This window comes from Colossoma macropomum, unplaced genomic scaffold (genome assembly GCF_904425465.1).
Source record: "Colossoma macropomum unplaced genomic scaffold, Colossoma_macropomum, whole genome shotgun sequence".
NCBI classification, from domain to species: Eukaryota; Metazoa; Chordata; class Actinopteri; order Characiformes; family Serrasalmidae; genus Colossoma; species Colossoma macropomum.
The window spans coordinates 1,438,788-1,510,876 of record NW_023494784.1 but is presented as its reverse complement, the minus strand read 5'-3'; the positions used below and the strand labels follow the sequence as shown (position 1 = coordinate 1,510,876).

General features: G+C 40.8%; 1 protein-coding gene across 1 annotated transcript; it reads left to right on the top strand.

Moving 5' to 3' along the window:
• The first annotated feature begins 34,173 nt into the window (after window positions 1–34,173).
• On the top strand, window positions 34,174–71,681 carry LOC118811314 (rho GTPase-activating protein 6). The gene is made up of 13 exons (XM_036575477.1): window positions 34,174–34,368; window positions 46,345–46,504; window positions 53,684–53,752; window positions 58,287–58,546; window positions 59,949–60,144; window positions 60,320–60,375; window positions 60,455–60,605; window positions 61,482–61,630; window positions 64,413–64,592; window positions 66,421–66,521; window positions 67,167–67,396; window positions 68,910–68,996; window positions 70,521–71,681. The coding sequence occupies exons 1-13, from the start codon at window positions 34,318–34,320 to the stop codon at window positions 71,036–71,038; spliced, it is 2,208 nt and encodes a 735-aa protein (XP_036431370.1). The 5' UTR covers window positions 34,174–34,317; the 3' UTR covers window positions 71,039–71,681.
• The last annotated feature ends 408 nt before the right edge of the window (window positions 71,682–72,089 follow it).

Genomic DNA, 72,089 nt, shown 5'->3' with positions numbered 1-72,089 from the left:
CTAAGTGCTGAGAATGACAACCCACCTAAATAGGATCTGCTCTGTGAGGGTCCATGACCACTGAAGAACAGGGTAACAAAGTATCAGAGAAACAGATGGACTACAGTCTGTAACTGTAGAACTACAAAGTGCACCTATATAGTAAGTGGAGCTGATAAGATGGACAGTGAGCGTAGAAACAAGGAGGTGGTCATAATGTTATGCCTGATTGGTGAATGTATTTGTACATGTTAAACGTAACAATTTTATATATGTACCAAAGGCTGTGGCTCTATATGGGCACTATTAAACCTAACAGGCTATAACAAAGTTTGACATGCAATCACAAATAACTGTCAAAACAACCCTGACCAACATCTGCTAAAACAAATTTATTTGAATATTCATATTTACATTATTAAGCTTATTTATTTATAACCTCATTTCTTCTGCTATGATTAAATTCTGTCAGGAAGAGAAGCATCCAAACAGAAGTTGTTTGCTGAGAGATTGAGGACGAGCTCATGTTGATAGAGGTCAGGACCCAGAGGAGGACGTCCATCAGGGCAGCTGATATTTATAAATCAGGCCTGATTTCCAAAGACCTCATTGGACTGGGGTTATAAAGAGATGATTCCGTTAGGATCATGACCGAGATGTGTTTTAAATAAATCAAAACAGTTAATAGTCTAATATTCTGAATAAGCCCTCATTAATAGAAGTCTCACTAACACTGGAATGTCTATCTGCCAGAAAAAGTACAACCCAATCCCAAAAAAGTTGGGGCAGTAGGAAAAATGTAAATAAGAATAGACAGCAGTGATTTGCAAATCCTTTTTAACATGCATTCAAATAAAAACAGTAGAAGACGAGATATGTGGCGCTTTAACTAATTAACTGAATTGTTTCATGTATTTATACACTTATTCTAAATTTGATGCCTTCAACACATCGCAAAGAAGTTGGGACAGAGGAATGTTTACCACTCTGTTACACCACCTTTCCTTTTCACAATGTTCTGTTATAGTTTGGGAACTCACGATACCAACTACTGTAGTAGTGAAAGTGGAATTTTTTTCCTATTCTTGCTTGATAGAACTGTCCAGCTGCTTAACCGTCCAGGATTCTTGTGCCTGCACTCTCTTACTATGAAGCCACGTTATGGTAAAATGTATAATGTGGTTTGGCATTGTCTTGCTGCAACGAGCAGGGACGGCTCTGAAAAAGACGTTGTCTAGATGGCAGCATATGTTGCTCTAAAATGCGTATGTACCCCTCAGCATCAATGGTGCCTTCACAAATGTGCAAGTCACCCACTAACACACCTGACAAACACTGGCTTTTGAACTTTTGTTAGTAACAATTGAGAAAAACCTTTATTATTTCTAAAAACAATTTGATGTAAACTCGTCAGACCACAGCACACATTTCCACTTTGCGTCCATCCATCTCAGATGAGCTTTAGCCCAGAGAAGTCAGCAGCGTTTCTGGATGTTGCTGATATAGGCTTCTGCTTTGAGTAGTAGAGCTATAAGAGACACTTTATTTTAAATGGTGCTTTTTAGATAAACACTCAACAGACTCTCAGTTACATGGCAACAACATATGAGGGTTAGGATTAGGTTTAGGGTTGAGGTTAGGGTTAGGATTAGGGCCAGGGTGAGGGTTAGGATTAGGTTTTGGGTTGAGGTTAAATTAGGATTAGTATTAGGGTTGTTAGGGTTAGGATTAGGGCCAGGGTGAGGGTTAGGATTAGGTTTTGGGTTGAGGTTAATTTTAGGATTAGGATTAGGGCCAGGGTGAGGGTTAGGATTAGGTTTTGGGTTGAGGTTAGTGTTAGGATTAGGATTAGGGCCAGGGTGAGGGTTAGGGTTAGGTTTTGGGTTGAGGTTAAGATTAGGATTAGGGCCAGGGTGAGGGTTAGGATTAGGTTTTGGGTTGAGGTTAAGGTTAGGATTAGGTCCAGGGTTAGGGTTAGGATTAGGGCCAGGGTGAGGGTTAGGTGTTGGATAAGGTAGGTAAGTTTAGGTTTTGCATAATGAAGTCACATATTAACAACATCTACTTAATGTAAGTAATGTATCAACAGAACATCTACAAGATATTTACTCCAGTGTATTCAGATGCTTCATTGCTGCTACTTTACTGATATGTTGTTGATGTGTTACTGACGATCTGTTAAGAGTTAATTAATCATCTACAAAGGCAACTCCAAATGAAGTGCTACTGAGCCATATATTGCATTTCTAGATGCAGCAATGAACTGTGTTTACTGACAAGGCTTTTCTGAATGTGGTTATATTCATCACAGAAGCGTTTCAGGTTTTAATGCAGTACCATTTGAGGAATCAAAGGTCAGAGGAATGTGCTGCAGGCATCAAATTGGAATCAGCATTCATTTTCAAAAATCAATAAAGTTGATAAAGCAAAATATTAAATTTATCTTCTTTGTGCTGTTTCCAATAAACATAAAGGCGGTTTACAAATCTGTTTTTATTTGCATTTTACTCACTGGCCCAATTTTCTTGGAATTGGGTTTGTAGTTCCAGCTGTTTTGGGGTCAGTCACATCCCATTTCTGACTCTGAGCTATTTTTTGGTTTCTGGCAAAATGCTCAGCACTCTAAAGCAGCCATCCTCCATCCACAGGAACACTGTAAGACATGAGCTGCTCTAAGCTGCTCATTATATGCAATGCTGGATCATTTATTGGTGCCTCTTGACATGTTAGGTCTTTAATCAGCATTTTATTCCCCCTCTAATAAAACTCTCCACAGTCATTACCAAAAACAACATTGAGAACATCAGGCATATGCTATATTGATAATAGATATCTTAAGTGATATCACATTAATCCAAAGGGATGGAAATAGAGGATGGTTATTTTACAAGAGGGATGGTATAAAATTTGAGAGCTTGTAATTAAGAAGCTAACTGAAGTTTCTACTTTAGCATATTCAACAGAACATAGACACAGTTAGTAACTTCTCTAAGGTAATGTTTGACCTGCAGTCCATTTGGTCAGATTCTAAAGAAGAGAGTGACTTTGATCCTAAGTGAGCTTTTCGGTCAGCAGCTGAGACAGAACAACTATACAAACTGGACTTAGCTAGAAACAAACAGAATACAGTTCAGGAAACAAGATGGGCTGTGAAATACTGAACAGACTGAATGGACCAAACCACATATAGTTTCATCTGGTAAATATTTTTTAAAAAGCTGAACTGAACCTGATATTTCCTCTCTATATTGTAATGCAAAAAAGCACTACTTTATGTGGCGGAAGGAACTGCAGGTATTAAAGCACATTCGGCCATTAGCTTGTACCTGCGACCCAATCACAGCTGAGATGGTATTTACCGTAACACATGATCTCCAGTGTTTTAATGCTCAATTAAATTAAAAATGTGATTTCAACTTTCAAAATGTATAAAATGCTAAAAAGTACACTGTGGTAATGATGTTGTGTTTTTGTTTTATGGCTAAATAACTTTGAAATTATTTAAGGAAGATTCATTTTTATACAAGCAACCTGAACATTTCTGCCACAAATGAAAAGTTGCTATTGCTTATGAACGGTTCAGCTAAATGCAGAGCGCAAATGTTTCAATTGCCCCACAGGCAGGGTTCACTGTAACAGACTGAGCGGCAAGTGCTCACATTCACTGAAAAATCTGGTACAAACACAAATGAACTCAATGCAACTCTATAAACTATGCTGTTTAAACCAGATGAGCTTTCCAACCTAAATACTTAAAAATATGAAACCATTAAAATAAATATTGTAGCCACACACTGGTTGGCGCTGGCCTCTTGACACTCGTGAGGTGTGGCCATGTTGATGGCCACGCCAGGAGCTCATGGGAGCGTGTCCCCTTTGGAAAATGTGCTTATCAATGTTGTTGGTATATCGGGGAAAAAAAATTCTGTTATTTCTAAAAACAATTTGAACACACATTTCCACTTTGCGTTTATCCATCTCAGATGAGCTTTGGCCCAGAGAAGTCGGCGGCGTTTCTGGATGTTGTTGATATATGGCTTCTGCTTTGCGTAGTAGAGCCGTAGGAGACACTTTATTTTGAGTGGTGCTTTTTAGATGAAACAAACACTCTACAGACTCTCAGTTACATGTAATGTGAGGGTTAGGGTTAAGTTTTGGGTTGAGGTTAAGGTTAGGGTTAGGATTAGGTTTTGGGTTGAGGTTCATCAGTTCATCAGTTAAAGGTGTGTGGTGTGTGTTTATTGTGTTATTTTGTCACAGAATTTGTTGGTGTGTTTTGTTTTGGGGGGTTGGTCTACTGTGAGGGTGAAGTGTACCGTGGTGACCTCCACTGTGAGGTTAATGCTTTGTATGTTCCTTTCTGCCCTGGTGTTCAATAAGGAGAACTTCTCGTGGTGGAATCACAGCAATACATTCTTTAAAAAGATGCTACTTCAAGGGATCTTTAGTAAAGAAAATGGTTCTATATAGAACCATGAACACTCAAAGAACTATTTGCATGATTAAAGGGTTCTTTGTATCCCGAAAGGGTTCTTCAGATTGTTGGAGAATGTGATCTCGATGGTTCAGTATAGAACTTTTTTGGCATGCAAAAGGTGTCAAGCTAATAACAACAGAACACTTTTGGGTGCTATATAGAACCTTTTTCAAAAATGTTCTATATATACACATCTATAACACATTTATGCACATTCTCCATCAATCTGAAGAACACTTTGATCATGCAAAGGGTTCTTTGAGTGTTCATGGTTCCATATAGAACCATTTTTTTTACTAAAGAACCTTGAAGAACCATCTTTTTAAGAGTGAATGGTTAGTGAAAAGAAGCTGTGTCGCACACTGACAGGTTTACTTTCGAAGAGTGAATGTCAGCACAGTAAAGCTGAAATATATTTTATACATATTTATTTATGGAATCTGTAGTATTAGGAATCTGTGAATAAATTCCCAAAAATGTCACTGTTTTACATATATGTGGGGGTATATGGAGTTTTGTCACTGTTTACTTTGGGGAGTTTTTAGTGAAACTAGCTCCACCATGTGGGGGCTGTACTTTAGCCTGGCCAGCTCTCACTGCACATCTGCTTCAAAACTGTGCTAAGTTACAGCCACCAAGAGGGAAATCAAAATAATACAGGAGTGAATTCTGAGAACTCAGTAATCAAAACACGTATGATATAAACAGTTACTTTTATGGTACAAAACCGGAGTGAATCTGAATAAATATCTCTGAATGTAGCTTTAGCTGAGTGATTCGACAGTTAGGCAGGTTTCGTTTGGTGTCACTTAGCCGCCAGCAGACAGGCCTCTAAAAAACCGTCCGCTACATCAGTGCTCCTGTAGCCGCTGCTCGGGGAGGATTAGGTTCACAGCAATTATCTGAAACGTGGAGAACAAAATCAATACAGCCGCGGGAAGCTGGTAAGGTCACGGAAAAAGAGGAGGAATTATTTAGCATGCAGCTCTGACCGACATGCTGCTACTGAAAGAAGTTCAGCAAAGAAATCTACACAGACTTATTCCAGTAAAAGTACATTACCATAGCTGACAACAGCCTCAGTTTTGTCCATAGTTTAGTCCCCATGCGCCCACAAGGCCCACAATCCTCTCTGGCCCACAGAAGTATTTTAATTTTCCATTAATATTAGCCTGTTTCACAATGTGCTGCACTACAGTCCCCAGCATGCACTGCAATGTAATGTGCTCCGACTCTCCTACCCCAACAACAGTCTATGGGACTGTGGTTACACCTCAATTCTACACAATTCTATGCAATTCCACATGACCAAAATGCATTTCAGCTGCAGTTCAACCGACATAAACACTGAATGTCAGCTCAGCAGCTCAGACACTGAGCCCAAGTCGTAATGAACCTGCAGCAGAGAAAGGATGTCAGGTGTTTTATTCAAGCTAACAGGCAGGTTTAGAAGACTGAGCACCTGGGGACGTTTAGATTTTGAATATGTGTCGTGTTCATCTAATATTTCAAAGTCTACAACAAGTGTCTGTATTTTACTGTTAAAGTTTGCTTATATCAAATAAACAAGAGCCAGTTCAGTTACAGCACAACATTAATTAAAAATGAAATAAAAGCTTTTTTTTCTGGCCCACAGATTTGTTGAGATTTTTTAATATGGCCCTTTTACTGTTTGAGTTTGACACCCCTGGTTTGGTCCATGCCCTGCTGAAAAAAACGATCAGCCATTAGGATTAAAACCTGATGGTTTAACTTTCTAATAGGAATTGGCTTAATGGTTATCATTAGAGACCACTAGTTTCCTGTAGGACACCTTTAGATCCCATCAGGGAACTACCAAATGCATCTCAAGTCTTTTAGACTGTGATATCAGCCCATCAGGATACCTCAAAATACCACACTGTTGGACCAGCAAGAACCAGCAGACACTTTTAATGGTTTCTATGATTTTTTCCAGTAGGGTGTTTATAGTTAACAGTGTAACCACATAATCAAGTCTGTTAAAGATCACTTAACAACTCCACACCGTTTGAGGTGAATGTGTGATGCAGTCAGTTAGCACTATGCTAACTGGTGTGCTAAAAAGCTTCCATTACATGTTAGCTACATTAGCTTCAGTGCTCCAGCGCTAAAACTAAAGAAGCAAATTCAGACACTAAACATGTCTTGGCTGATCTACGTTTGGGTTGAGGGGGGAAAACAAGGTGAACATTTCACCAAAGTTTTGTGTTTTTTTAAATGTTAACAGGGGTTTAAAGTCTGGTTCAAGCAGAATTAATCACACTCTGATATTTAACCCTTGTGTGGTGTGTCAGTGGTCTGGTGGACCCACCGCATTATTGTTTTTTTTAATCAATACAGCCATAACAATTTATGTAAAAGTACCAGATGTTTAAAATATCACAAGTGTCCAGCGTAGGGTTCTCCTTTAGCAGCTGTAGCCAGTCAGCAGCCTGTTCATGTTGTCCACACTCACACACACTCACACACACACACACACACACAGACACACACACACTAACAGCAGGCCAAGTAGGAGGAGAACAGAGTGAAGGACACAGCACCTCCACACTTTTACTCCCCGTGGGTTCACCCAACACCACATGTGTAATATAAATGTGTGGAGGGTGAACAGAGTGAAGACACTCAAAATGGGTTATTTTAGATGTTCTTCACAGAAAATGAGCAAAGACCAAGAATCTGAGGTTGAAATAATAATAAAATCACATCATTTTTAATTTTGGTAAACACCACACAAGCGTTAAAGCCCCTGGACGTTTCAAATCAGAGCACCTCCAAAAGTGGTGGAGCAAAACTTAAACTTATCTAAGCTGGTTATGAAACTGTAACAAGCTCATTTTTACTTTTTTTCAATTTTTACTTCTTTACTTCCAAAGCACAACATGTGCTGATTTTGCTGGTGACCAGCCGTGATGGGGGACATGACATCATAGCAAGTGAAAATATCTTAAATGTAGTTGATTTATCTAATATTTCTCATTATGATCGGTGCAGGAATATTACTTATTAATTATTTAATCTATTTCTATAATGTTTTACCTGCTTTAAGTGACTTTACTGTAATTGTTACAAGAAACAAAGTAAAATGATCTGAAATATGATTAGAAATATGATTAGACACTCTAGATAAAATGACTTAAGAAGTTAAATATATCTAGAAATAAGTTAAATAGTCTAATATTCCCAAAAGCACCTCAAAATAATAAATATTAGATATATTGACTGCATTTTAAGATTGTAAAGATACAGTTTTTTTGCAATGTGCTGTTTGCATTCAGAATGAGGTCAACAACGAATTGGAGGTTGTTCAGTATAACGTGCCAGGTCGTCCCACATTCAGCTACATCTGACACAAATCCAAATCATTAACTGACTGACGGAAATACAGTTTTATGAGTGTTTCCCCAAAACAGACTGCAATTTCTCAAACGTGTCATGCGGATGACATCACTGTCACATGTCCCATGAAGCATTGCCAGTGCTGAGCCATGGGTTTTGTAGTTCACTTGATCTTCACAGATATATAACTCAGTAAAATATTCCGCTATTATGTTGCATTCGTAGCTGATGTGCTTGGACAGCGACCAAGTCGAAACGCTTTAAGCTCATTTTAACCCGTTGTATAAAAAATTTGCAATAGCAAAATGAATGGAGATTCAAAAAGATTTGAATGCAACCAGCGAAAACGTACCTCAAAGCTGGTTTCACACCGTTTAGCCAAAATATGTTCAACTCCGAAACAGCAGAGCCCCAGGGTTTCCATTCAAGCTGTCAAATGTCACCATTACGGTTTTATCTTTGAGATAAAAGTATGTTTTCATTTCTTGATGAGTCCGCTGGCACCTTACTGATGTTTCATAGCTAAGGTAAAAAAAAAATCAAACTTCTGATCAGCCATGTGTTTTATATTCTCATTTACATAATTTAATGCAAATTTCCACCTTAACTTATTGTATGTCTTTTTTAAATCAGCAAAATAATGACCCGCCTCAACTTTTATGTAAATTTCATCTAATTAATTTGATATTTGCCATTTCCAACAACCATGTTTTATTCACATTCAAATGCAAACCCAGCTGGGGCTCTTCTAAAAGAACAATGTTGCCAAAGCAACCAAAATCAGTCCTCACACAGAGAGTGATGTGTTACTGTGTCCAGTCGAGCGGAAACCCAAAACTGAGAGGAGTGTTGTGGCTTTTGGAAGAGATCGTGTCTGGCACCTAAACCAGACTCACCATTAGCGCCATGTCCACCATCCCTGCTGAGGGGTCGTGTGAGGTCAGGAGGTCAACCGTCCTGGATTCTGACCTAACGGCTTCCAACCTGCTGCAGAAACTGGCCTCCCTCACTGTCACTGTGTGGTTTTCGTAGCGTGTAAACTGTAACCAGCTGACCTGGAAAAGGTGTTTGTCATGTTTCAGTCTCTAATTTAAAGTTTGTCACGACTTGTGAACCTTTGACTTCCACATTAATAAGGACATTCTGTTTATTTATTTTTATATTATTATTATTACCATTTAGAGCTTTGAGCTCTTCCTTTTAGAGAGGCTGGTCATTTCTCTCGGTAAGAGCTGAAAAGTGGCAGCACTTCTTTTAAAATGCTTTCGTCTCCACAGTCCAGCTTACATCTCCACCATGCTTTCTGGGCTTGTTTGCATTTGTTGTAAGAGGGAAATCTGTCAGAACACAAGGCAAGTTTATTTACACCTTTCATACATAAACACAAACAAAAAAACATAATAAAAACAACATTAAAGGCATGATTAAAACAATAAAATTAAAAGACAAAATCATTAAATTAAAAATCAAATTAGAAATTAAATTAGGATAGTTAAATAATCAAATAAAAAAAAATAATTCCAGTGTAGGTATTCGCAATATTTCCCAGCTGAAAAAAAAAACAATCTAGACCAGCATGAATTCCATACTGGTCTAAGCTTGTTTATGCTGGTCTACTGCTGGTCTGGTGCTGGTTTAGCTGGTCACCCAGCATGAGCAAGCAGGATGACCAGAATACCAGCATCTAAAGCACAACATACAGTGATTTTCCTGAAATTTTTTACATGAAATTTTAAATCTTAAAACTAGATGACGTATGTAATATTTCTAATTTTGAGATCTGACCTCATAAAAGGCTATTTAACTTATTTTGAGACTTTATAAACTTGTTTTAAGTGATTTAAGTGAAGTTAAATTATCTCACCGTGTTGGCAGATAATTTTGCTGGTTTCAGGCTCATTTCTTACAACAAGCAAAACTGCCATTACAGTGAGATAATTTGACCTAGTAAAATCATGTAAAACGAGTAAAAATGTCTAGAAATGTTAAATAATCTTATATTAAGTAAATAACAATAAATATTAGATATTTTGACTACATTTAAGATAATTTCACTTGCCAAGCATAATTTTTGTAATGCAATTTGTTCATTTATCTTTCTTGTGTCAAAATTTCTGTCTGTGTGGGTTCCCCCGGGTTCTCCAGTTTCCTCCCACAGTCCAAAGACATGCAGTCCGGCCAACTGGACATGCTAAATTGCCCCTAGGTGTGAATGTGTGTGTGATTGTGTGTGTGAATGTGTATGTCTGTCTGCTCTGTGATGGACTGGCGACCTGTTCAGGGTGTTTCCTGCCTTCCGTCTATTGACCACTGGGATAGGCTCCAGCTCCCCCAACAGCCCAGAAAGATAAGCGGTTTAGAAAATGTGTGTGTGTGTGTGTGTGTGTGTGTGTGTGTGTGTGTGTGTGTGTGTGTCAAAATTTCACATAAAATGCTAGTAATGGTCGTTTTCTTCATAACAAGCATAAAAAGTTGCTAATAGCATGCTAATATTTCGGTAGCTAGCTAGCTAACTTTCCCGTTCCACCTTAAATAGTCCAGCAGTTCTGACGCCTGAAGCGCCGAATGTCACTGCTGCTCCATTTAAGGTGGAACGGGAAAATTCGAACAAGAATCTGGTGAATATCTGACTTCAGCTTCATATCACTGAAGAATTAGGGGTGGGTGATAATAAATAATTGCCCCCCTCTTTGAAGGCATATGATGCCCTAAATGTAACTAAAGCCCAGCAGTGAGGAGCTGAACTTTACCCTCCTCTGCTGTCTCTGCAGACTGGCAGGGTCGCCTACAGAGCAGCGCTGGTAGCTGTTAATGAAGTGATGCTCTTTTTATTTGAGGGTCCCATTTCAGAGGGAAGATTTCAACCACTACCCTGTAACTCAGTTCTAAGGGGTAAGAAGACCCTTGAAAACAAGGGGCAGGGGTAAAAATAAGAAATGGGACTGGGCCCATAATGAGTGTTATGAGCTTTCCCATTCATATTTTAACCAGCGACCGTCTCCTCATTTATAATGTCTTTGGTTTCACTCAAACTTCTCTGTTTTCAGCTAATTAAAAATTAAGCTGCATTATGGACCATAACCTTGATTTTCTCCAGAGAAGCCAGAAAGTCCTAAACCCAAAATTAAAACAGAATACCTACCCAACATATGAATATCTGAATAGTCAAATATTTGGGTCCAGCCCTCCTAACCACATGCTACAGGCTACTCTGTCTTTCTTGATCATCTGAAGGAGCACAGAGATCTCTCAGCAGCCCCCAGCAGAACTGCAGGACGCTTCTTCGCTGACATTATCAGCTCCGCTTGCCATATTTACACAAAGCGGCGGCACATTCATAAAGCTAAGGCAGTGCTAGATAGCATTAGTGCTCCATAAGCGCACTAGCACTGTGTGACTCAGCTGTATGACGGAACAGCGTGTTATTTTACTGGAGTCAGAAAATGTCGAGGAGTCTCTGAGGAAGCCCTGGACTAAACGGTGATTCAGAGACCTTTTCCATGGAAAAGATCTTGAAGTTTTTCTCCTGACACGCTCTGTAATTTCACGATGACTTAAGGCGCAGCGACACTCGAGGACTCATATTGTCTCATTTCACTTTCACGTCACTTTTTCTCAGTTAGATGAAGCTGCTCGTCTGTTACTGTATGATTTGTATGTTCAGAGATGGGATAGTTTTCCAGAGGGAAGAATTAGTGGAACACGTTATCAGTATATCTGGATAACAGATCTTTCATAATGTTGACAAATGTTGTATACATATATACACTTAAAATTATAATGTAAACACTTATAAATCATCTGCCAGTGAGATAAACAAACTTTACTTATTACGATTTCTTGAAATAAACAATGTCTAGTTCCACACCTTAAAACTAGTAATAAAATTTGTAAATATAGCACTTTACTCTGCAAAATAACCTTCACACATACTGGATTCATGCTAGCGATGTTTTAAGTTGATTATGAAGTGAAACATTTTGTGTCTTAGATTTAAAGTAATACACTCTTACCAACAGACTTATATTGTGTATTGAGTCTTTAATGCTTACATCATATTTAAAGTACTACATTTATGTATTTTCTTACTAATTTCAAAATATTTAAGGTGGTGTGGAGCAGAGCCGTAGCTAGAACATTTAGAATGGGGTGGCCAGGTAAGACCCAGAGATTTCATTGGGCTGGCACAGCTAAAAAAGTGAAATAAAATAGTGTTACTGTATAAAAATTACATAAAAAGTGAAGCACAGTCATTTCCAGATAAATAAAACATCACATGAATATAATCATTGCTAAAATTAAACTGGAAGACAAAACTGTATTTAGTCATTAATGAGGAAATTATGTATTTGAAATAAATTAAGTTAAATTAAACGCATGAACTTACTGAATGGTAAAAACAGATTGGTTCACATGATGGACACTGATAGCTGACCAAGGGGCCCAGTTAACATTCACTCACCAGTTTGCTCAGCGAATGAGCCCCTCACAGCCAGACGGCAAGACGCGCTAACTATAGACCGCAGCATCATCATACTCTTATAACTGATTGGAAACTACCCTGCAGCAGAGTTTCACCATAAGCGCAACTGATGCTTTATTGATGATGCCTGACCGTCTCACTTTCCATAAATGGGGTGACCAGATTGGCGGCTATGCTTCGTTCCAGGGTGTGCAATCCTTGGCTACACTTCACTGTAAACCTCACTGGCAGATCAAACTCACTTTGGGCAGTGCTGCTTTAAATGGTGGGAAACAGCACCAACTAGTGTATCAACATGGAACTGCACCCTTAAATAATACTCAGATAATCAGTGATCTGATCTGATGTGAAACAGTTTTGGGTTTCCATTCAGACTCCACAGTGAAGTAACTCTATAGCGCCTAGTGCTAAACACCACAACACAGCGCACACTTTATAACAACCCTTCTGAAGAAAGCAGCACAGACCAGCTTGAATTCTTTGCTGATTTAAGCTGGTCTACGCTAGTTTATACTGGTCTAGCGCTGGCTGGTTTTCCATATCAGCATCCAAAACACAACATATGGTGGCCAATCATGCTGGTCTACGCTAGTTTATACTGGTCTAGGGCTGGTTTTCCATATCAGCATCCAAAACACAACATATGGTGGCCAATCATGCTGGTCTATGCTAGTTTATACTGGTCTAGCGCTGGCTGGTTTTCCATTTCAGCATCCAAAACACAACGTATGGTGGCCAATCATGCTGGTCTACGCTAGTTTATACTGGTCTAATGCTGGTTTTCTATATCAGCATCCAAAACACAACATATGGTGGCCAATCATGCTGGTCTATGCTAGTTTATACTGGTCTAGCGCTGGTTTTCCATATCAGCATCCAAAACACAACATATGGTGGCCAATCATGCTGGTCTACGCTAGTTTATACTGGTCTAGCGCTGGCTGGTTTTCCATATCAGCATCCAAAACACAACATATGGTGGCCAATCATGCTGGTCTATGCTAGTTTATACTGGTCTAGCGCTGGTTTTCCATATCAGCATCCAAAACACAACATATGGTGGCCAATCATGCTGGTCTACGCTAGTTTATACTGGTCTAATGCTGGTTTTCCATATCAGCACCCAAAACACAACATATGGTGGCCAATCATGCTGGTCTACGCTAGTTTATACTGGTCTAGTGCTGGTTTTCCATATCAGCATCCAAAACACAACATATGGTGGCCAATCATGCTGGTCTACGCTAGTTTATACTGGTCTAATGCTGGTTTTCCATATCAGCATCCAAAACACAACATATGGTGGCCAATCATGCTGGTCTATGCTAGTTTATACTGGTCTAGCACTGGTTTTCCATATCAGCATCCAAAACACAACATATGGTGGCCAATCATGCTGGTCTACGCTAGTTTATACTGGTCTAGCGCTGGCTGGTTTTCCATATCAGCATCCAAAACACAACATATGGTGGTCAATCCTGCTGGTCTACGCTAGTTTATACTGGTCTATCACTGGCTGGTTTTCCATATCAGCACCCAACACACAACATATGGTGGCCAGTCATGCTGGTCTACGCTAGTTTATACTGGTCTAGTGCTGGTTTTCCATATCAGCATCCAAAACACAACATATGGTGGCCAATCATGCTGGTCTACGCTAGTTTATACTGGTCTAGTGCTGGTTTTCCATATCAGCATCCAAAACACAACATATGGTGGCCAATCATGCTGGTCTATGCTAGTTTATACTGGTCTAATGCTGGTTTTCCATATCAGCATCCAAAACACAACATATGGTGGCCAGCCAGGCTGGTCTACGCTAGTTTATGTAGCAGGGAAAGCTAATCCAGGCTGACTGAATGGAGGTGAATGGACCTGCTGTAGCACAGCTGAGCACAAGAGACCACATCATTACTTTCAGAGACATCGAAGAATCATCCAGCGCCTCAGCGGCCCAGCTGGGAGAGCGGCTGTGATGGTGTGTGTGTGGGGTGGTGATCCCAGCATGGCGGTCTGGAGCCGAGCGTATAAATCATACGCTTCCCACACACTGCAGGGCCTTGTGGGAGTTGGTGAGAGGAAAGCAGAAATCTTCATTTTATTTAGCACTGAGCAGCTGAAACAGCCACAGGTCCCCAGTCTCTGCACATTTACTGGAATATACTGTATTAAAGGCCCAGTGATCAGTAGCTGCCTTTTTAAAGAGGAAGTCCACTATTTTTTCAAAATTTCTGCATAATTAAATGGTAAAGATTAAGAGATATCACTACTAATAACAATCACAGCAACTCTTGTTCTTCCAGAGGTTTTGAGACCCTAACTCTGAAGCGTAAGTAGCAGTAAACACAGTGGTAGCGTGTGAGTTGTAGCTTTATCTAAAAGAATATAAAAGTGATGGTCAGTAAGGTTTTAAAGCGGCTGTATTTCCAGACGTCCACCTCTAAAAGCTCCCTCAGAGAAAGTTATTATCTGAAATGGTTATGAAAACAGTTTTAGAATATTTTGGACTAAAACACATTTCATGGTATTTCATGGTGGAGGGATACATGCAGGGTGTTGTGAGGCAAAGTAGTCCCAAAAGAAAACTTATTATTTCAGATTTTCCACTATTTCCCATCATCAACATTCCATATAAACTCAGAAGACTCATGTAGGTTCACTGGTGGTTCTGGACAGTAAATAAAATGTCTATATTTGTGTTGTAGTCATGGCGACCCCTGGTTCCCATCACCACCACTGTAAAGACATCTCTCTTAAGTGTCTACAGTCAACCATTTCACTCCAAGCCACCCTGAATGACTTGTTTAATTACATGTTTACATCTTCCCTGCTAGAAAAACCAGCAAAGACCAACATAGCTGGTCACCAGCAAACCCAGCATATTTTGTGTTTTGGAAGCTGGTATACTGGTCAACCAGCATGCACCTGCTAAACCAGCACCACCACTACTAGTTAAGGTCAGAATGGTACTCACGCTGGACTATGCTATTTTTTCAGCAGAGTCAGCAACTGAATTACAAAGAAATGTAAAGCAATAACTCAAAAAATCTGAGGTGATCTGTGTGTCCGCCATGTTGGAGAGGTCAAGATCCGCTTGTGAACAGATTCACTTGTACTGAGAGACGAAGAGTCTCAGGATTAAATCAGCCACAACTTCCTTATTACTCAACAGATTTTCACCAAATCTGTTTAGTTATAATCCTCAGACACAGATTAATCCAGGCTGCACGGATCTGCTCTCGGTAGCTTTATTACTTTAATAACTGATCGTGCTAATTAGCCGTCCAGACCAGCAGGAGAGTATTCAGTCTGAACCTGACGATAAAAACAGAGTTTAGCACGAGAAACACAATCAGACACATCAGCAAATCCATCAGTGTGTGAATCACGTCTAATCTTAATACACATAATAATAAAATGAACCCCCAAAACACAGTAAGAAGGACGAAGCTGAATGGCTTCCTATTCGCCAGCTTCTTGTTCGAGCAATTTGAACAAGAAGCTGGCAAATAGGAAGCCAACTTTAGCTTTGTGTGAGAAGGTCTAACGTTAATCTATTATGAATATCTACACGGATTAAGGAATGCTGTAACTTACCGAGCTACAAAGCTTTAACCATCACTGTAAATAAATAACTACTACATAAAGTTTAGATCCTGAATAGACTATTAAATGAAATAAGCTTCATATAAAACCAGAGGAAAAACAATCACATCAACAGGTTCTCTGTGCCTCATTAACCACACGGCCATATCTACACAAACACCACACAACCAATACACATCACACAGACATGAGTGTGGATCACTGCGTTCCCTCCGTTATATAATCCTGTCCCGCTGTCTGAGTGTGATATTCCTGAAATAGTGTAATTTTGGACAGTATCTTTCTTAAACTGCCGCTCTGTAACGGTACTGAATGCAGTCCAGCAGCAATGTTGACCGCCCCAAAATGGTAGCGCCGTTGACGTGCCTGACTGGACCCAATATGGCATCTAGGTATCTAGGTATGAGTAAATCTGATCGTTCCTGTGAAGGAAGAACGCAGCGAATCACCTCACAGCTCTGTTTTGTTCTGTGTGGATTAAAAATCCAGCTAATGACGGTTCCTCAGTGGAGAACGCTGCTGTGTTCTCTGGGTTAATGAGAACAGGCCTGATGTGGAATTGTGTCTGTGTGTCTTCATGATGGTCTCTTCCTGTCTGTTCTGCTTCATTAGATCAGCAGCATAATGACTATTGAGAAACATGTGCAGCGATGCTAACGCTACGCTTGCGAAATACTGCAAGCTGGTATCTGACACTGAAAAGGTGTGTGTGTGTATGTTTTGAGCTCTTTTGGGGACCAACTGTCCCCAGAAAGATTGGACACTTTGACATTTTGACATTGTGGGGACATCTGGTGTAAGAATAGTGTTTAGCAAATTAGCAAGAGCTTAATATTAGCTACAGTAATACAGAGGTCAGTGGAAATGTCCTGCAAGGATAGGAATACAAACCTTTGTATACGTGTGTGTGTGTGTATGTATGTATGACCACCTAACCTGTTTGTGAATCATTTCTAGGCTTGTCTGTAGGAAGAGTGACAATTTACCACACCCTACTTTACCACGTAAGACTTCTTACAAACAGAGATAGTACTGGATTTACTGAAATGTTACCTGAATAATAATATTACACTTACATAACATATTTCACAAACCCAATTATAAAAAATGATACTCATAATTGTATTTTAATTTGTATTATTAATTATTGTCAGGCACTGGACATGTTTAATTAGAGTCTACAAAGAGGTAAAGAGCATTTCCAAACACAAAAGACACATATTTACATGTATTTTGCAAATGTATTTTGGAATATTCCCACATGTTCAGCAGGGTCTGGATTTCCTGAAGATGCTGGGAAGAAGCAAAGCTGTCTAATTCCTAATGTTTTTATGTTTTTTTAATGTTTTTATTTGTTTTATATCATGATAATGACCGATGAAGGCTTTGACCAGAACAAGCCTGTTACCCAAATTTAGGGTAACTATCCTAGAATAGAATGAAAGTAAATTATTCTTTAAAAAAAATACATTTTAAGTAAATTATTGGATTAACTTTAATGATCTCCTGCCCACTAACATGGATGCTTAACCACATTTTGTGTTTTTGCTAATTCCATGTTAAAAAGCTGGTTAAATGCATATTTTCTATATATTCTATATAAAAAAGAATACAGTTTATTTGATCTATTAGGGCTTTTATTTATTAGAGCTATTAGGGCTAAATGGGACCTAAAACGTGGAATCACACAGGAGCCTGCTAGAAAAACCAGCACAAACCAGCAGGGCCAGTCAAAGTTAAACCAGCATACGTTGTGTTTTGGATACTGGGATGCTGGTCAACCAACATGACCATGCTGGGTGACCAGCTAAACCAGCACCAGAGCAGCATAAACCATCTCAGAGCTTAGAACAGCATGAAAATTATGTTGTTTTGGTGTTTTCAGCAGGGGAACCATCAGAACAGGATTAAATTAAACCCAAATAAACAAATTAGGAACTAAATGTGAAGAACTGAAATGAAACTGAAGCTCAACATCCCTTTTCCTCATTAATATACATGAGTAAAAGTAATAAAAGCATTAGCATTTTGTGTTAAGAAGATTAGTGTGCTTGTTTGTAGCCTTTGTGAAGCGCTGTCCCCTCTCTGACCACTAGATGTCACCCTTTTTCACCAAATCCACTCATTACAGAAACCTTGTACATCTCGAGTTGCTTCCAAAGTTTAGAATCACTGCTTTCAATAATATAAAAACAATTTGCTCGAAGATAAAAGTACAAGTTTCAGATGATTAGTAGGAAGCTGTCAATGAAGATGATGTGTCCAGACTGATGAATAGCTGAAGAATATCAGGAATGAAGGTCTGATCAAATTAATATGTAAAATTCTGATTAGCAAAGAATCTAAATAGATCATTACTGTGTGTTATGTATCATTTGGGTCTGCATTGTTCAAGGTGCAGACAATTGGCATTACTGTACCTTCCCTTTAAGGAAAAACAGCTTTGCTTGTAAACGCATCTCTTTTCCCAACATTTATTCATTCATTCATTCATAATGAGTCACTCTGGCTAAAGAGTTCCACAGAAGAAACACCTCATGAGCTGAAAGTTCGACTGCGTATGCTGGATCACACTCTGTGCTGGAGAGAAATGCCATTATAGTGAATTTATTTGCCAATATCTGACAAACCCATGAAATGTTAACTGTTATTAGGCAGTTTTAAATGAACTGGCTGAGGGAGAACGACTCAGCTCTCATAATTGAGTTGGGAAACAGGGCTAGTCTGTAAACCGTGGCAGGATCTAAGCTAAAAATCTGCCACAGGGGGGTTGGATGGACTTAATGAAGGCACTAGGCGGAGTTTTTTTATCGTTTTTCTCCTTCCTGCTCGCTCCCAGAGGAGGCTCTTCCCACTGAGAAGATTAGAGAGAGGGAGGCAGTGGAGTCAACTTCATTTGCCAGTGTGGGCTCAATACAATCTTACGTTTTCTTCTGTTTAACTCAAGAAAATCTTACATTCGAGACCTATTTTTGTACGTCCTGCTCCCCTCAGCTGAGCACCGGGGTCCGACAGAGAGAGAGGATGAGTTTGTACTCCTTTCTTAGGGGTCCAAGCACCTGGAGCTGAAACCTTATTGTTTTTATAAGGATTTTTTTTTTTTATTATTATTATTATTTGTTCCAGCTGTGAAACCCGACAGAGGTTAGCATCTCCTGGCTGGCAGATTTCTACTGTGGACATACATTTTTTATGGAGAACCAAAAAAAAAAGTGACATGTCTGGACAAGGAATATTGAACAGCGTCTTCTCCTGCTCATCAGCAGGTTCCAAAACTTTCCCCAAGAGGAAGCTGCGGCAGACCCGGAGTTTGGACCCGGCTCTGATAAGGAACTATGGAACGGAGGTGGATGAGAGAGGACCGGCAGGACCTCTGCTTTCCCGAACGCCTGCCGACCAAAGCACCAAAAGGAGCACAGCCTGGGACCCGCCGCTGAGCCTCTCAGGTCCGGCCCAGCCCACGGCTGGCGGGAACATTTTCTCGCCCAAAAAGTGGCTCCAGAAGAGCGTGCCGCAGGTGGACGATCTGGACACTTTCTCCTACAGCGTCTGGAAGTCTGGGGTAAGACTGAAAAATATGAGAACAGAGACGGTATCGTGGGCAGATGTATAACTCTGACCAGCTTCTTCTGTAGAATATTCACAGATATACACTGATCAGGCATAACATTCTGACCACCTCCTTGTTTCTACACTCATTGTCCATTTTATCAGCTCCACTTACTATATAGGTGCACTTTGTAGTTCTACAGTTACAGACTGTAGTCCATCTGTTTCTCTGATACTTTGTTAGCCCCCTTTTACCCTGTTCTTCAGTGGTCAGGACCCCCATGGACCCTCACAGAGCAGGTACTATTTGGGTGGTGGGTCATTCTCAGCACTGCAGTAACACTGACGTGGTGGTGGTGTGTTAGTGTGTGTTGTGCTGGTCTGAGTGGATCAGACACAGCAGTGCTGCTGGAGTTTTTAAACACTGTGTCCACTCACTGTCCACTCTATTAGACACTCCTACCTTGTCAGTCCACCTTGTAGATGTAAAGTCAGAGACGATAGCTCATCTGCTGCTGCACAGTTTGTGTTGGTCATCCTCTGGTCCTTCATCAGTGGTCACAGGACGCTGCCCACAGGACACTGTTGGCTGGATATTTTTGGTTGGTGGACTATTCTCAGTCCAGCAGTGACACTGAGGTGTTTAAAAACTCCAGCAGCACTGCTGTGTCTGATCCACTCAGACCAGCGCAACACACACTAACACACCACCACCACGTCAGTGTTACTGCAGTGCTGAGAATGATCCACCACCCAAATAGTACCTGTTCTGTGAGGGTCCATGGGGGTCCTGACCACTGAAGAACAGGGTAAAAGGGGGCTAACAAAGTATCAGAGAAACAGATGGACTACAGTCTGTAACTGTAGAACTACAAAGTGCACCTATATAGTAAGTGGAGCTGATAAAATGGACAATGAGTGTAGAAACAAGGAGGTGGTCATGACGTTATTCCTGATCGGTGTATGTATGTACATATGTATGTATCTCCATCTCCACTGTTGTCATTTTTATTTTTTGACATTCACGTTCAAGTTTATTATTTAAAAAAAGGCAGTTGCCATTTATGTTGTGTCCCAATTTAATGGTGAACAGACCAACATGATCCAAATTATGTGGAAATACATATTTCTCCATTTACTGCCATTGAAAGCTAAGAACGCATTTCCTTGTCCTGTACAGTGACCTTTCTGGAGAAAGTGTGATATATTAACAGTTTCATAGTGCTTTCAATCAATCAGTCAAACTCCCATAGATAATGTGTGGTCATTCTTTATTTGCCTCCCCGTCTTTCCCCTCCTTTGTAGTGGTCAGCGTCTGTCCTCTCCCCTTCGCTCAGTTTGTTGTTAAAGCTCAGAAACGCTCAGTGTGGACGTTTCAGCGGTGATGGGCAGGTTAGCGGCTCGTGTTTACAGGCGGCTGCTCTCTCACAGACGGCCGTTCATTTCCTTCTGTGTACGTTACTCTTACGCTCTGTAAACTCTTCAACCAAACACTTCCAGGAAAGTCACTGTCAGATGGAGCGATAGCCGTGGACGACAGGCACTTGGAAAAAATCAGTATTTCTGCCTCTCGCAGCAACTTCATCGTTATCTGTGGTGGATCTGAAACGGATGCACATTCACTCAGCCTTGTACTCTGACCCTGAGGCTCAATCTACCAAGGGTGGATGTTTACATTCACTCAATATAAGCCTAAAGTATAAATAAAGAAAAGCAAAAAGAGAAATAAAAACAGCTAAAGCTGGAAATGTTTACAGTTGAAACAGCACCTTTAGAGGGCAGCAGTGAGTAATGTTTGTTTATTTGATGTTTGGGTGACACTATTTTTAGGGTCCTTTTTAGATGAAACAAATACTCAGTGGACTCTCAGTAACATGTCAAACACATATGAGGGTTAGGATTAGGTTTAGGGTTGAGGTTAAGGTTAGGATTAGGGCCAGGGTGAGGGTTGGGATTAGGTTTAGGGTTGAGGTTAAGGTTAGGATTAGGGCCGGGGTGAGGGTTGGGATTAGGTTTTGGGTTGAGGTTAAGATTAGGGTCAGGATTAGGGCCATGGTGAGGGTGAGGGTTAGGTTTTGGGGAGAGGTTAGGGTTAGGATTAGGGCCAGGGTTAGGGTTAGGATTAGATTTTGAGTTGAGGTTAAGGTTAGGATTAGGGCTGGGGTGAGGGTTAGGATTAGGTTTTGGGTGGAGGTTAAGTTTAGGGTTAGGATTAGGGCCAGGGTGAGTGTTAGGATTAGGTTTTGGGTTGAGGTTAAGTTTAGGGTTAGGATTAGGTTTTGAGTTGAGGTTAAGGTTAGGATTAGGGCTGGGGTGAGGATTAGGATTAGGTTTTGAGTTGAGGTTAAGGTTAGGATTAGGGCCGGGGTGAGTGTTAGGATTAGGTTTTCGGTTGAGGTTATGTATTAGGATTAGGATTAGGGCCTGCGTGAGGGTTAGGATTAGGTTTTGGGGAGAGGTTAGGGTTAGGATTAGGGCCAGGGTTAGGGTTAGGATTAGGTTTTGAGTTGAGGTTAAGGTTAGGATTAGGCCCGGGGTGAGTGTTAGGATTAGGTTTTGGGTTGAGGTTAAGGTTAGGATTAGGCCCGGGGTGAGTGTTAGGATTAGGTTTTGGGTTGAGGTTAAGGTTAGGATTAGGCCCAGGTATTATATTGCCTATATGCTTATTATACTGTTGCAGTTTTGCCATATTTTAAATAAACAATGGCCAGTTGTGGTCGTGTCAAAATGTTAAGCAGAAATAAAATAAAAGCACATCTGGCCCACGGATTGGTTGGGATTTTTAATGTGGCTGTTTAAGTGGTTGAGTTTGACACCCCTGGTCTAAACGTACAGCGAGGATGCAGTCCAGCCTCCAAGCCTGGATTAAATGGCTCTAATCTTGTTTGGGCTCACGCTCTGTATTGTCTCATTACATGGAATTAAGTGATGTTGATGTACAGAACTGTGGGATAACGTGTTCATTAAACAGCGGATCAGAAACAAACCCCCCTGGAAAGGTTTCTTCAGTTATCAGAGCCGTGAAGAAGCCGGCCTGCTGTGTTTTAGCCTTTGCAATCGATATCTGGAGTTTGCAGGTGATGCCAGTGTAGTTACAGCTTTGCATGCAAGTGCGATGCAGATTTATGAAGAACTCTCCTTAGGTTGCACTTCAGTGCCCATGGAGGATTTCATGAGTTGGCTTTGATCTTTCCAAGCTGGCTGAGATACAATAGAAGGGAAGCTGGAGACAAAAATAACTTCTTCCTGATGAGCCAGAAAGCCCAAATCCCTCGGAGCACTCAGCCTTGGAGGAACGGCTTGTTTTTGGACTCTGCTGTTGCTCATGCATTAACGAGGTTGGGAAGGGTGAAAAGGGAGCGAGAGAGAGAGAAAGAGAGAGAGAGAGAGAGAGAGAGAGAGAGAGATACATACATACATACATACATTTTAACAGTGAAAACTGGCCGAAACATTAGTGAGCATGAATCATTTTGCTGTTTCAACTCAGTCCCTCATCGTAACCTTAGTTTACGTGTTCATGCTGGTGCTGGATCAGCGTTTATACCCAACCGGGTTTTTCTCCAGACGCAATTCTGATCTGAAGCTCTTGGGCATGTGGGTTAGGTCTACGCTGGCATCTACAAGGTGTACGATGGGTCATTTTGTGGATGTAACCTTGTAATCTGAGCCTAAGAGTTCATTTCATTTATAATGCTCCTTTAATTTCAGTGCAAAGTTCAAGGTGCCAAAAAAATAAACACAATTATATAATAATAAGCCATAACGTAACCACATAGTCAGGAAGGGCATTCTGAGATTAATAACTAATCATATGTGATAACTGATTACGTTGATTTATCAGTCCACTCAGGCTTTAGCAGAGCTCAGTAACACTGAGATTAATAACTGATCACATTGATTTATCAGTCTACTCAGGCTTTAGCAGATTATCCAAAATAACTTGAAAATGGGTTAAAACTGGAAGATTGCTAGTTTGCCGAATTATATTCCTTCTTGTGAACAGCCTGGATGTGGACTGTTTGAAATAACCAATTGAGCCAAACGATGTTGTTCCTCCTCAAAATGCAGGGCTGAGGTCTGGGCTGTTTCTCTGGTAGTAGCTGCGTCTCATCAACTGCATAAAACATTCCCCATATTTCTCCGGCTCAGGCCGGTGCAGTAAGGTGTCCACAGCTCGTCGGTTTACAAACCCGTACAGATTGAGAGGGACGTTCTGAAGTGGATCCAGCCGAGAGGTTGGAGTAGTTGTTAACGCACTGTAACGCTCAGGTCTAATTGATGTGGCGTTAATCTTGCTCTGGGGTTTGAAGGCCTGGAAATAATGAGGTTTCCCCAAATTAATTTGTTTTTGGTGGGGAAGATTTGCGGCCCTGCATGCAGCGAGGCTGACGGATAAAGCTTCAGACATTATAAATACAGCTAAGGCTTTTAACCGTCCATTATTCATTTGTAATTCTTCAAAGGCCGGATTTCAGTCAGTCGAATCCTAAATCATACAACCAAAAATGTTTGTGAAATCGCAGGCCATTAACGCGATTTTGTTTTTGCAAACTGGTTTGTGTATCTTCCATCCTTCAGTGCCTTAGTCATGAGTGTTTCTGCCAAAAAAAACACTTTGTTATTTATTTCCTTCTTTTTGCCATATTTTTATGCATTTTCCTGCATTAAGCACTTTAGACAGGCACACAATATAAATCTGCATGCTCACATTGTTTGATGTTGTTATGTGAATAATTTATTAATTGATTTAAATGTGGTTTTAAAAAAAGAGGCGGTCATGAACATACAGTCACCACCTCTCTCTTATATGGCCCACTCTGGAAACTCTTTATAGATAACAATATATCATACAGTCAGAAACCACATAATTACTCCACATGGTTTAAGGTACGAAGCTGAAGTTGGCATTTAAGGTGGAACAGAAAATCTAAATAAGAAGCAGGTAAAAAGCCAATATGTTCACATTAGGAGGCGACAGGTTGCAAAGGTCACCTCAGGTCTCTTGGGGATGTTTAAGGCTGCTATTGCTGTCGTGAAGAGATGTACACACTGTTGATCTTCACAAAAATGTAAAATTATGTAATGTATGTATTGCAATTTTGTTTAAAATATAAACAGCTGTTGTAAGTTTACATGTTTATACGTTTCTCTTCCACTTGTTGCACAATACTAATGGGAATAGGAACAAATGCAGGTAAGAACGAAAAACAGCTGAGTGTAGCAACTAATCTATTATCAGGAGATCGTGAGTTCGATTCCGAGTGATGCTACAGCCGTCCGTGTTCTGGAGTCCTGACTTCAGCTAAAAGCTTCATATGAAATCATGAGCTAAATGAGAAAATCTCTGATAACTGAAAGACACAGTGGACTCACCATGAGCTTTTCTTCATAGATCCTCAGAAAACAGGTAAAAGGAAGTTGAGTGATGTCATCAGTGTGACTTTTATTTCAAAATAAGAGATTTTTTGTTAGGCAGTAACACCAGCGACACGACTCCTGGGGAACTTTCATTATATATTATATAATATTTATTTGGCATTTGTTTTCTTTCTGTCATTTAAATCATATATTCCATAGTCATGTATAGATTATTGCAGTTAAAATTGCAGAAAAACATGTTTTTTTCTTCAAATCATGGCCTCAGACTTTATACACGACTGTGGGGATGAGCTCTTCTGTGGAGCTTGGAGTTCTAGATTATTGATTTAAAAAACAATATTGTTAAATTGATGGCAGTAGAAGGTGTAATTGTTTTGTATGTTTATTTTTTTATGCCGTGTTAGTGTTTTTGCATCCTCTGGCTACAGCAAAAACAGGAAGAAACCAGCGCGAGTGGAAAACAGTTTTTCCGGTTGCCATAGCGACCCTGCATGCTTAAAATCCCTACTTTTCTGCTGTGTAATGCAGCTTTATTATCATCACAACTATTTTTTACGCAGTTTTACTGCTGTGGCTTTTCTCGAGTTTTGTGCTAGGATTGGTAGGGCATTGCCCCCAACTTTAGTTACGGCCCCCCATAGTTAGGGCCCAACACTGAGAGCCATAGACTCACTGTGATCTGTCTCACTAGCACAGCTTACTCACAGCGAAGCCCTGTTACCTGCAGTTCTCTCTGTGCACAGTCACTCGCTGACTGAGCTTTAGCAGAAGCAGATTCTTACTTTAATTTATCTCTGCGTCTCCTCTGCGCCGTTCGTCTCTCTGCCTGCAGCGGATCTTCTCCAGAATAGCACTGCAATAACAACAGGAAGACGGGGTTGACAGTGTTTTCACCCTCACGTTAAGCCCTGCACATCGCTCTAACAATAATAAACGAATAAACGTTCGATCCTGGCCGCGCTCCAGCTGAGCTGCTCTTTTAATTGGGATTGTTGCTCATGCCTTGTTTGGTCAGGCACTGCTCCCCCTCAAGTCTTTAACTCGGCTCAAACATTAATGCACGAGAAAAGCTTTTTATACGGTTCAGGTTTACAGACGGGAAAAGGTTTTTCTCTTGTTCTGGCTGAAAGTATGCGCCTGTTTGGCTCCGCAGATGTAGAAAGATTTCTGCTGGAACAAAAGTGATTTAAAAAGTTATTTATCTTCAGGCTAAAATAAACCACTGTGGAAGATTATATCAGATTACAGCACTGCTGAATGTAAACATGTGGTAAATCACAAAATAGTGCCTCTAACACACTTTAGTTCACTTTAAACATGAAAAACATAGAAACGTCTACTGTGGACCTTCACTCGCAGGCCACTTTATTAGAAACGTCTACTGTGGACCTTCACTCGCAGGCCACTTTATTAGAAACGTCTACTCTGGACCTTCACTCGCGGGCCGCTTTATTAGAAACGTCTACTCTGGACCTTCACTCGCTGGCCACTTTATTAGAAACGCCTACTCTGGACCTTCACTCGCTGGCCACTTTATTAGAAACGTCTACTCTGGACCTTCACTCGCGGGCCACTTTATTAGAAACGTCTACTCTGGACATTCACTCGCTGGCCACTTTATTAGAAACGTCTACTCTGGACCTTCACTCGCGGGCCACTTTATTAGAAACGTCTACTCTGGACATTCACTCGCAGGCCACTTTATTAGAAACGTCTACTCTGGACCTTCACTCGCTGGCCACTTTATTAGAAACGCCTACCTTGTGCTTCCACTCGTGGGCCACTTTATTAGAAACGCCTACCTTGTGCTTCCACTCACTGGCCACTTTATTAGAAACACCCACTTTGTGCTTTCACTCGCTGGCCACTTTATTAGAAACGCCTACCTTGTGCTTTCACTTATTGGCCGCTTTATAAGAAACACCCACCTTGTGCTTCCACTCATTGGCCACTTTATTAGAAACACCCACCTTGTGCTTCCTCTCACTGACCACTTTATTAGAAACACCCACCTTGTGCTTCCTCTCACTGGCCACTTTATTAGAAACACCCACCTTGTGCTTCCACTCACTGGCCACTTTATTAGAAACCCCCACCTTGTGCTTCCTCTCACTGGCCACTTTATTAGAAACACCCACCTTGTGCTTCCTCTCACTGGCCACTTTATTAGAAACACCCACCTTGTGCTTCCTCTCACTGGCCATTTTATTAGAAACACCCACCTTGTGCTTCCACTTACTGGTCACTTCTCTAACCCTCTAACTGTAAACATGAAAAACATAGAAACCTCTACTCTGGACCTACACTCACTGGCCACTTTATTAGAAAAGCCCCCAACACACCTGATTCAGCTCATCAGCTAATTAGGCCTTCATGAACTGAATTCAGAGCATTAGATGAGGGTAAACGCCGATCTCCGCAGCACTTTGGCCTGGAAGGTCCCCAGTTTGACACGCCTGCACTACAGTCTGTAACTGGGCACCTACATAGTGGACCTGTAAGGTAGATGTTTCCAATAAAATGGCCAGTGCGTGAAGGTAGGTAGACATCATAAACTGGACCCTCACTCCCTGTAAACACAGTAGTCAAGTCCATGCTGAGTGTGTCCCTGATCACTCATAAGCCATGCTGAGAAATGACGGAGTTGAAATATCTCAAGTAAAGCGACATCTGGTTTACATGAGGCGAGCTTCAGCTCCTGTTTCTCTCAGCAGGCCCTGGCAGCCCTCCCTGACCACATATTTCATCCCACTGGGGACCGGTCCAGTGGAACCGAGCTTTATAATAAACTCTCCGTGGAGAAGAGGATGTGCTGTTGTCTTTCAGTGCTGAAATGACCGTAAAAAACAAAGTCAAGTGGCATTTCTGATGTTTTCTTCAGGGTTTGTTTGTTTTTCATGCTGTTTCTCACAGTACACTGGAATATTCTCAGCTTTTGAAGCACAGACAGTGTGGAAGTGACATATAGCTTACAGCATATATACCTAACATGAATATAGCCATCATGGTGATCTAGCAGTGAGGTACCCAGCATCACTGTAGCACAGAGAACCAACCAGGCTAGCTTTCCACGGAGTGACCAGGCCAGAAATATATTTAGTCAGTTTAGTGTTTTTATAACCCAGAGAGTTTCCATTAAAGGGAAACTGCACCTGAGTATTTTCATATCTCCTCACGTTCTGACAGAGACATATTACTGCTATTTTGGCCTGTTCTTCTAATTTAGCCGTTTAGCTGAATCTCCGAACTCCTCTGATTGAAAGTTTTAGCCGTTTTGCTCCCATGTAAACATTGGGCCTCATTCACCAACCGTTCTTAAGGACACATTTCTTCTTAAAACCCACTTACACAGTTTTCATGAAGATTCTGACTCACCAATGTATTCTTATTTGGTCAGCTGAGCTTCTGCAGATTGGCTTGTGTCTCTGCTGCAGTTTCCCTCTGGCACTAAGCTTAAAGTTATTGTTTCATGTGGGTCAGACATTCCACAGACCACAACAGTCTGCTGCCCATTTTAGCCTTTCTAACGCTGTGAACTTATTTACAGTATAGCAGTGTACAGTATGGACACCCTCAGTGAGGGACTACAGCAGCAGGGTGAATGAATAACCGACTCTAAATGTAGGTATTGCGATATAAACTGAGTCTGTTCTACAGTTTCTCATTAGGCTGAATGAATAACCGACTCTAAATGTAGGTATTGTGATATAAACTGAGTCTGTTCTACAGTTTCTCATTAGGCTGAATGAATAACCGACTCTAAATGTAGGTATTGTGATATAAACTCAGTCTTTTTTCATAACTTTATTTCGATGATTTCAGACTCAAACTTTGAGTTGAATAAACTTATAGCAGTTCTGTTTAGATTCTCAGCTTTACTTGATGAATGTTTGGTCAATGCAGCCTTCTTGAGTAAAACTCACATCATTCCTATTGGCTCTTAGTACCATATATTTACATATTGGGCGTGTCTCTTCACCATGTATGTGTTGTCATTCTCCTCAGCCTACCTTCCCCTGCATTAACTAGGTCTTATAAGCTTTTGTGATTAATACTGATCAGTACTGATTGAGAGTCAGTGTTGAGAGAACTGAGCTACTAAGTACTAACTTTTCTGCTGGCTGCAGTTCTGCTGTGTTTACATGCTACAGAAACTACATCTGCATTCTCTACTGGTCCATCAGCATTCAGCAAAGTGGTCTGGTGCAACATTATTCAATTTACAATTACTTAATTTAATTGAGTTAATACAGCGTAAACAAAAGTGCCTCAATCATTTTAATAACAACAAAATAAATGGAGTTTAATTTACTCAATTTAGTTATTGAACTTAAAACATTTGAGTTAATCAGTTTCCTCAAATCATTTGAGTTGACATCAGTTTTCACAGTGTACTGTGCGCTTTGTTTTTGTCCATAATCGCTGCTGTCAGAAGAAAACCTTGTATCTCCATTTTTGGCATTTTTCAGTTTTTGACATATTTTGAAAATACCTGTTGCCTTTTACATTGTATGTAAATTTCATGATGAATAGACTAAAATAAACGGCCCAAAATGACTTGGAAGAAAGTCTGGTTCCATTGACTTACATTAAAAGTAGAGTATGTTTTTCCCTTCTCCTGTAAAGTTACCATTTTGGAGATACGAGGTTTTCTTCTGACAACAGCGAAATACTTTATGGCTGTATAATCGTTCCTCAGTTGCTCTGCTCACATGGACCCTCTGCGTCTCCTTGGAAGCAAATGTACCTGTAGATGTGCCTGTAACTGTTATTAAGTGTCTTAATACAAATACAATTAAAAAAAAAAAAAGAAATTCGGATGACTGAAGAGATGATTTAGTCATCTTTGGACCTCCCATCACAGGTGAAGTCTGGAAGGCCAGGTGTTCTCTGTCAGGTGAAGGCAGGCCTGGACATGCCCTCATTGTCTTTCTCAGAGACGCAGCGTGTCCCGCCGCTGATTAGAAACAGAGCTGAGCTGGTTTAATCAGACTGGCTCTTTGAAGCCCCGACTGGACCGAGAGCTTGTTTGGATCGCGCATCCAAACACAACAAACCGCCAAAACGTTTTTGTGTCTCTTGGGCTGCTTTTCGAGCTGACATGGAGGAGCTGTTTTTGGGGAAAGAACCTTGACCCGGTCTGTCAGATATGATATATGGAATAATCAATCTACTTTAACACTTAAAAGCCAGCTGGTGTAATTTTATATCAAATGTTTCCAAACTGCACCTCATTGAAACAACACTTTTGGGGGGTTTGTTGTGTTTTGCTGGTTTATTTGACTATTTGATGGTTTTTACTTGTGTTTCATTGGTCTGTTTAATGGTTTTTGGTCAGTTAGCTGGTCTGTTTCATTGTTTTTTGGGCAATTAGCTGGTCTGTTTGATGTTTTTTGGTCAGTTACTTGTGTTTCATTGGTCTGTTTGATGGTTTTTGGTCAGTGACTTGTGTTCCATTGGTCTGTTTGATGGTTTCTGGGCAGTTATCTGGCCTGTTTGATGGTTTTTGGCCAGTTAGCTGGTCTGTTTGATGTTTTTTGGGCAATTAGCTGGTCTGTTTGATGTTTTTTGGTCAGTTACTTGTGTTTCATTGGTCTGTTTGATGGTTTTTGGTCAGTGACTTGTGTTCCATTGGTCTGTTGGCTGGTATTTTGGTCATTAGCTGGTCTGTTTGATGGTTTTTGGTCAGTTACTTGCGTTCCATTGGTCTGTTTGATGGTTTTTGATCTGTGTACTGGTCTGTTTGATGATTTTTGGTCAGTTAGATGGTCTGGTCAGTTACCTGACTTGTTTGGTGTTTTTTTTGCCAGTTAGCTGATTTGTTTTGGTAGTTTTTGATCAGTTAGCTGGTCTAGCTGGAGCTTTTTATCAGTCTGTTTCATGGTTTTGGATCAGTTGTGTTCCACTGGCCTGTTTGATGGATTTTGGTCAGTTATGCACTTGCTTACATGTCCTGTCACAACACTGGAAGAGGAAGTGACCTGTACGGTTGACCTGGCCGCTGTAGGACAGAAAGACATTTCCCAGCACACACACACACACACACACACACACACACACACACACACAGATAATCACCACTTGGCTTCGGATAAACCTTCTGGTTTAATTATAAAACCCAAAGTTAATGAAAATATTGTATAAAGAAATTTAATTCTCACAAAATATTTGCAACTATTTTCAGACACATCTAACATTTCATCATCCACTTAACGGGCAGTGTTAATAAGAACGGTGGAACGTGAAGATTAACTTTATTTGTTTCAAATTAAATGTACAGAACAGGTTTTCATTAATGTGAATTCTAGAGTAATGTAGTTTTAACCTTGCGTAACTGTACCTGAGCAGATATTTTCACATGCAATAATATATAATAATATTTAATAATACTCTAAGATGAATGTAGGAGCTTTAATGAGGCCTAGGCTGTGCTTGAAAGGCTCCAGCTCACAACAGCATCATATAATGATGAATGATGTGTGACCGGATGATCGTCCATGAGAATCAGCCGTGTTTACTTTGGTCTCTACAGCGTGTTTTATCTCACCGATGCGCTGTTTGGTGGTTGAACCTACAGAGGGAGCTGTAAGCCTGGAGGAGCTGCCGTGCTCTGAAAGACCAGTCCTGCATTACATCAGTCCAGAGCAGTATAATAAAGACACACCAGGCCAGTTTAGGATAAGGATTCATCCACATTCATTGTAGGAGAGGGACAAAATGGTCTAATGTAGATTTGTGAAGTATAATAATGTTTTTTAGTGATATATTTTCAATAATTCCTTAATTATTGCCATGAACTGGTTTCATTTAGCACAAGTAGGTATTTTTCCAAATAATTGCTGACTAAAATGTGGATCCATAAAAGTTCCTCAGGTTGGACTGAAGCCTGTTCTTCATACCAGAGTGAGGACTCATTCCCTCAGAGCTGGTGGAGTTCTCTCAGGTGATGGTTATCCACCTGCTGCATCATTAGGGTGAAGTCTTATTAAGCAATCCGGCTAATATAACATGCTGGGACACATCACGAGACACACTGAACATTCACATGGAGAGTTAACTGTTGGGAATATTTCAAAAAGATCAATAATGAATCACTTTCTTATTAGTTCTGTTAAAACTCATATGTTCATAAATCATAAAACGTTTGCCTCTGTTGAAGTGTCTGAAGAAGCTGGTTTCAGCCTCATAGTCGCTGCGCTGTTGGATCCTGAACGTTCTACTGCATTTCTATAAGTTACTATCCATCCATCCATCATCTAAACCGCTTATCCTTCTGGGTCGCGGTGGGGTGCTGGAGCCTATCCCAGCTGTCATTGGGCGGAAGGCAGGATACACCCTGAACGGGTCGCCAGTCCATCGCAGGGCAGACAGACATACACACACACACTCACACCTAGGGGCAATTTAGCACGTCCAGTTGGCCTGACTGCATGTTTTTGGACTGTGGGAGGAAACCGGAGTACCCGGAGGAAACCCACACAGACACGGGGAGAACAGGCAAACTCCACACAAAAATGACCCTGGTCACCCGGCCGGTAATCGAACCCAGGCCCTTCTTGCTGTGAGACGACAGCGCCCTATAAGTTACTATTAGTTACTCAATTAATTAAGTCATAATTTAAGCTGCTTCTTTTGTACCACTTATGGTGGGTTTACTCATCTCTGGGTAGATCAGACTGTTAAATAATTTCAGCCTGACTGTGACTGTGAATTAGGAAAGGCCACGTGATTCATTTTCACTGTTTCCTTTCTTTTGTTGTCTTTTATCCGCATGGATGAAGAAGTTGCCAAAACCGCTGAGTGAACGTCATGAGGGTAGGAGTGCATTTCACTCTCACGGCTTCTGTTTCCCATGACTGAAGTGCCGCTCCTGACATTCACTAACGAATCTTTATGAAAATGAATCGTGTGTCGAATGAACTGAATCACTGATGTAAATGGTTGGCTCCTCCCACCTCAGTAGATCAAAGGAGCCAATCACAAAAGTGTATCAGCAGCACATTCATAGTAATAATACCGTGCTTGCAAAGGTGAGCACTGATTCATTATCTGTATCCTTTTATCTCTCCTGTTTATCGTACAGACTCTGTTCAAACAGTTTTGTAGATCATTGGAGCGGGAGGTGCGCCGTCATCTCATTTTTAAAATATTATAACTTTTCCCATAGATTTTATTCCAGTTTTTAAGTACTATACTTTAGTAAGCTGGTACACTCTTAGCTTTAAGTAAAATTAATCTACACATTTTTTGTATTAAATACATTTTTCACTCCAGAAGTGGAGTTTCTTCTGTTTTTGCTTCCTAAATTTAAAGCTGTTGGGCCAAAGACTGCCCAAATATCAAGACCTCACCCACCTGCCCAGCCCCTGCCCACATGCCCAAACCCCACCTAGCTGTCCATACCCCTCTCACATGCCCAATCTCTGCCCACGTCACATCCCCAAAACTCACCCAAACGCCCAAAGCCTGCCCACCTGCTCAAACTCTGGCTACCTGTCCAAACCCCACCTACATTCCCAAACTCTGCCCATGACACATGCTCAGCAAACCCGAATCCCACCCACAAACCCAAACCCTGCCCATATTACATCCCCAAATCCCACCCACATGACCAAATCCCTCAAGCCCAAATATAGCCCACATTACATCCCCACACCTCACCATATGCCCAAATCCCACCCACAAGCCCAAACACAGCACCAATGCATCCCCAAACCCCACCCACATGCCCAAATCCCACCCACAAGGCCAAACATAGCCCACATTACATCCCCAAACCCCACCCACATATCCAAATCCCACCCACAAGCCCAAACCTAGCCCACATTACATCCCCAAATCCCACCCACAAGCCGAAACATAGCCCACATTACATCCCCAAATCCCACCCACAAGCCCAAACATAGCCTACATTACATCCCCCCAAATCCCACCCATATGCCCAAATCCCACCTATATGCCCGTAAAGATTCTAAGCCTGCCCAGTCCACACAGCCCATTTATGAAAACTAAACTGGAAAAACAGCCTTTATTGATTTGTAATGTCGCACAAAATGTATTGCAAAATGCATTTACATGTAATCTTACTATTCAGCTCACAGCTATTTAGCCCCGCCCAAGTAATGAGTGTCTCAGCCCGACTGCTTTTTGACTGAAAAGCAAAATACAAGAAAAATAAAAGCTTTGGGCTCTTTGATGGTCATGAGGAGCAGACGGGTTGTTTCAGGTTAGTTGCAGTAAATCTCGTAGTAAAGGTTCAGGCAGAATCTCACAGTCAGTTCAGCGTAAAGTGTAAAAGCACAAACACACACTGCAAGTGCAGACTCGCTGTGCGAGCACTCATCACTCCTCCTCCACCCTCGGCCTCCCCCCCGGAGCAAACGCTCAGACAGGTTCAGCTCCGCCACACAGCTCCATAGTCCTCCTCCCCGCTGTCAGACTTCAGGAAGAGGGGCTTGTTTTCCAAGAGGTGGAGGTGCAGATGATTTGGAGAGGACTGCCACCTTGCACAATGGGAGAAAAAGCACAGTTTGTAAGTCACAATATTCAGATTATAGATATTTTACAGCTTTAGAAGAAATGATTTAGGATTTATTCTGTATGTTCTCCTGTTTAGTACCAGGAATGATCAGGTTTCACTACTGATTATGAAGCTACTGCAGCAACACAGACAGATAACACTCACTGAGACTGATCTGATATGATCTCCTGGGTAATGTCCTAATCCATATAATGTATTAATTATAATATATATAATATTTATTATAGATATAGCACATAACAAGAAATCTGTAGTTCAAGAGGTTTTCTTTTTAAAGTACTATACATTAACATATACAGAAACTAGTATTTCGCTGTTGTTGGTACAAAATCTTGTATTTCTAAAATGGTAACTTTACAGGAGAAGGAAAAACATACTCTACTTTTAATGCAAGTCAATGGAACCAGACCTTATTCCAAGTCATTTTAGGCTGTTTCTTTTCATTCATTCATCATGAAATTTCACATACAATGTAAAAGGAAACAGATATTTTCAAATTATGCCAAAAACTGAAAAACGACAAAAATGGAGATACGAGGTTTTCTTCCGAGAACAGTGACGTTTACTATATAAATAATGTACTAATCCACTATTTAAAGGAGGTACTACACTGTGCGTTACTATTTAAAGATGCTACTGTATGTTGTTATTTATATTAGAAACCATATATTACTGTTTATAGAAACCACAGTGTTACAAATTTAATTAGCTACTATATATTAATATTTAAATTAGCTACTTTACATTTATCTACTGTATTTTACAATTTAAAGAAACTACAGTGTTTTGCTTTTTAAATTAGGTACTATATGTAACTATTTACGTTGCCTACTATCAGTCACTATTCACAGAATGTGCATATTTAAATTAGCTCCTAAATGTTACTATTGAACGAAACTACTATATGTTACTATTCAAATGATCTACTCTTTGTTACTTACTGTTTAAATTATTATAGTGTAAGTTGCTATTTAAATTATGTACTATTTGTTACTATGTGTAGGTGCTATTACTATTGAAAGAAACTACTATATGTCAGTGTTTATATTAGCTATTGTAAGTTACTATTTAAATAAGATACTGTAAGTTACTATTTAAATTAGCCACTATATTTTACTATTTAAATTAGCTACTATATGTTACTATTTAAATTAGATACTGTATGTTACTATTTAAATTAGATACTGTATGTTACTATTTAAATTAGATACTGTATGTTACTATTTAAATTAGCCACTATATTTTACTGTTTAAATTAGCTACTATATGTTACTATTTAAATTAGCCACTATATGTTATTATTTAAATTAGCTACTATATGTTACTATTTAAATTAGCTACTATATGTTACTATTTGAATTAGCTACTATATGTTACTATTTAAATTAGCTACTATATCTTATCATTTAAATTAGATACTGTAAGTTACTATTTAAATTAGCCACTATATTTTATTATTTAAATTAGCTACTATATGTTACTATTTAAATTAGATACTGTAAGTTACTATTTAAATTAGCTACTATATTTTATTATTTAAATTAGCTACTATATGTTACTATTTAAATTAGATACTGTAAGTTACTATTTAAATTACATGCTTTTCTCTTTTAATTAGCTTCTTACTGTTGCTATTACTTTTAAATTGGCTGCTATACGCTGTTTTGTAAAGAATGTACTGGCTAACAGAGATCAGCCAAACCCCTCACAGGTTTTGTGCTGTTGTGCTATTAGTCCAGCCGAACTGTAAACCGTGGTCTCCAGAAAAGGCCCTGCCTGTTCAGGTCTGTCTGACTGGAGTTCTCAGATTGTGAACTGACAATAAAGACGGCAGATTCTTCTGTTCATATTTGTAGTGATGGAGGAGGAAGTGGGGGTGAAACATGTTGAACCAAAATACTGGCCAAAACAAAACCAGAGGGAGGTAACTTTAGTGCCGGAACTGTGCAGACCGGACAGTAGGTTTTGCTTCAGTGGCATCACCTTCCAGAAATGCTGTTACGGCCGGAATTTGGACAGAAACAACTCCAACACATCGTTTACAGGTTCTGCAGGGTTGTTTCCAGAGGAGAACCTCAACATTATCCTCAACAAGAAGTTCACTGTATTTGAGGAACCATCAAAATAACACTTGCTGAGTCGACCATCTGGACCGAAAAAAAGAAATGAAAGTTGAAAAGGTTGGCAGCCGGAGCCGTTTCTGAGTCCAGTTCCAGTCATATGCAAAAGTTTTGTCGATTTTCTAAGTGGATATAAATCAATACATCCACTACAGAGAACACACCGCTACACATCTTAATGCACAGTTCCTGTCCATTACCTGAATTTATTATATTGGAGAGAAATGAAACATAAAATATGTCCTGTGCAAAAGTTATGGCACACTTTATTCACATACACACACACACACACACACACACACACACACACACATCTATCTACTATATCATCATATATCCACATATATATATATATATATATGTCTTTCCATGCACTCAATAGTCTTGTGTGGTTGGTGTAGTGTAGTGGGTGACACCTCTTCCCTCTACGACTGGGGTTCAATCCCTGCCTGGGTAACCACTCTGCACTATACCAATAAGAGTCCTTGGGCAAGACTCCTAACACTACCTTCACCCACCTGTGTAAAATGATCAAACTGTGAGTCACTCTGGATAAGAATGTCTGCCAAATGCTGCAAATGTAAATAATCTGATAACGGTCAGTAACCGGTTCAGTGTGTTTACACTTAATAATCTGATAACTGCAGAAAATCAGATTGCATCAGTAACTGGTTCAGTGTTTACGCTTAATAATCTGATAGCTTCAGAATATCAGATTGTGTTAGTAACTGGTTCAGTGTGTTTTCATGCTCTTGGGTAATCAGATAATGTAGAAACTGAGAGAAAAGAAAATGAGTGGGACAGTAATCAGATTTCTGCTTTACAACCATCCAGTAAACTCACAGAATAAGACGTGACGTAAATGTAAAACTCAAACTTCAGGAGCGGATTTTTAAAACAAGTCACTTTAGCTAAAAATATAAACATGCATTATCTAGAAGATGAAGAATGTTTAAATCCTTCATTTGGTCTAGCATGTAGCCGGTTTCATCGTCGCTCCAAAAGTGCTGTACTGGGTCTCGCAGGTTCTGTGTTAGATGCTGCTCGCTGTTTCCGGGACAGCGCTCTGTTTTCACACGTGCTCAGACTGAGAGAAACGAAAGAAATCAGAGTGAGAGTTCACATGCACTGAGAAACCTCATTACTGAGCTCAAATCCAGCCTCTTTATCAGATTTCCCAATCAGATTTATAGACCTAAATCTGTTCTAAGAAGTCAGAGTGTGCTGTTTACACAACTGCAATAATCAGATAACTGCAGAAATCTGATAATGATCGGATTATTAAGTGCATGTAAACGCACTCACTGACTGTAACTTAATCATATCTCGTGCTCCCTGATCTGAACGTTTATTAAACTTTTATATTACTTTTCTATTAATCACTTCTTTAACTTGTGTTAATTAATTGTGCAAAAAATTTATGTGATCGGACCCCCAAGCAGGACGTCACTTAGAGCCCCCGCAGGTTCAGTAGCGTCCCTGTCAGCAGCAGTCCACCAAATTCAGGGGAATGTAAATGAAGCAAGAGATTTCTCCCAGATGGTACGAAGCTCTAATGGATGCTTTCTGGACGCTCGTCCACTCCTGAGGTAGAGATTTATGATGGAGGTGGAAATTTGCTGCTCACGCCCAGAACGAGGCACTTCCTGTTTCTTTGTGTTAATCAGGATCTCTGGCGTGGAGAGCAAGAGGGCTATTTTAAGGTCTTACAGCACCAGCCCACACTGACGTCCACGTCTGTGGACTTTTTCCATTCATAGCAATAAAGGACGAGCGTGATTTACCGTTCTAACATATAGTAAGAGAACCTGTGAAGACAAAAACACCACACGTTCTCATTTTTCCGCACATTTCATCTTCATCCAACACCCATCAGCTTTGTACCCTCTAAGGTGCCACAGTTGATGCCATGGAAGAACCACTGCTGGTTCCCTGAAGAACCACTTTTGGAAAAAAGATTTGTTAAGAACCTTTCAAGGAATCTTTACATAACGTAAAGGTCCTATACCAATTTCATGGCTCTTCCTAGAACCTTTACATTATGTGGAACTCCAGAAAGAACCATCCAGGAGCCAAAAGCAGTCCCTTTATTAACTGCTTTGGGTTTTTTCTAAAATCTTTACCAGAACCAAAAGTGGTTCTTTTATGGAACTGCGCAAAGAACCACTTTGAGTTTGTCTTAGAACCTTAACATTGTGTGGAGGTTCTTTACATTTTAAAAAGGGTCTTCACACTCACATCTCGTTTAAAGGTTCTTCATACTCGCAAGTCTAATTTACAAAAATGGTTCTCCAAAGAACCATCCATTGTTAGGGAGCCAAAAGCAGACCTTTTATGATCTGCTCTGGGTTCTTTCTAGAACTTTTATGAGAACCAAATGTGCTTATTTTATGGCATTGTGCAAAGAACCACCTTGGGTTACTCCTAGATCCTTTATAGCATGTGGGGGTTCTTTACATTTCAAAAAGGTGCTTCACGCTCACATCTCATTTATAAAAATGGTTCTCCAAAGAACCAACCATTAAAGGTTTTTGTTAGGGAAGTAGTTCTTGTATGTAAACAACCTTTACATTATGGGGAGGTTCTTTAAACTTTAAAAGAAGTTCTTCACGCTCACATCTCATTTACAGAAATTGGTTCTCTGAAGAACCATCCGTTGCTAGCAAGCCGAAAGCAGTCCTTTTATGGACTGCTTTGGGTTTTTCTAGAACCTTTACATTATGGTTATGTTCTTCACCCTCACACATCTCATTTACAGACAATGACTCCAAAGAATCATCCATTTAAAGGTTTTTAAAGAACCAAACGTGGTTCTTTTATCTCACTGGGCAAAAATCCCTTTTTGGCACCTTTATTTTAGGACGTCGTGCGGTCCGACCTTGTAGAACGGCCTCTTTTGGCTGAATGACAGGAAGAACGCGAAGTTGAAGGTACACAATTGCTCTTGACTTTCTTCGTGCTGCATTATCAGGAAGGCTATTGTTAGAAACGTTCGGAGGTGTTGTGGTGTCTAACCCTGAGGAATGACCTCAGATAGCCCTCGCTGTGGACGCTGAAGATGCTAATCACAGTGAACATCATACACATAAACAATCTGGAGGTAGAAAGACGTTCAACCACTGTTTTTTTTTCCTTTAAAGGTTTAAAATGAACAGTTTTCAGTTCATCTCAAATGCAGTTATTTAGCCACACCATGTTTGCTGTCTGAAGTTAGCCTCTTAAGTTTTAGCACTGGTGCTAACACATTTTTTCATTTGATCTCAGGCACAGATAGCCCAGCTTTCTCAAGTGGCTCTTGTTGCAACATGTGATGCGATAATGTGCCGTTGTGATGTAAATGAACACAGCTGTAGTTTGTTATGAGTGGAATCAAAACAGTAGCTTGTGTTCATAGTGGTCTGTTGGCTTTGCTAGCATTGAAAACATGAGGGATCCTCAAAGGATGGCAACAAGTTCTGGAGTTGAGTTTTCTAGCATTAGCTATTTTTATTTAGTACATTTAGCTCACATTCGATATTGACTTATAGCAGACTTAAGTAGTGTTAGCTGGGTTAAGTAGCATTAGTTACCAGAGTTAACTAGCATTTACCATTTTCATTTAACTGATTTATCCAGCTCAGAGTTAGCTTGCATTAGCTTATTCTTGTAAATGTTGGATAAAAATATTACAACCCCATTTCCAAAAAAGTTGGGACGCTGTGCAAAATATAAATAAAAACAAAATGCAATGATGTCCAAACCATTTAAACTCCATATTTATTTGAAAATACCACAAAGACAACATATCAAATGTGGAAACTGAGAAATTTTATTATTGTTTGAAAAATATATGCCCATTTTGAATTTGATGCCAACAACATGTTCCAAAAAAAGTTCGGACAGGGGTCTGTTTACCACTGTGTTTCATCACCTCTTCTTTAACACTCTGTAAGCGTTTGGGAACTGAGGAAACGCTGCTGTAGTTTTGATAGTGAAATGTTTTCACATTCTTGTTTGATACAGGATTTCAGCTGCTCAACAGTTCAGGGTCTCCTTTGTCGTATTTTTTATTTCATAATGCGCCAAATGTTTCAATGGTGACAGGTCTGGACTGCAGGCAGGTCAGTTTAGCACCTGGACTCTTTTAATATGGAGCAATGCTGCTGTAATACATGCAGAAATGTGGTTTTACATTGTCTTGCTGAAATAATCAAGGCCTTCCCTGAAAAAGACGTCGTCTGGATGGCAGCATATGTTGCCAAAACATGTATATATCGTTCAGCATTAATGGTGCCTTCACAGATGTGCACGTCACCCATGCCATGTGCACTAATGCCCCCTATACCATCATGAATACTGGCTTTTGAACTGTGCACTGATAACAAGCTGAGTGGTCTTTAGCCCAGAGGACACAGTGTCCATGATTTCCAAAAAGAATTTCAAATGTTGATTCGTCAGACCACAGGACACTTTTCCACTTTGCCCCAGTCCATTTTAAATCAGCTTGGGCCCAGAGAAGGTGGCAGCGTTTCTGGGTCCTGTTTATATTTGGTTTCTTCTTTGCATTTCAGAGCTTTAACCTGTATTTGTGGATGCAGTGATGAACTGTTTTCACAGACAGTGGTTTTCAGAAGTGTTTCTGAGCCCATGCAGTGATTTCCACTACAGAATCATGTCTGTTTATAATGCAGTGCCGTCTGAGGGCCCAAAGATTACGGCCAGCAAATACTGTTTTTTGGCCTCGTCCCTTACATACAGAGATTTTATTTTATTTTGAGAAACGTTATTCTTGAATTGTTGCACTAATTGATCATGCAGTCTTTCACAGAGTGGTGAACCCTTTCTCATCTTTACTTCTGAAAGACTCAGCCTCTTTGAGATGCTCCTTTATACCCAGTCATGTTACTGACCTGTTGTCAATTTTTTTTTTAGCATTACACAACTTTACCAGTCTTTTGTTGCCCCTCTCAGTTTCAACATTTGATATGTTGTCTTTGTACTATTTTAAATTAAATATAGGGTATAAATGATTTGCACATCATTGCATTTTGTTTTTATTTACATTTTGCACGGCGTCCCAACTTTTTTGGAAATGGGGTTGTACTTCATATTGTGCTACAGCTAAACTACTGTAGCTGGATGGGTAACGTGAATATGTTGCTTCTCATGATCTCAGAAAAACAGTTAGTTTCTATATATGGCCTGTATGGACTGCGGAGTGAATGGTATGTTTTGAAACTTTGATCATGTTTACGTACTAATGTTCACTTATTTTTTTCAATACTACATTTCATCTACAAAAAGCTGGGAAAGTTCAGTTTTCTATAATTTGGGCCCTTTAAGATTGAGCTTTAGGAAAGAAGTGTAGTACCCAATAATTATCAAGACTGAGTGACATGGGAACATATGTTCTGATCATTTTTGGCCATATTATCCAGCTCTAATAGCAACAAAACACAAGAATGTACAATGTTATGCAGTTTAGAATATTTCATAATCTCATTTTTGTCTTTTCTTATTTTGCCCTGATGGTCATCAGTGGTTGTGCAATCACTCTTTCATGCATTTGTAACTGTACAGTCTGAGTGCAGGAGAACAATGTTACTGTTATGAGTGTAATGTTTTATGCTCCATCAGGTAGAAACAAACCAGAAACTGGCGTCGTTGAGTTTTTGTGTTTGTTGTTGTTTAAAGTAATTTATTGCAGTGATGTTGGGAGATGTTTGCTTTCTGCCCAGACTCGCCTGGGTTGTTAGCTTTTTGCTATTTTGAGGTGCGGGGGAGAGAGAGCTGTCACTGCTGGTTCTTCAGTCAGGGACTGGGAAGTAAACCAGAAACTCATTTATTATATACACTGATCAGGCATAACATTATGACCACCTCCTTGTTTCTACACTCATTGTCCATTTTATCAGCCCCACTTACTATATAGGTGCACTTTGTAGTTCTACAGTTACAGACTGTAGTCCATCTGTTTCTCTGATACTTTGTTAGCCCCCTTTTACCCTGTTCTTCAGTGGTCAGGACCCCCATGGACCCTCACAGAGCAGGTACTATTTGGGTGGTGGGTCATTCTCAGCACTGCAGTAACACTGACGTGGTGGTGGTGTGTTAGTGTGTGTTGCGCTGGTGTGAGTGGATCAGACACAGCAGTGCTGCTGGAGTTTTTAAACACTGTGTCCACTCACTGTCCACTCTATTAGACACTCCTACCTTGTCAGTCCACCTTGTAGATGTAAAGTCAGAGGCGATAGCTCATCTGCTGCTGCACAGTTTGTGTTGGTCATCCTCTAGTCCTTCATCAGTGGTCACAGGACACTGCCCACAGGACGCTGTTGGCTGGATATTTTTGGTTGGTGGACTATTCTCAGTCCAGCAGTGACACTGAGGTGTTTAAAAACTCCAGCAGCACTGCTGTGTCTGATCCACTCAGACCAGCGCAACACACACTAACACACCACCACCACGTCAGTGTTACTGCAGTGCTGAGAATGATCCACCACCCCAATAGTACCTATATATATATATAGTATCGCTGCTGTTGGAACAAAACCTTGTATCTCCATTTTTATGTTTTTGACATAATTTGAAAACCCATAGGAAAAAAAAGAGAAATAGTTCTGGTGATGAAGGAGAAAAGCGTGAGTTCTCCTTCTGCACTGACAGATGACGATGAGATCTCACACTTTTCTTATGGACATATTACTCAGCTGAGACTGGGCTGAGACGAGTCAGACACTAAAGAGTTAATCCATATTTTGATCAAAGTGAGGAAATCTGACTTTTAGTTCTCAGGAGCCGAATTTCAGAAACAGGAGAAAATGGCTAAAGTCTCACTCTGATCTCAAACTGGACTTAACTGTGTCTGGGAGAAGAACCTGAGACAGAGAGGAGATCTCATTCAGAGTATTTCTTTCCTCTGAAAATGCCTGTTGCTCTTTATATTGTGTGTAAATTTCATGATGAATGGACCAAAAGAAAAGGCCCCAAAATGACTCAGAAAAAAGTCTGGTTCCATTTGACTTACAATAAAAGTAAAGTATGTTTTTCCTTCTCCTGTAAAGTTACCATTTTGGAGGTACGAGGTTTTGCTCCAACAGCAGCAAAATATTCTTCAGACACTGTGACGTGTTTTGGGAGTGTCCTGAGACTAATGGCTTCTGGCCAAGTGCTGCTGCTGTGACATGCCTCAGTGTTAGTGCAGAACTGTCTACTGGGCCTTAACGACTGCAATTCAGTGCTTTCTGGACAGTTTTTATGTGCACAGTGAACAAAAGCTGTTCATTCAGGACCTGATTCTGTAGCCGGTGGGATTGAGCTGAATAATGCAGTGATGTTAGCCACTTTTTTTGCCAGCACATCAATTTCCTGCTGTTTTCCTAAACTCTTTTACCCTCAGCGGTGAGCATTCAGTTGTAAATAAATCATAAAATGCTGTGCCAGCAACTTTGCTGCATTGCAAATGTGTTTTAAAATGTCAGACTACTTTGGCAAAGCTTTGAGAAACAGCTTACCCTGTTCACTGTTCACATTTCTCACCTCCTTCCATGGACACTTATTAGTGCTAGTCGCCATTAGCGTGTCTGATATAACCTGGTCATCAGTGAGTGATGAGTGTTAGCTGGTTCAGAGCTGCTCCGCTATCATCGCCTTTTTGGTGTTTTGGAGATCTGTGGTTACACACTGTTCAGATTCTTGGGCTGCTAGAAACGCCTACCTTATGCTTCCTTTCATTGGCCACTTAATTAGAAACACCTACTTTGTGCTTCCACTCACTGGCCACTTTGTTAGAAACACTTACTTTGTGCATCCACTCACTGGCCACTTTATTAGAAACACCCACCTTGTGCTTCCTCTCACTGGCCACTTTATTAGAAACACCTACTTTGTGTTTCCACTAACTGGCCACTTTATTAGAAACACCTACCTTGTGCTTCCACTAACTGGCCACTTTATTAGAAACACCTACTTTGTGTTTCCACTCACTGCTGGCCACTTTATAAGAAACACCTACCTTGTTTGTCCACTCACTGGCCACTTTATTAGAAACACCTACCCTGTGCTTCCACTCACTGGCCACTTTATAAGAAACACCTACCTTGTGCTTCCACTCACTGGCCACTTTATAAGAAACACCTACCTTGTGCTTCCACTCACTGGCCACTTTATTAGAAACACCCACCTTGTGCTTCCACTCACTGGCCACTTTATTAGAAACACAGTCCTTGTGTGTCCACTCAGTGGCCACTTTATTAGAAACTCCTACTTTGTGCTTCCACTTATTGGCCACTTTATTAGAAACACCTCATAAGCTCCACTATATAGATGTACAGTTACAGACTGTTGTCCATCTGTTGATGCGCATTTTATCAGCCCCGCTTTAAGCCCATTCATCACTGGTCATTTTCTGACCACAGGATCACTTTTGTTTGAGTGATGTGGCCTGGACTGCTAGGTTATGATGAAGTGATGTAATCAGTAATCCAATCTAACCTCTTTAAATGCCAAAATAGGGGCATCATCACTAGTGTTGTGTAAATATTAGCCGCTAACAGCTTAAACAACTCACTGTCTTCAGTGGGATCATTATTTCAGCAACTTTCTTTTCTTATAGACGGTGAAAATTATGAAATACATAAAAGACACGTGACAGTCCAGTGGCCCATTAAATACCTGAGGTCACTTGATTAGTGCCGTTAGCTTCGGGCCAGCAGACAGCGACTGGCTAGCTTCGCTAAAGCCCCATAATGAGTGTGTGTAAGCCTGTGTGAAACAGGGTTCATCTGACAGGTTCCACTCTAACAGCAGATCAAAGAGAACCAAATCCGGCGCGGAGTTACACTCTGGATCGGGAAGCAGCTCACAGATGTCCTCTTATTGTTCTTCATGGACTTTCTGGAAGGTTCTCCTGGATTATAACATAAAGTGACCCAGCGGTGCTGTCCACAGATTTGTGTTTTAAGTTTAGTTAATTATTTTAAGTTGAGTAACGGGTCAGCCAGGACAGGACAGTGTGGCCAGCCACCAGGAGAACCACAATGCTTCTGTATTTCTGATCCAGTGAAATGGCTGAGTGACATTTAGCTGCAGCTTGGGTGGAGGTTAGCTAACTAGCGAGTGAGATATCGACATTAGCCATTAGCTAAAGCGTTTGTGAAGTAATTCATATTAATATTAGGTAAATGTTTGCTAGTGCAAATGTACTGTTTCAGAAAAGGCTGTAGTTACATAATAATGCATAATACTAGTTAACTTAAATCACTCTTTTAGTGTGTAGCTAACGCAGTTAATGTGGTGGGGGCACAGGGGGTCATCCCAGTGTTCCCAGGGTCCTGCCCCATGTTTCACAGTCATTTTGCCTCAGTCTTCTTCCTCGACATAAAAAATCAGATGTCCATACTAGATGTCCTCCTCGTATCTACACTCACTGTCCACTTTATCAGCTCCACTGACCGTATAGTTTCACTCTGTAGTTCTACAGTTACAGACTGTAGTCTGTTTCTCTGCAGACTTTGTTACCCTGTTCTTCAGTGGTCAGGACCCCCATGGACCCTCACAGAGCAGGTACTATTTGGGTGGTGGGTCATTCTCAGCACTGAAGTAACACTGACGTGATGGTGGTGTGTTAGCGTGTGTTGTGCTGGTACGAGTGGATCAGACACAGCAGTGCTGCTGGAGTTTTGTCCACTCACTGTCCACTCTAATAGACACTCCTACCTTGTTGGTCCACCTTGTAGATGTAAAGTCAGAGACGATAGCTCACTATATACTGTACTATATACCGTATATAAGCATGTGTGCTAGTTGGTGTCCCCAAATATTTGAAGTTTGATTGTGTGATCATTTTCTGTGTGTGTGTGTGTATCAGGGTGATTTTGCGTGGAGGAGCGTCTGCGGTCGCTGTTTTCAGCTGAAGGCTGTTCCTCTGCAGAGCCTGTCGGAGCTGGAGAGAGTCCGTCTGCAGGAAGTGGCCTTCATCCGCCTGCTGCAGGACTACAACCTGAGCTGCCACATCACCATCCCTAAAGGTTATTATTAATTATTAATCATTAAAGGGCCCATATCACACATTTCTCTCGCATGTTATTGTTGTCACTGAGCTCCACTATAACGTTAACTATAACTATAACCAACCTCTCTTTATCCTTCACAATTAAACAGGCTGTTTTGTTACGGTGCATTTAAGACTGATATATGTAAATGAGCTCTGCTCTGATTGGCTGCCTCATTGAAAAAGCAGTTCAGGCTGAAACACTCCTTATACGTTAAACAATAAGTGGGCAGAGTAAAACCTCTGTATGTGGATAAACGTGTTGGGTTTTTGTGACATCACAAAAACAAAGTGTTAAAAATTTATTGTTTTAGTGGTTTGGTGTCCATGTATAGACTGGGGAGTGAGATGGTCACATTAATAACAATATTAATACTAATACTACTATTACTACTACTACTGTTATTTTTATTATTATTACATAATTCTGTCAGTTATATCAGATTTTCTTTGAAATTTACATTTTTATCATCTCTGTTGGATCAAAGACTTTCGTCTCCATTTTTGGGCATCATTTGAAAACACAGCTGGTCTTTACATTGTATGGAAATTTCATGAAGAATGAACCAATAGAAGTGCCCAAAATTATTCCTTACTTTAAATTACATGTTTTTTCCCTTTCTCATGAAAAGTTACCATTTTAAAGATACAGAGTTATTCCAACAGCAACAATATCCTGCATTTCAAACATCCATCACTGACGTACTAAATATTTTTCTGAAATCTTCATTTGGAGTAGGGCTCTCGTAAATACATGACTAAAATCAATTATTCAATTAAAAATATTTCATCAGTTTCAATTTATGTTCTTCTATACTGATTACATTGCAATTTGAACGCTAAACAAAGGAAGTCATTATAAAACTGTATTTAGCAGTCTGCAAATTCTCCACAAGGGGGAGCTATTAGCACCATTGTATGTGTCATTGAAAGAGAGGAAACCCACACCAGCAGGATCTAAGGGCTGCATGTATGTTTGCTACATATTTCATATACATGAAGTAAAATTACATATTTCTGTTATAAATTGCAGCTATATGATTACTCATATGCAGTACTTTGATATTTTGATTAGTATAATTACTAATATAATCGATGATAACTGCCCTAATTTGGAGTGAAACATCAAGCTTATTTATAACTATCATTCCAAACACACTGAAGTCAGCAGGCAGTGAATAACTGAATGAGTCAACACAGTATGAGTCAGAAATGTGAGGCCTGCTGTTGCCTTTCAGCATTGGACAGCAGAACTGGACAGTTCATGTAGCCTCAGAGATGTTGGTTGGCAGTGAATGTAGATACAAAGAGGTTTAGAGAAAGAATAAATGTGGAATACATTGGTCAAATAAAGCTGCAGTTACACCAGACATTTGCAGTTCGTGTCTCTTTGTGATATGGGCATGAGCGAGTCTGGACGGGAAGATTAGCGACGGAAAAAATTCTTCATGTTGGTGCGATAGAAACTGTAACAACACAAATGTGAACAAAATGATATCTGATAAATATATACTCTCGAGAGTATAGTGCTGCATACTGATCTGTTGCAAAAACAAAGTGTAGATGGTTTGTGCGGATGGTCACGGCAGGATGACTTGCGTGCAGCTGCAGTTAGGCTAGGAGCTAGCATTGCAGTTAGCAATCTGGCTAACTCCCCTACCAGAAACAGTAAAAACACAAAAGTAAAGATAATAATACAGAGATCATATCATATCATATAATCTCTCTTTCTGTGTTCATTCATAGTCAGTGGGGAAGAAATGTTTCAAGGTTTGTGATTAAACACTGCTAACATTAGCGTTTCCCTTTATTTGCCTCTATCATATGAGGTCACTGCATTCAAACCATAGCGCTATTGGTCAAAGATGCAAATTGGCATGTCAGACTTCACAAAACTCACTCATAGAAATTCACTGGCAAACAATTCGGTGACTGAGCCTTTAGATATGTAGTTAAATGCTTTAAAACAGTACACAGACAGTGAGCTAACACATGCTAAGCCAAAAGCAATCCCATTCTGTCCGTAACAAACAGCGGTCAGACGGTTAATTCACTTTATGCAAATTTCCCTCCGACTCATCGGTCATGGGATTTGTCACACTGGGCCTATTTTAGCACTTCCTGATGGAGCTTCATCTTTGATAGCTTTGTGCTGCTAGTACTAAAGGCCACGTAGCCCAAGAAGAGTATATATATATATATATATATATATGTATATATATAAAAGAAAAATCTGTATAATGTTCTATGCACAAATCATAAAATATAATCTATAAAATAAAATAAGAATCTAGGAAAAATAAAAAAGATGGTGCTCCAAGGGTTCTTTCGTAAAAGTTCTATGTAGAATCCTGAACGATTAAAGAACGCTTTGTATAATTAATATTTATTATGAATATGAATTATGGGCTTAAATATTTCTGTTATAAAGTGCAGCTATATGATTACTTGTATGCAGTATCTAGGATATTTTGATTAGTATAATTACTAATATAATCGATGATAACTGCCCTAATTTGGAGTGAAACATCAAACTTATTTATAACTATCGTTCCAAACACACTGAAGCCAGCAGGCAGTGAATAACAGAATGAGTCAACACAGTATGAGTCAGAAATGTGAGGCCTGCTGTTGGCTTTCAGCATTGGACAGCAGAACTGAACAGAACTGGACAGTTCATGTAGCCTCAGAGATGTTGGTTGGCAGTGATTGTACATACAAAGAGGTTTAGAGAAAGAATACATTTGGAATGCATTGGTCAAATAACTACAGCCTTCGCCATAGTTTATTACAGTACAACAGTTACCATGGTAAAAATACAAGAAACCAAAACGGCAAAGATAGAAACATTGGGGCGTTTAGCGACATAATGACCACGAACTGGAAATGTTTTCATTTCAGAAAACTGGACACCTTTCGTAAACTATAATAAAACAAATAGCAGTGAGCGGCTCATCTGGTACTCCAATCGAAATTCATCCTCAGATATGAGTTTTGTCAGAACTGCCCCAAATAAGCGCAGATAACGCAACATACAAACAGCGCAAACCACGTTTACTTCAGCCACTTTAGCTGGATGGCTGAGTCAGGGATGTTTCAGTCACGTTTCAAATGGAAATGAAAACGCAGCAGACCCTCGATCACCTCCCCCTGTCTAGTCCACTTCATCTGAAGTAGCTCACTTAGTTTTCAAGGTAGTGGACACCTCCACCAACCAAAACAAAGAAGAAAAAAAATCTATCTCCTTTAACTTTTCAGGAGAAGGAAAAACATACTTTACTTGAAATGTAAGTCAAAGGAACCAGAGTTTTTGGCTGTTTCTTTTGATCCATTCTTCATGAAATTTACACACAGTGTAAAGAGTAACAGGTATTTTCAAATTATGTCAAAAACTGAAAACAACAAAAATGGAGATGCAAGGTTTTCTTCTGACCGCGATATATATACACACACACACACACACACGCACACACACACACACATATATATATATATATGTATATATATATAATGTTGTATTTGAATGTTATTAGCTGGTAGGGTGGGATGAGTGCCAGGAGTGAAGTGTGAGAGATGATATAGAAGATCTCTGGGTCTCTGTGTTTGTGACAGAGTTAGCATTTAGCATGCTAATTGTGCTAAATATCCCATATGGAAGAAATATATATGGACATGTATTTTGTATACATTGCAGTCCATGTTGAAATACATTCCCAAAATAATAATGAGCCCACCAATAATAACTGTATGTAAATGTGTTTATCAAATCCATCTGAAAATGTATGAAAATATCCAGAATCCTGTCTGATGCTCTTCACTGTCTGATACCTTTAGAAATGAATTTGTGTTCCAGTATCTTCATTTTAAATCTGATCTAATGATCCTTTAACAGGACAGAAGCGAGTGTTGTGGGTATTGATACTCTGTAAAAATGCAGTTATGATCTGATATCTTGTTTATGTGAAATACATTGTGTGTGAGAGTCTGACTGCAGACGGACATGGTTAATGTAAAGTACAGTGCAGATCACAGAAGAACGTTTAGTTACATCTGGAACCTTCATTACACTCAACTGAACACAGAGAATAACTAATACTAATAAATGAATTTTAAAATATATATTTAACAAATATATTTTTTGGCCCATGATAATAATTACATGGTACATTATCAGCATTCTGATTAGCTGTTTCATGAAACTTGAAATGGTTGAGATGTTTGCAGCTGTTGTGGGTGAATTTCAAGGAAGGAAACAGGAAACTTTATATTATGCAACTCAAGTGAAATTTATTTTCATGTAAGTTTCGAGCAATTAAAGTTGCATCAAAGTTTCATAGTGAAAAGCCAGCTTAACCCTCTTCAAACCCCGCAGGAAGAGCAGGAACGGGTTTGGCACCGTGTTCTGCAGTGCGAGTACAGAGTGCAGGCTCAGTATGTGTCTGCACAAGCTTTCAGCATAACATCATGTCCTTTCAGCAACGGCTCTTCTGAGCAGTCGTCACATACGCAACAGGCAACAGTCTCACTAAGGAAACATCAGATTCTGCTGGATCTATGATATAAGAGGAACTGTACTGTGGAAAACCTACATCGGTTTCATCCCGCCCATTCAGCCTACAGCTGTTTAGCCCCGCCCATTCAGCCTACAGCAGTTTAGCCCAACGCATTCAGCCTACAGCTGTTTAGCCCAACGCATTCAGCCTACAGCTGTTTAGCCCCGCCCATTCAGCCTACAGCAGTTTAGCCCAACGCATTCAGCCTACAGCTGTTTAGCCCAACGCATTCAGCCTACAGCTGTTTAGCCCCACCCATTCAGCCTACAGCTGTTTAGCCCCACCCATTCAGCCTACAGCTGTTTAGCCCCACCCATTCAGCCTACAGCTGTTTAGCCCCACCATTCAGCCTACAGCTGTTTAGCCCCACCATTCAGCCTACAGCTGTTTAGCTCCACCCATTCAGCCTACAGCTGTTTAGCTCCGCCCATTCAGCCTACAGCTGTTTAGCCCCACCCATTCAGCCTACAGCTGTTTAGCCCCACCATTCAGCCTACAGCTGTTTAGCTCCACCATTCAGCCTACAGCTGTTTAGCCCCACCCATTCAGCCTACAGCTGTTTAGCCCCACGATTCAGCCTACAGCTGTTTAGCCCCACCATTCAGCCTACAGCTGTTTAGCCCCACCCATTCAGCCTACAGCTGTTTAGCCCCACCATTCAGCCTACAGCTGTTTAGCCCCGCCCATTCAGCCTACAGCAGTTTAGCTCCACCATTCAGCCTACAGCTGTTTAGCCCCACCCATTCAGCCTACAGCTGTTTAGCCCCGCCCATTCAGCTACAGCAGTTTAGCCCCACCAATTCAGCCTACAGCAGTTTAGCCCCACCCATTTAGCCTACAGCTGTTTAGCCCCGCCCATTCAGCCCACAGCAGTTTAGCCCCACCATTCAGCCTACAGCTGTTTAGCCCCACCCATTCAGCCTACAGCAGTTTAACCCCGCCCATTCAGCCCACAGCAGTTTAGCCCTGCTCATTCAGCCTACAGCTGTTTAGCCCCACCCATTCAGCCTGGAGTTGTTTAGTCCCGCCCATTCAGCCTACAGCAGTTTAGCCCCACCCATTCAGCCTACAGCAGTTTAGCCCCACCCATTCAGCCTGGAGTTGTTTAGTCCCGCCCATTCAGCCTACAGCAGTTTAGCCCCGCCCATTCAACCTACAGCAGTTTAGCTCCACTCATTCAGCCTACAGCAGTTTAGCCCCACCCATTTAGCCTACAGCTGTTTAGCCCCGCCCATTCAGCCCACAGCAGTTTAGCCCCACCATTCAGCCTACAGCTGTTTAGCCCCACCCATTCAGCCTACAGCAGTTTAGCCCCGCCCATTCAGCCTACAGCAGTTTAGCTCCCCACCAATTCAGCCTACAGCAGTTTAGCCCCACCCATTTAGCCTACAGCTGTTTAGCCCCGCCCATTCAGCCCACAGCAGTTTAGCCCCACCATTCAGCCTACAGCTGTTTAGCCCCACCCATTCAGCCTACAGCAGTTTTAACCCCGCCCATTCAGCCCACAGCAGTTTAGCCCTGCTCATTCAGCCTACAGCTGTTTAGCCCCACCCATTCAGCCTGGAGTTGTTTAGTCCCGCCCATTCAGCCTACAGCAGTTTAGCCCCACCCATTCAGCCTACAGCAGTTTAGCCCCACCCATTCAGCCTGGAGTTGTTTAGTCCCGCCCATTCAGCCTACAGCAGTTTAGCCCCGCCCATTCAACCTCAGCAGTTTAGCTCCACTCATTCAGCCTACAGCAGTTTAGCCCCACCCATTTAGCCTACAGCTGTTTAGCCCCGCCCATTCAGCCCACAGCAGTTTAGCCCCACCATTCAGCCTACAGCTGTTTAGCCCCACCCATTCAGCCTACAGCAGTTTAACCCCGCCCATTCAGCCTACAGCTGTTTAGCCCCACCCATTCAGCCTGGAGTTGTTTAGTCCCGCCCATTCAGCCTACAGCAGTTTAGCCCCACCCATTCAGCCTACAGCTGTTTTGCCCCACCCATTCAGCCTGGAGTTGTTTAGTCCCGCCCATTCAGCCTACAGCAGTTTAGCCCCACCCATTCAACCTACAGCAGTTTAGCTCCACTCATTCAGCCTACAGCAGTTTAGCTCCACCCATTCAGCCTACAGCAGTTTAGCCCCGCCCATTCAGCCTACAGCAGTTTAGCCCCACCTATTCAACTTACAGTGGTTTAGCTCCACCAATTCATGCTGAAGAAGAGTGTTTTGGCCTAGACTGCCCAGAGAAGGCACAATACAGGGCAGCCAATCAGAACATAGCTCATTTACATATATCAGTCAGGCACAGTAACAAAAACAGATTGTTTTTTCTTGTAATTCTAAGGTATAAAGAGAGATTGGAAAATAGTGATGTAAAAATCAATTAAAACTGCTTTTGGTACATAAATCTGTACTTAATATACAAGACAAATACAGGATATGAGCCCTTCAAAGTCCTAATGAAATGATTTGCACAACATATGGAGCTAGTTAGCCCTGCCTTTGGTCTTGTTCTCATGAGGGAAATGTCTTAACAAGCTGCTGGTCTTGGTTTACACACTGTTTACTCTGTGACGATCCAGATTTGAAATGATGTGTAATTTGTAATTTTCTTTCAGATGGGCAGAAAAGGAAGAAGTCACTGAGGAAGAAGCTGGATTATCTGGGAAAAGAAAAGAAGGATAAAGGTATTTGGTATTTAGTGTTCACTAAAGACTGAAACTCAGGACTATTAGGCTAATCTAGATTAAAATGTACTGCAGAATTATACTTCTAGACTCTGCAGTAATGGCCTTCTGTTTATTCAAGCATTCCTAATTTTATTTGGAAATATTTGCTCTGACCAATCACAGAGGTCCTCCAGTGTGTAAGCAGCACGGCGACCAATCAGATGCTTCCAATCTGGAAATCTGGAATTGTTCTGGCACTGATATGATAATAACATATTTCTAAATATACAGCATTTTTCATTTTAGTTACCAAATCTCAAAGCGCTTCATGCAGGAATGTCACTAAACACTGGAAATATACAAACTCCAAATGAAAATAATAGCACAGTTACAAACAGGAGAACAAGAGCCACAGAACCTCTAGGCATGTTTTAGTTTAAACAAATATGTTTTTAATATTCATTTGAATAAACCAATCAGCTTGCATTCCTAATATTTTTTTAATGCTGTTATAGATTTTAGGAGCTGCATTAGAAATGACTGAGCTGTAAGAGACCCTCACAGTTTGCAGTAAGACCCCTCAGCTGAGCCAGAGCACGGCCACCAAGAGCTTTAAATGAAGAATCCCACTGAATTCTTCAAAACTGATATGTGAACAGAGAGATTCCAGAGTGGTTTGGTGTGAAATGGTTCAGACGTCTTTACAGTGGTGGTGATAGGAACCAGGGGTCGCCATGACTACAACACAAATATAGACATTTACTATCCAGAACCACCAGTGAACCTACACGAGTCTTCTGAGTTTATATGGAGTTATAATGGAAAATCTGAATATATGTATATGTATGTATGTATGTATATATGTATGTATGTATATATGCATATATGTATATATGCATATATATATGATATAATAATATTATATGTAGACAATATCTATGCATACACTATCGTATCGGCATGCAGCATATATATACATCATTATACATATATATATATATATATATATATACATACATACATACTATAATACAGCATCTAAACTGCTTATCCTCTCTGGGTCGTGGGGGGGTGCTGGAGCCCTATCCAGTGTCATTGGCGTGAAGGCAGGATACATCAGCTATATATATATAATATATACTACACATACATACATACATACATACATACAACACATATATCAGATTTTCCTTATCAAACTCCATATAAACTTCAGTAAGATCGTGTAGGTTCTAACTGGTTAGTCTCATCACATAGCATCGGGTGCTCACCACATAATACTTGGTGCTCACCTGGTACGCACCAGATTTTTACCTAAAAAACAAATACACCACGTCCCTTCAGGGGCTCCGTAATCCCTCCACCATGAATAAATAAATAAATAAACTATTTTGTGCCAAATTTGATCTCAGAACTATGATAAAACAGTGTCTCAGTCATCACACAGTGAATGTTAAAAGGGCTGCATCAAGATTTCTATATTCTTTCAATACAATACATTTTCTATGGGGATTATTTTGCCTCACGCTCTGCTTGTACTGCTCCGCCATGAATAAATGTGCCTTAAAAATATCACTTAGACCAACATTTTCTCAAAATCAGTGTCTCAGTCATCAGGCAGTGAATTCATAACCATTTCATGTAGTAACTTTCTGTGAGGGAGCTTTTAGAGGTCTGGTTTTAGAGGACGTCTGGTTCCTATCACCACCACTGTGAACAGTTCTGACTCTGTAAGTTTCTCTAGAACAGAGCGTTTCACACCAAACCACTTGAATGACTCTGTTTACATCTTACTCAGAAATTTAGAAACAGTGTAATTCCCTTTTAAGACCTTGTAGTCAGTGCAGACGTTGACTGGAAGCCAGTGTTAACAGTGAATCAGACCAGCTCAGACTCTCTTTTCCTGTCTTCTCTGCTCTGAACTAGTTGATCAGGCAAAAAAGTGCCACATCTCATGGAAATATTCGCCCGTATTGAGTGTTCAGCCGTGTGTTTTGTAAACAGCAGATCATACTGTAAGCTGCAATATGTCAAATTAAAGACTGCAAGGTGACATTTTTTCCATGTTACTGTATCTGCAGAAATTCGATAGAGTTTAGGGGTGAAGTGCTTTTCCTCTTTGTGATTTGGCAGAACAGACACACACTAGAGCTAAAGAGGGTGTGGCCAGTGTCATCATACACAGGGGTCAGCGTAGACAGACCGTAACTCTTACCTTCACAGCCTTTAAACTGAATACATTCACTGACACATGTAGTTAAACAGCTAAACAGACTCTCACAGTTAAATACACATACAAACGTAGGGGCTGCATCCTGAAATAGTTCTTCAGATTGATGGAGAATGTGCTGTACATGGTTCTATACAGCTATTGTTATGATGTCAAGCATGTATATAATAGAAAAACTCTTTTTGGTGTTCTATAGAACCCTTTTCAACAAGGTTCTGTATACAACACATTATAGAGAGGGGAGAGAAAGAGACAGTAGAGAAAAAGAAAGAGCAGAAAGAGAGACAGCAGAGTGAGAGAACACAGAGAGCGAGAGACAGTAGAGAGAGAAAGAGCAGAGGTAGAGAGAGAGAGCAGAGAGAGAGAAAGAGCAGAGGTAGAGAGAGAGAGAGCAGAGAGAGACAGTAGAGAAAGAAAGAGCAGAGAGACAATAGAGAGAGAAAGAGCTCAGAGAGATAGTAGAGAGAAAGAGCAGAGAGAGAGACAGTAGAGAGAATGAGCAGAGAGAGAGACGGTAGAGAGGGAAAGAGCAGAGAGACACTAGAGAGAAAAAGCAGAGAGAGAGTAGAGAGAGAAAGAACAGAGAGAGATACAGTAGAGAGAAAAAGCAGAGAGAGAGAGTAGAGAGAGAAAGAACAGAGAGAGAGAGAGAGTAGAGTGAAAGTGCAGTGAGAAAGACAGTAGAGAGAGAGAGCAGAGGGAGAGACAGTCGAGAGAGAAAGACAGTAGAGAGAAAAAGGGCAGAGAGAGAGACAGTAGAGAGAAAAAGAGCAGAGAGACAGTAGAGAGAAAAAAAGGAAAGAGAGAGAGACAGTAGAGAGAGAGTCAGGCTGTGTTCTGCGATGAGCTGACAGAATAAAAGTCGTTAAAGCATTTTTAAGTAAATTAGTCATCAGACGTGACACATTAGATGTTCTCCTGCAATCAGACAGAACGACGACACTCTGATGTTTTGGCTCTTTCTCGTCTGAGGTGACGTGTTTTGTCTGCGCCCCACAGAGGAATTCCACACAAACCAGCATGATCACACCCCCACCACCCCCACCACCCCACACTGTCTGATCAGATTACTGTTTACGCCAGCAAGTCAGAAAGTGAAAAACAAATTAGTATATACTGAATTATTGGCTGGAGTTCCCCAGATTGACTAGGTTCCCAGTTTTCCATACGATATTCCACAGCTGTGTATTTCCAAATCTACAGTGTAATAGCAAGTAAACTGTATGGGTTGACAGCTGCGCTCACGTTCGTCAGTAAACATCAGAGGGATGTTTGCGTTCTCCTCCATTACGTCCGTGCTGCACAGATAGTTTGATTTATCTGACAATTTTATTAAAAAAAAAACAAATTTTTGTGTCTCATTTGTTCCCAACCATGTAACGCTCTGTGCTCTGCTGTCACCGCTGATGGATACGGCTGTTTAAAGTTCATGCCAAACCTTTCTGCTGTAAACAGACACCGGCAGACGTCTGCTATTAAATCGTGTTGTCTCACGTCATGGCCTGGCAACCCATATGGAAAAAGAATACACCGATCAGGCACAACATTATGACCACCTGCTTGTTTCTACGCTCATTGTCTATTTTATCAGCTCCACTTACTGAGTGGATCAGACACAGCAGTGCTGCTGGAGTTTTTAAATACCTCAGTGTCGCTGCTGGACTGAGAATAGTCCACCAACCAAAAATATCCAGCCAACAGCCTCCTGTGGGCAGCGTCCTGTGACCACTGATGAAGGACTAGAGGATGACCAGCACAAACTGTGCAGCAGCAGATGAGCTATCGTCTCTGACTTTACATCTACAAGGTGGACTGACAAGGTAGGAGTGTCTAATAGAGTGGACATTGAGTTGACACGGTGTTTAAACACTCCAGCAGCACTGCTGTGTCTGATCCACTCAGACCAGCACAACACACACTAACACACCACCACCACGTCAGTGTTACTGCAGTGCTGAGAATGATCCACCACCCAAATGTTTGGTGCCATTTGTTACTTTGTTCCATTAGCTTCTCACCAGAGCTGACGATGTTGTTCCTTCTCCTGTAATGTTGCCATTTTGGAGATATGAGATTTTTGTCATAAAAGCAATGAGATGTGAATGATAAATGTGTGTGAGGTGTAGAAGTCACTCTTCCAGATCTCTCAGAGGCTGTATGTGTGAAACAGGCCTAAGCGCTAACATTTAGCCTGACTATACAGGAGCAACGCAGTGCAAGTAGATGCACCTTTAATGTTGTGTGGAGGCACATTTTAGTAGCCTAAGGAAAGTCATAAAACATTTGGAGGATAAACCTGTTCTGTCTCACTCTCTCTCTCAGAGTATGTGCCGCAGGCGTTCGGTGTGCCGCTGCAGCAGGTCATCGCTAACGATCGCTGGCTCAAGCTGCGGCAGGACGCACGAGAGGACCAGCGCGATTCGACAGCCAATTTGGCCTCGTTCCTCCTGCACTTGACCGGACAGAGAGCCAGTCACAGACACTTCTACAGCAGCAACTCCTCCCTCAGCTCCGCCTCCGAGACCAACAACGAACCCGCGTCCCCCGTCAGCCCAGAGGCCGTAGCCCGCTCTCGCAGACGGGTCAGTGCTTGTAGTGATCATTTCTTATTATCTGCTGAGATTAGATGCACTGCATAAATAAATCAGCCAAAAATACAATGTATACAAGCTGTGCTGAGCACAAGCTTCCTTAAATGGAGTCGATCAGCCAAGACAAGCTTGGTGTCTGAAGTTCGCTTCCATTACAGACTGGATGCTAGTGTAGCTAACAAGTAAGCTCATACAGCACCAATTAGCGAGGTGCTAACTGCCCACATCAAACAGTGTTGAACTGTTACCTCTAATAGACGTGATTATGTGGTTTCTGAAGCTGTTTTACACTGTGACCTGTAAACATGGACTAAAGTACAGAAAAAATCCAAGCTTCAATGCAGCTGTTGCTGTTTTTAGCAATGTGATGTACAGTGCTAATTGATACGGCCCTTAGACAGACAGACAGGCAGACAGACAGACAGACAGACAGACAGACAGACAGATAGATAGATAGATAGATAGATAGATAGATAGATAGATAGACAGGCAGAGAGATAGACAGACAGACAGACAGACAGATAGATAGATAGATAGATAGATAGATAGACAGGCAGAGAGATAGACAGACAGACAGACAGACAGATAGATAGATAGATAGATAGATAGATAGATAGATAGATAGATAGATGGACAGGCAGAGAGATAGACAGACAGACAGACAGACAGATAGATAGATAGATAGACAGACAGACAGACAGACAGACTGATAGATAGATAGACAGACAGACAGAACTTTCTTGGTCCTGAACAGAAATTGCAGTGCTACAGTAGCGACACATATAATTGCACATAAACGTACATAAATTAGGCAGAAATAAAAAATAAGCCATATGTTAAAGTATGAGAGAGTAGAAATAAAGTATATCTATTGCATATTTACAGAAGCATATAAGACAGTTTTGTTGTGTGTACATGAGAGCAGGTGTTGCACTGAGTGGTATGAGGTAGTTACAACACAATGAGTATAAACATAACTAGAAATTTACATTTTACAAATATATTTATCAAATACATTTTTTTGCCATTTTCATACATTGCAAAAAATACATTTGGAATATATTCTTTTTCCTTATGGAATGTTGAACACACCTACATTTTTAATGCTCTTCCACAAACAACATGAGCTCTTCTGCCACCATCATGATGCACTTTTATTTTGGACTACAACCAGGACAAATGAGGTCTAATGGATCAGCCTGATATTTATTGCATCCATACAATGCAGAAAAACATGATACGCGTTTTTTGTGTGTAAAATTGGGCTCAGTTTGAGTCTTTATTGGTTGGCATTTTTGGTGTGATTATTGTAATGATCTCAGATCAAAGAAGGCGAGATATTTCTTGGTCCTTTAAAAAGTCGGTAATGTTCTGACTGCCTTTCCACCTACAGGGCGGCATGTCTGTGGACAGCATCACAGACCTGGATGACGGTCAGTCTCGCCTGCTGGAGGCGCTGCAGCTGTCTCTGCCTGCAGAGTCGCTCGATAAGAAAGACAAGAAGAGAGATAAGAAGCTGAGCCTGAACCCCATCTACAGACAGGTTCCACGCGTGCTGGAGCTCTGCTGCCAACATCTGGAGAAATACGGTACCTTTCCTAATAAACCTGCAGGGATTAGGTCATTAGCAGGCCGTTAGCATCCCGGCCTCATTTTACTGCGGGAGGACAAAGTGAAGTGTATTTATGGACCTGCTTTTTCTGAACCTGTGGAGAACATCTGGGTTTGGGCTAGACAGTGATAACTGCTCTGTGTCTGATTCAGGTCTGCAGACTGTTGGGATTTTTCGAGTTGGAAGCTCCAAGAAGAGAGTCCGACAGGTGAGATTGCTGCCGGCAATAATTTCTCCTTGGAAGTCAAGCATTTATAGCTGTTGTTCATGGCTGTGTTTGTGTGTAGCTGTGTGAGGAGTTTGATCAGGGCGTGGATGTGACTCTGGGACCAGAACACAGTGTCCATGACGTAGCTGCCCTGCTGAAAGAGTTCCTCAGGGACATGCCTGACCCTCTGCTGACCAGAGAGCTCTACACAGCCTTTATCAACTGCACATGTGAGAGCAATACATGGTGGACAGATTTATTAGGCTTTAATTGGGCCTGAAATTTTAAGCAAACCCAAATATATCCTGAGAACATTTTACCCGAGTCTGACTGAACCACAGCACCAAATTCATCCAAACCTCTCCGTAACTGGACAGAATTCTGTCCCAACCTGACTCTAATGCTGACTGCAGCCTGAGAAAGCTTTCTCCCAATCCAACTCTAGACCATTAAATTTCTGTTTGAAGCACAACAAAATTCCATCCCAACCCCACTGTATCTTGACAAATTCCATCCCAACCCAACTATACAAAATGCCACCCCAGTCTGACTGTAGCCCAACAAACTTCCATTCCAACCTTACTGTAGCCTCACAAAATTCCGTTCCCAACCTGACTGTAGTTCCACAAAATTCCACCCCAACCTGACTGTAGTTTAATAAAATTCCATCCCAATCTGACTGTATTCCGAGGAAATTCTGTCTGAATCCGAATGTAATATGACACAGTTTCATCCCAATTCAACTGTAGCTCCACAAAATGCCACCCTAGTCCGACTGTAGCCCAACAAACTTCCATCCCAACCTGACTGAAGCTCCTCAAAATTCCACTCCCAACCCAACTGTAGTTTAATAAATCCATCCCAGTCTGACTATATTGTGAGAAAATTCTGTCTGAACCTGATTGTAGCCCAACAAACTTCCACCCCAACCTGACTAAACTGACAAAATTACAGTCACAACTGGTGCCTTGTGTTAGTAACTGAATACGCCTCGGTACTGTAGTTTGTACCTGTCTGTTCTTTTCCCTTTGAGATGAATACAATCAGCAGAAAATGGCGTCTCAGGAGATGCTGACCTGTATCTATGACTCTGCGTACTTTTCCAGCGCTGGACGTCTCGGAGCAGAACTCTGTCCTGCAGCTGCTCATCTGCCTGCTTCCTGCCTGCAACAGCGACACACTGCAGCGCCTTCTCCACTTCCTGTCCACTGTAGCCAATCACGCAGCGGATACCGTCAACAGCCAGGGGGAGCAGGTGAGACACACTGAGAGGTAGAAGCATAGAGGAGCGGATTGATGGAAAGATGGGTAGATGCTTGGATGGTGGTTATAGCCAAATCTGGAAACTTTACAGCTGCATCAGTCGAATAAATCACACTCCTGCAGTGAAGGAGAAACTGTTTTCATTAGGCTGTGAGCTGACAGTGCTGCCTGAAAGAGTCTGAGCCAAAGTGTGGTCATTTTCAGCCTCATTAAAGAGCTGTTAGTCAAAATGTCATAACAAAACCTAATAAACCGCTTTAATCCTGCTGAAACCAGGCAAGCTGGCCAATACATACATGTGTGAACTCTGTTTTACAGCTAAAATTTTGACTGTAGCTCCACAAACTTCCATCCCAACCCGACTGTAACTCCATAAAATTCCACCCCAACCTCACTGTAGCTCCACAAAATTCCACCCCAACCTCACTGTAGCTCCACAAAGTTCCACTCCAACCTCACTGTAGCTCCACAAAATTCCACCCCATCCTTACTGTAGCTCCATAAAATTCCACCCCAACCTCACTGTAGCTCCACAAAGTTCCACTCCAACCTCACTGTAGCTCCACAAAGTTCCACTCCAACCTCACTGTAGCTCCACAAAATTCCACCCCAACCTCACTGTAGCTCCACAAAGTTCCACTCCAACCTCACTGTAGCTCCACAAAGTTCCACCCCAACCTTACTATAGCTCCACAAAGTTCCACTCCAACCTCACTGTAGCTCCACAAAATTCCACTCCAACCTCACTGTAGCTCCACAAAGTTCCACTCCAACCTCACTGTAGCTCCACAAAGTTCCACTCCAACCTCACTGTAGCTCCACAAAGTTCCACCCCAACCTTACTATAGCTCCACAAAGTTCCACTCCAACCTCACTGTAGCTCCACAAAATTCCACTCCAACCTCACTGTAGCTCCACAAAGTTCCACTCCAACCTCACTGTGGCTCCACAAAATTCCACCCCAATCTCACTGTGGCTCCACAAAGTTCCACCCCAACCTCACTGTGGCTCCACAAAATTCCACCCCAACCTCACTGTGGCTCCACAAAATTCCACCCCAATCTCACTATAGCTCCACAAAGTTCCACTCCAACCTCACTGTATCTTGAAAAAATTCCACCCCAACCTCACTGTAGCTCCACAAAGTTCCACCCCAACCTCACTGTGGCTCCACAAAATTCCACCCCAATCTCACTGTGGCTCCACAAAATTCCACCCCAACCTCACTGTAGCTTTACAAAATTCCACCCCAACCTCACTGTGGCTCCACAAAATTCCACCCCAACCTCACTGTAGCTCCACAAAGTTCCACCCCAACCTCACTGTGGCTCCACAAAATTCCACCCCAATCTCACTGTGGCTCCACAAAATTCCACCCCAACCTCACTGTGGCTCCACAAAATTCCACCCCAACCTCACTGTAGCTTTACAAAATTCCACCCTAACCCAACTGTATCTCGAAAAAATTCCACTCCCAACTTGTCGGTAGCCTGTAGCCAGTCACACAGAGGATACTGTCGACAGCCAGGGGGAGCAGGTGAGACACACTGAGAGGTAGAAGTATAGAGGAGCGGATTGATGGAAAGATGGGTAGATGCTTGGATGGTGGTTATAGCCAAATCTGGAATCTTTACAGCTGCGTCAGTCGAATAAATCACACTCCTGCAGTGAAGGAGAAACTGTTTTCATTAGGCTGTGAGCTGACAGTGCTGCCTGAAAGAGTCTGAGCCAAAGTGTGGTCATTTTCAGCCTCATTAAAGAGCTGTTAGTCAAAATGTCATAACAAAACCTAATAAACCGCTTTAATCCTGCTGAAACCAGGCAAGCTGGCCAATACATACATGTGTGAACTCTGTTTTACAGCTAGAATTCTGACACCGTGGGAACATTCTGACATCTTCCTGGAGCTGTTACAAAAACGTACTCTAAAAATAAAAAGTTTTGCTTTTGCTTACTTAAGTTAACACAGCCATAAAACTAACACTATAAAAATCATGCAACTGTGTTTTCAAGGCCTCGCCCACAAATAGATTCTTTAATAGCTACATTTCTAAGGACAAGCTTTACAGAACTCTATAGAGGAAATCCCATTCAACCTAATGAGAAACTGTAGAACAGACTCAGTTTATATCACAATACCTACATTTAGAGTCAGTTATTCATTCAGCCTAATGAGAAACTGTAGAACAGACTCAGTTTATATCACAATACCTACATTTAGAGTCAGTTATTCATTCAGCCTAATGAGAAACTGTAGAACAGACTCACAATACAGTTTCTCACAATACAGTACTGTGATATAAACTGAGTCTGCTCTACAGTTTCTCATTAGGCTGAATGAATAACTGACTCTAAATGTAGGTATTGTGATATAAACTGAGTCTGTTCTACAGTTTCTCATTAGGCTGAATGACTAACTGACTCTAAATGTAGGTATTGTGATATAAACTGAGTTTGTTCTACAGTTTCTCATTAGGCTGAATGACTAACTGACTCTAAATGTAGGTATTGTGATATAAACCGAGTCTGTTCTACAGTTTCTCATTAGGCTGAATGAATAACCGACTCTAAATGTAGGTATTGTGATATAAACTGAGTCTGCTCTACAGTTTCTCATTAGGCTGAATGAATAACTGACTCTAAATGTAGGTATTGTGATATAAATTGGGTTGTGTGCTACAGTTTACAGGTTGAATGGGATTTTTATCAGCGTTTGGATCAATAAATCCCTCTAATTTATTCTTCATGTTTGTTGCTTATGCTGCTTCTCTCAGGTTCCAGGTAATAAGATGACCGCTCTGAACCTGGCCACCATCTTTGGTCCGAATGTGCTGCACAAACAGAAGAATTCGGAGAAGGAGTTCAGCGTTCAAAGTTCTGCACGGGCCGAAGAAAGTGCTGCCGTCATCAGCGTGGTTCAGCGCATGATCGCTTCCCATGAGTCCCTCTTTATGGTAAGCTGGAGTTAGGGGTGAATGATGTAATGAAATGTTATTGTTACTGTGATGAATTATGATAAATTAGCGTACGCTTTTTGGTAGCGTACACTCACTGCCTAGCTGTGGTAAATCAAATTCAAAAGGAAACAGAATTACATGCTGATTAATTAAAACCATCGTATCCATGTTTACAAAACACATTTCCATGGTTATGCTACACCTATTTCCATGGTTACGCTGCAGACATTATCATGGTTACCTAACACGCATATCCATCTTCATGCTACACCCTAATAAAAACAGAAAGCACTAATTAGTAAATTCTGTTTGAACACGGTACAAAAACAAAATGTTTTATTTTTTACCTTATTTTTACTTTATGAACTGTCAATGTTTTTTTAAAACTCAGTGCAAATAAAATTATTATTAACCATTCTGGTTAAGCTATCTCTGTGGTTGCGCTACACTCGTTTTCATGGTTACTCTAGAGCTATGGTTAGTCTAGAGCTATCTCTATGGTTATGCTACACCCATTTCTATGGTTACTCTAGAACTATGGTTAGTCTAGAGCTATCTCTATGGTTACGCTACACCCATTTCTATGGTTACTCTAGAGCTATGATACTCTAGAGCTATCTCTATGGTTACGCTACACCTGTTTCCATGGTTACTCTAGTGCTATCTCTGTGATTACGCTACACCCGTTTCTATGGTTACTCTAGAGCTATGGTTACTCTAGAGCTATGGTTACTCTAGAGCTATCTCTATGGTTATGCTACACCCATTTCTACGGTTACTCAAGCTATGGTTACTCTAGAGCTATCTCTATGGTTACACTACACCCATTTCTATGGTTACTCTAGAGCTATCTCTATGGTTACACTACACCCATTTCTATGGTTACTCAAGCTATGGTTACTCTAGAGCTATCTCCATGGTTATGCTACACCCATTTCTATGGTTACTCTAGAGCTATCTCTATGGTTACACAACACCCATTTCTATGGTTACTCTAGAGCTATGTTACTCTAGAGCTATCTCTATGGTTACGCTACACCTGTTTCCATGGTTACTCTAGTGCTATCTCTGTGGTTACGCTACACCTGTTTCTATGGTTACTCTAGAGCTATTTCTGTGGTTATGCCACACCCATTTTCATGGTTACTCTAGAACTATCTCTGTGGTTGCGCTACAGCCGTTTTCATGGTTACTCTAGTGCTATCTCTGTGGTTACACTACACATGTTTCTCTGGTTACTCTAGAACCATCTCTGTGGCTATGCTAGTGCTATCCTTGTGGTTACACTATACCTGTTTCCCTAGAAATACTAGATCTATCTCTGTAGTTATGCTACACCTGTTTCAGAGGTTACATTAGCTGTCTCTGTGGTTACACTACACCCATTTCTGTGGTTATGCACCCTGACAGCAAAGCTGGCATGAAACTGGCTTGTTGCTCAGTGTTCCAGGAGGCCCACTAGTGGTTAAGCAGAGTATTAGACAAAATCCCACTTTCAACCGTTCATTTTCCACTCGCAGTCCAGTTGCTTATTTTTCCGTCTTTTGTTATACTTTGTAAACTAGTTTCTTAAATATTCTCAATCGAGCGCAGTGTCAGCAACAACATCCTCCACTGAATCACCTGTTTGAGGTTTAAAGACAGTCAGACCTTGTATGCAGGACAGTAATCTGGGTGGTCTGAGGGGGGACCAGCAGCGCCGACCTTATCAAACCAGCAGACCGATATATGCTGCTCTCTGAGTAGAGCTACCTCTGTGGTTATGCTGCAGCCATTCTGTGGTTATGCTCAGTTATCTAGATTCTGATGATGATGTTTCCTGTAGATTCCAGCGGAGCTTCAGCACGAGGTTCTGCTGAGTTTACTGGAAACGGACTGTGACGTGGTGGATTACCTGCTGAGGAGGAGGAAGACGTCTCACTCAGAGTGAGTCAGGACTGCTTTGAAACCCTCATGTATTAAATATCAGAAACCCTATTAATTTATCACAGCTGATTCACTAAGCAGGTTCACACACATTGTACATTTTAATGATTTTTTAAGCAGTGCTAATCCAGTAATCAGTTTGAATCAAGTCAAGTTTTTTAAACGATTTTTAATGAGTAATCCCACCAGCCCTAAATAGATATTTACACATACTATGAAATGATTCCTTCTGCTTTCTATTTAAACAGTGGTGGGGTTGAGGTTAGGACTTGGACCAGGGTCAGGGCTAGGACCAGGGAGAGGATTGGGTTTAAGGTTTTGGGTTGAGGTTAAGGTTAGGGTGAGGATTAGAGCAGGTTTAGAGTTAAAGATAATTATGGTCAGTTTAGTAGATATTTAGTTGAATGTAACTTAAAAGTAAATTAAGTATCTACAAAGCATCCAAAGTGGACTATCCAATAAAGTGCTGCCTGATTTGGTTGTAAGTTCTAATAAAAGTGCAGCAGCGCTTCCTTTACTTTGCAGAACTCCTCTACTGAAGTGATTCTTGATGTAAGCAGAAAGCTGCTGAGAACAGTGTGACCTGCTGTTAGATAACCGGATTAGGCTGTGTGATTAACGGTGTGATGTAATGACGTTTGGCAGGAGTCCAGCCACGCAGGAGCCGGAGCCGGAGGACTCGTTCAGTCTGGGCGAATGCTGTTCCTCCACCGACTCCAACAAAGCATCCAGCGGAGAAGTTTCTCCATACGAGAACAACTCCCCCACGCTGTCGCAGTGGCTGTCTGCAGGGGGCGGGGGCGTCCAGAGTCCAGAGAGACTGCCCCCTGCTGGACACTTCAGAGTCCCAACACCACCTCCACTCACTCACACAGGTAAGTCTGGGCATATAGAAAGGAAATATATTTTATATTAGTATATTATGTGAAAGCATTAACAGAATATTTATATTAAAACCTCGTAACTCCACTTTTTTACTGTTATTTTTATACCTGTTGAAAAGACCAGCTGCTCTTTACGTTGCATGAACATTTCATGACAAATGGACCAGCAGAAATAATCCAAATTTGGAAGAAAATTATGTAATATTAATATACATTTAAGCACATTTGAGTAAAGTTGGTACATTTTTTCTTTCTCTTATAAACTTTATAAACAATTTCAGGGATACAAGCTTTTCTTACAACAGCAATGATGAATTGTATTGAGTATATTTTCTGCAACTGAAGCTTATTTCTATATTTGATCAATCCGTTGACTATTATTAGATTAATCAACTTATCTAACGGCTCTTCTCTCTGTTGCTGCAGTCATTCAAAGTTCTGTCTGTACAGCAACATATGTTTTTTACGGTTCAACAAAAACAATAGAAGCAATGCGCCCCTCTACATTTCTTGTAGTGTATTGCAACCTGTTTAAATGACAGATTTTCACATTTCTGTGTAATATTTTTATCATATATAACATGCAGCCAAGTACTAACAAGGGCAGAGGAACAAAGCAAAAAGAAAAGAAAAAGGACCCATTATCAGCTAAGTCACAGTAACAGTGTGAACGGTATGAATGAATATATATTCTATATATTGCAAAGACAGGAAGGGGGAAAAAAGAAGAAGAAAAAAGGAGGGGGGTCACATTTAAAGGGGATCAAAAAGCCCTTCAGTTGGGTGTCGGCGGATGCGGTCCACGCTCTGGTACAATTATTGGTTCTTACTCAGAGACAGTAAAGTTTTTTCACATAGAGAAAAAAATTATATTGTTTTTTACATTAAATATTAAGGGTGAGCCTCTTAAAGTAAATATGTTCAAGTGTAGCATAATGAAGTGTATCTTTAGTCCAAAGACAGTGAGCTGGAGTGGGCAGGCAACATCCAATTTAGCACTATAAGGTGGCTGAAAGGGTCAGAAATGCCACAAAATTGGACTTTAGATTTGTGATTGCTTCTGCAAGGGGGAAAATTCAAAAATTCCTGTATAATTAACTGGTTAAGATGTAAACAGAGCGGTTCAGAGTGGTTTGGTGTGAAACGCTCCATTCTAGAGAAACTAGTCAGAACTGTTCACAGTGGTGGTGATAGGAACCAGACGTCCACCTCTAAAAGCTCCCTCACAGAAAGTTCCTACATGAAATGGTTATGAATTGACTGCCTGATGACTGAGACGCTGATTTTGAGAAAATGTTGGTCTAAGTGATATTTTTAAGGCACATTTATTCATGGCGGAGCAGTACAAGCAGAGCGTGAGGCAAAATAATCCCCATAGAAAATGTATTGTTTTGAAAGAATATAGAGATCTTGATGCAGCCCTTTTAACATTAGAGAGTCGCTGGTTAATGAAACTTGTTGTTTTAGTTGTCAGCTATGACACTGAAGCTGTTCCTTGTTTCAGATGCAGCCTGTGAAAAGACCGATATGTGGGGAACATGGCACGCTACACTAAAGTCAGGATTTCATGGGAATCTGCACACACATACAGGTGAGTTGCTTAAAGGAGTAGTTTGGCAAATGAATAAGGTTTGCACAGTCCCCCCCTACTTTACCTCCAATGTATTCATCAGCCAAGACATATTTGGAGCCTGAAGGTTGATTCTTTAGTTTTAGCACTGAAACTATGAGGCTAATGTAGCTAATGCCCCACCAATTAGCATGTTGCTACCTGCATGCCTCATCACATACTTGCCGCAGAGTGTGTGGAGTTGTTCAGTGTCTGCAATAGACTTGATCATGTAGTATCTAACACTGTATGATATCTATAGGTTAAGTTTAAGAATAACTTTCCTTAGTGAGTGATTGCAGTGATTTTAGGTATTTTACCCCTCTACAGTGCATAATATCAACAAATGGGTTAGGTAATGTGGAGAAAACTGAATGCCTGTGACCTTTGACCCCTCAGAGAGCACTGCGTTAAACACCAGCATGCATCTGCTATGGACATCATCTCATTGGCTCAGGAAAACGTTGAAAAACTATTGCCAGTAAACACCATCCATCACTGTATAAATCAATGCAACAGCAGAAGTCATATACCAACAATATCCAGAAACGCCGCCGACTTCTCTGGGCTTGAGCTCATCTGAAATGGACTAATGCTCAGTGGAAATATCTTTTGTGGTCTGACGAGTCCGGCTTTCAGACTGTTTATGGAAATAATGGACATCATGTTCTCCAGGCCAAAGAGGAAAATGACCATCGGGATTGTTACCAGCATAAAGTTCAAAAGCCAAGATCTGTAATAGTGAGGGGGGGTATTAGTGGGTAACTAAGACATCTGTGAAAGCACCTCTAACTCTGAACACATATTGGAGCAGCATGTACTTTTCAAGGACATGAAGGCTTATTTCAACATAACAGCACCACGCCACATCAGCATGGCTGCGTAATCAGAGAGTGCGGGTTCTGGACTGGCCGGCCTACAGTTCAGAATTGTCTCCCATTGAAAATGTGTGTCTTAGTAAGATTAAAATACAACAACAAAGGCCCTGTACGGCGGCTTGTGTAGATTTGTACAACAGAAGAATGGCAAAAAAATACACTTTCAGATCCTTCAATTGGCGTCTTCAGTCCTCTCACAATTATTAAGTATTGTTAAATGGAAAGGTGATGTAACACAGTGGTAAACATGCTCCTGTCCTAGGTTTTTGGTAATGTTTTGCAGACATCATATTTTCACTGAATATATATTTTTAAAAAACTGACCAAATTCATAAGGTTAAAATCAGGTAAAACATAAAACATTTTGTTTTTGTATCGTGTTCAAACAGAATTTACTAATCAGTGTTTTAAAAAACTGTTTTTTTAGTATTTCACATACTGTCCCAACTATTTTGGAATTGGGTTTGCATGTTAGCATAGCAGCCATTTTAAAGCCTCAATTTTGCTAGCACTTTTGTCCATTTTTGAACAGAAAATGTCATTTATTTTTTTTTTAATATGCTGTTTCCTTTCAAGATGTACTAAAAACCAGTGTTTAATATTTTCCACTTATTTTTCCGTGTTTTAGGCTCTGATGGAATTCTGCTGGATTCGGTCTTCTCTAGCTCCTCAGAAGTCCTCCTCAGTCACCATGGCAACATGAAGACCCCTATCCGTCGAACACATACCTGTCCGACTGAGGCCGAAGATAGACCACGCCCACCAGTGACACGCGCCTACAGCAGCCCTGTGAGAGACAGCCCGCTGGACCAATCACAGCACAGCCCGACAATGTCGCCTTGGAAACTACGGAGTACAACGGAGGAGGAGACAAGACTGGCCCCGCCTACCCCCTCACTCTCACCCAGACCTCCTCCTCCGTACCCCGGCCCAAAAAGAACACAACCCACGTTACTGCAGTCTTCAGGAACGTACCGCCACAGTGCCTACAGTTGCCCTCCCAACAGCCAGGGGGCAGCGTCCATCTGCACAGACATTACTGACCCTGCAGCTGGCGAATACCAGGACTGGCAACGAGACAACTGGCAAGTATGGCAGCTCTTATCATCAGACAGTGTTGACACACTACCAGAAACGCTGGTGTGAGATGATGAAGAGCGCCCTCTTGTGGCCACTGTGCCTACAAAAGCCAGGACAATGGATAGTATGTTGTTTTTGCAGTTTTGTACTGATGTTTTCTTTTTCTTTGTGGTTTTGTTTTTGCTCTTGTCACTTTATTACATGTCAGTTAAAAAAAAAAAACAGCAGATTTTCATCATTCTGTTTCATGTACACACTGATGAATTTCATATGAATGTATTCTTTCATTACTGTCTTCCATCTTTGCAATGATTCAAACACTTGTGTATTTTGTGCACTACTTCATACAGAGAATTCTTCCTAAAGTTTTGTCTACCGAAACTAAACAAAAGATCACCAGCCAGTCTGTAGCGTTCAAAAGCTTGGAATCACTTGTCATATTAATAATTGCTGTTATTTTATTCATAAATAAAATACTTCAAGATGTTTTATTCTTTATATATTATTAAATGATAAACTATATATTGTACTTATCTATTTAAAGTAATTAGATTAGATAAGAGATTTGATCATTACATTTCAAATACAAGCAAATCAGGACGTTCATTTTATCAGAAATTCATTTGTGATATACAGCTTTCTCTGTCAGTTTAGAATCTTCTGCAGCTCTACACTTCTATTATTTCTTAATTTTTCTTTTCAGCTTCTAACAAATTAGTTAAAATCTCTGAACTTGCACAGTGGCAGCTTCATAATAAATCAATTTATATACAGTTATAACATAAAAAAATGAATTCCATTGAAAACAGTGATTCCATAGTTCTCAAATGTGATTCCAAGCTTTTGAATGCTAATGTATGTCATACAAAAATATGTGCATGCAGTAATGGTGGGAAATATAAATATGTCTCATTCTAATGTCTAATTAATTTAATTTAATTCAACAACCATACAACCCACAGATTCAGAGACCCATCTGAGCTCAAGAATTATGCTGACATTTTTCTCTTCTGGAAAGAATTAGCAAGGTAGCTAACTATCTTTAAGTAAAGGAACATGAGCAAGAGAATTTATACTGAGTCATCTGGGTTTACCTGGCGCTCCTGAGCAAGTCCAA

Bases quoted from the DNA above. Each gene is read 5' to 3' on its own strand.
- LOC118811314 (XM_036575477.1), top strand. From the start codon at position 34,318: ATGATTTGGAGAGGACTGCCACCTTGCACAATGGGAGAAAAAGCACAG. The intron at 60,606-61,481 runs GTGAGAGCAATA...GTACTTTTCCAG, and splicing joins AGCCTTTATCAACTGCACAT to CGCTGGACGTCTCGGAGCAG. The intron at 61,631-64,412 runs GTGAGACACACT...TGCTTCTCTCAG, and splicing joins TCAACAGCCAGGGGGAGCAG to GTTCCAGGTAATAAGATGAC.